The sequence below is a fragment of the Blennius ocellaris genome (assembly GCF_963422515.1).
Source record: "Blennius ocellaris genome assembly, chromosome: 3".
NCBI lineage: Eukaryota > Metazoa > Chordata > Actinopteri > Blenniiformes > Blenniidae > Blennius > Blennius ocellaris.
Window position 1 is genome coordinate 24,823,625 of NC_137652.1, and position 72,089 is coordinate 24,895,713.

At 40.6% G+C, this 72,089-nt stretch overlaps 4 protein-coding genes across 4 annotated transcripts; all 4 read left to right on the plus strand.

Annotated features, from left to right (window-relative positions):
• The first annotated feature begins 662 nt into the window (after positions 1-662).
• On the plus strand, positions 663-15,520 carry pi4k2b (phosphatidylinositol 4-kinase type 2 beta). Its single transcript, XM_080494326.1, has 11 exons — positions 663-1,171; positions 6,112-6,263; positions 6,641-6,721; positions 6,862-6,981; positions 7,144-7,275; positions 8,949-9,102; positions 10,497-10,570; positions 11,046-11,148; positions 11,640-11,773; positions 12,757-12,816; positions 14,293-15,520. The coding sequence occupies exons 1-11, from the start codon at positions 826-828 to the stop codon at positions 14,464-14,466; spliced, it is 1,530 nt and encodes a 509-aa protein (XP_080350452.1). The 5' UTR covers positions 663-825; the 3' UTR covers positions 14,467-15,520.
• A 2,068-nt stretch (positions 15,521-17,588) lies between these two features.
• On the plus strand, positions 17,589-23,389 carry htra3a (HtrA serine peptidase 3a; the record flags this gene model as incomplete). The annotated part of the gene is given in 11 exon segments (XM_080520853.1): positions 17,589-18,036; positions 19,597-19,702; positions 19,964-20,186; positions 20,798-20,994; positions 20,996-21,008; positions 21,914-21,946; positions 22,147-22,261; positions 22,350-22,397; positions 22,482-22,530; positions 22,703-22,798; positions 23,221-23,389. Coding segments are annotated over 11 exon segments (1,464 nt in total). The 5' UTR covers positions 17,589-17,621.
• An 18,701-nt stretch (positions 23,390-42,090) lies between these two features.
• LOC308149124 (G-protein coupled receptor 26-like) lies at positions 42,091-45,559 on the plus strand (the record flags this gene model as incomplete). Its single annotated transcript, XM_080520789.1, has 3 exons — positions 42,091-42,844; positions 43,715-43,828; positions 45,316-45,559. The coding sequence occupies exons 1-3, from the start codon at positions 42,171-42,173 to the stop codon at positions 45,557-45,559; spliced, it is 1,032 nt and encodes a 343-aa protein (XP_080376915.1). The 5' UTR covers positions 42,091-42,170.
• A 2,283-nt stretch (positions 45,560-47,842) lies between these two features.
• cpz (carboxypeptidase Z) lies at positions 47,843-57,252 on the plus strand. Its single transcript, XM_080518050.1, has 13 exons — positions 47,843-48,101; positions 48,623-48,655; positions 48,883-48,934; positions 49,026-49,348; positions 49,433-49,648; positions 50,681-50,916; positions 53,854-54,015; positions 54,493-54,651; positions 54,734-54,869; positions 54,939-55,078; positions 55,742-55,841; positions 56,167-56,312; positions 56,460-57,252. The coding sequence occupies exons 1-13, from the start codon at positions 48,008-48,010 to the stop codon at positions 56,661-56,663; spliced, it is 2,001 nt and encodes a 666-aa protein (XP_080374176.1). The 5' UTR covers positions 47,843-48,007; the 3' UTR covers positions 56,664-57,252.
• Positions 57,253-72,089: the final 14,837 nt, after the last annotated feature.

The window sequence follows — 72,089 nt, forward strand, 5'->3', positions numbered from 1 at the left end:
TATGCACTTTTTTAATGAATAGGGAAGTGTTTATTTTCTTATTCCTTTTATTATCTGTCAGTCATCTGTTTAATTGAACACCATCTCATTAAATCAAATGTTGACTTCCAAACAAGTGATGTAAAAAATATTTTTATCCCGCCATGCTTCTTGGGTTACATGTCTTTTAAATAACCAGTCTTAAAGAAAACTATATAAATATTGACTTAATATAAAGTTTATAGTTCTTTATTTGAGTCAGATAGTTTGAATATGTCTGTATGTATATATGTATGTATGTATGTATGTATGTATGTATGTATGTATGTATGCATTGTTTATTTTCTACTGACTAAAGATCAAGTAAATGACTGAGTTTGGTGTATTTGTCATCTTCAGATTGACTTTATTCTGGGAATTCTCTCTTTATTCTCGGAACTTTAAAGCAATACTTGTTTTTGAGACACTTTTTGTTTTTAGGTGGCCCTAATCTTAATTGTTAAATGTGGTCTAAATGAGAATGTTTACAAAATATTTAAAATTATATTATTTACACTTCCCTGTAATGCGTCGTTTTAAAGTTTTGGATTTCAGGTTCTCCGAGTGTCAGTGAAAGCACCACAATCGAGCCGCTGGTGCTGTGCGCATGCGTCGGATGAAAAGCAGGAAGCGGGGAGGATTATGTGGACACATCGATCAGAACGGAGGTTTTAAAATACAATAATAATTCATTTTCAGAGGTTCAAACTCCTGGATACCAGGGAGAGGCTTCAAAATGGAGGGCTAACGCCTGGAAGGGACGTCAGTGTCATTTAATGAACTGCAGGTACTGAAAAGTGAGCGACGATGATGTCAGAATGCGACCAGACGGAGAGCGTCTCGGAGCCCGCAACAGACGCCGGGGCGACACCGGCACTCGTCCCGGAGCCCAGCCTCCCCCCCGCAGACCGTCCCATGGCACTGTTTGACAAGAACCGGACTGGCTTGGGGCTGAACCCCGGACTCGCCGTGCGTATCTCGGATTCGTGTGAGAGCGTCCTGACCGAGCTGGAGACGGACGGCTCCGGGGAAGAGGCGCTGCTACTGCCGTGCTTAGCGGGAAGCTCGGCGTCTCCTCGGGGAGCCCGAGAGAAGCGCAGCCGGCGGAACCGACACAGCTCCTCCTCGGATAAAGACAATCTGTCCTCCCCAGGTAATTATTTCGGATCAGGGCTTCCGGGATCTTATAATAGCAGGTAGGTCAGGGAACCTGCACGTCTTTTGACGCCTCTGATCCACAACAGCTGGTTATTGTGAACGCAAACCGACCACATGTAAGAACGTGCAATCTGCAGTTCCTGGAGGCTCTTGGTTTTCACGAGTGCCTGAACTTGTTGCTTCAGACAAGCACAAAACTCCCTTTTGTTTTCTTTTGTTTTGTAAACTTTATTTTGGGTTGTTTAGAGAGACACAATCACACATACGAAAGAAAACCCGCTAATAATCATGATAATATAAATGATGAACAGCGTTAGTCACAAATGGAATCTCTCAACTTAAAAAAAAAAGTTTATTATTTTGATAATAGCATGATTTAAAAAAAAAAAAAGCAATAGCAATCATATTAATAGCATTAATGATAAAAAAAAAAGAAAACTGTAAAGGTTAAATACAAATGTATGCAAGTGATATCAAATGGATAAGTAAATCAGCTCATCAGAACCCCTCAACCCCGTTAACCAAAACAATTAAACATAATAACTATTAAATATGAAAAAAAAAAGTAATTTAAAAACAACTAAAATGGGCACTCCTTAGAGCTGATCCCAGTCGAGCTCCTCCATGGACGCATAACCTTCTCGGGCAACTCCGTTGGTCGCCCAACTTTCATTGGCAAAGGTAATAATGGCAATCATATCAGCAACAATATTAATGGCTAAAAATATGAAAAAATAATTTGTCCTTTTAACCATCTCTAAGAACCTACCCCAGAGTTTTCAGAATTTGCTGGAATCACCACATAAAGATGATATGATATGATTTTTTTTCTTTCCCCAAAGCATCAAGGTGAAGGAGGTACTTTAAATTTCCAATTCATTGAAGCTAGTCTCCTCATTAAAGCTGTGACACTTCTATGGGGTGTGGACAGTGAGGGTGGCAAGACTCCCAAAAAAAAAGCAACTAAAGAGTCCAGTTACTTTGGATTGGGTGTCAAAAATCTGGGAGAAAGTACCTCATGTTTAATCTGGACACTTTGTGTGGTTGTGCTTTGACACATTTAGAGTTTGTACCCTTTCCAGATGGCTCATTATATCACTCATGTGTGAGATCGGCAGGTACTTTGACCCAATCAATGAAGCTCAGCATGCACAACATAGTTTAAAATGCCACCATTGACATTTTACTTTTCCAGCTACTCTTTTTTAGATATTTTATTTGGACTTCTTTTTTTTTCAGTATAACCAAGCATCAATAAACGTAAGGACAAGAGGACCCAATTGAATTTCAAGAATTTAGAAAAGAAAAATAGTCAATGAGGGCAAAAATTAATTCTCCATCTATTTTAACTTTATACAGAGTTTGCAGGAGAGCAGGAGCTAAATAACACGTCACTATGATCATCTATTCCAAAACACCTTTAGCAGCTGTTGGGGGGGGGGGGGGGGGGGGGAGTGAAAAGAAACCGGATAATCCAGATTAACATAAACTCCATACAGACACTAGATTCAAACACACTTGCTCGAAAAGTGACATCCTCCATCCATCTTCTAAGCTGCTTATTCCTGTTCGGCTTCACATGGCGCTGGAGCCAATCCCAGCTCGCTATGGGCCAGGGCAGGATACACCCTGAACAGGTTGCCGGTTCATCACAGAGCAAACACACGGAAACGGCCAACCACACACGCTCACAATGTCACCTTTCATGCATGTGTTTGGACTGTGGGAGAGGAAGTACCAGAGGAATCAAACTCACACATAGGGAGAACATGCAAAGTCCACGCAAAAGAGGCCCCAGCGAGAGCGCTAACCACGGCTCCAGCATGCATGTGTAGCTCAAGTTTCCTGTATTCCTGCCATTATACTTTTGCAGATTCACCTGTTTTCGTAAACTTGATACTCCTCCAACAATGCTGCTGTCTCTCCTGCATCTTTCCACCGATACGTTTTGTTTCAGACTTTAAAAAGAAAAATGCTGACATAGAGGGAAAACAAAGGGAAGGTGATCTCGTCGCCATGGAAGCAGGGCTGTCTGATTTAACAGTGCTCCCACTCACACCGCCCACATCTTCTTTTTTTTTTTTTTTTCCTTTCCCTCCGCAACACCATTTTTCAGCATTTGTTAACTTGGTTATTTATTCCTGTTTGTCTTGTTGTTTAGCCATGTTCTGTCAGAGCCGGGGAATCTAGGCCGCCGGTAGAAACACCTAACCCAGATCCGCCAGTGTTCACGTCCCATTTTCTGTGGCCTTTTAGAATAATAGTGCTCAGGTCTGAATTTACCAAATTGGTACTGGTAGGATCTGAAGCGCCGGTACTTTGTGTGATTAAAAATGCCAACCCAATCACCAATAGATGTTCTTCCAGGTAAATCTTACAATGCACTCTTGCTCATAATCTTGCGAAAGAAGAATTAAAGTACAGTTTGTATATTATTACATAGCACGTGTGTTGAATAAACCTTCCTCGTCCGTGGAGGCCCAAGGCAACGAACAAGGTTATTTACGATTTACAGTTGCACTCAAATTGGCGCTGATTTCATTTGTATATGTTTAAGCACATTTGAAACCGTTCTATTAGCCCGAGGCAAGCTATTTTGTTGTGTTTCAAGTGAAAGCAAAGACCTAAGCATCCAGTTTACGGTTCAGTGTCTTCGTTCATCTTCGCCGTGCCCTTTATAAGCGTGCAGCGCTGTGACATGTCACACACTGTGTGCACTGCAGGTCTGCACGTCTCTGGAGCTTCCAGCGAGTCACAGTCCCGCTGTGAAAGAGCTCTGCAGGTCCCATTAGCTGACCAGGACGCCTGAGAGACGGATATTAACTATGCATAAGGCCACCGAGCGCGCAAAGACACAGGCACTCTGTAGTCCAGCACAGTGTGTGGTGGGAGGGGGAGTTTGGAGCAGAAGAAGTATTTACTCTAACAGCTTCTTTTTACATGTTGTGGCTGAGAGTAAAGTAAAGGGGGAGATAGAAGAGTCGATAATATGGCCTGCAGCTACACACAATATCATTTTATCGCCAGTGCACTGCAGTGAAATAACACATCCATCATGATAAAAGAGAGATAGACAAGCACATGGAATTTATTGTTGGACATTCAGTGGAATTCAGATCTACTTTAGGGCCCGTGCTTAGAAACTCTGGTCTAAACTGTATGGGTCTGTCAATGAATTGAGCAAAATGTTGTTTCTATTCCACAAGCCTTGCGGCTCTGTGAAGACGTATATTTCTAATATTTTAGCTTTTTTATGGATGGGAAATAAAAACAACAAAGTTAAAGCAGAGACTGCGGTAATATAAGTATGTCTGATCCTCCCTGATACATCTGTTTGACCTCTAAACTCAGAAGATAATTCAGAGTTTTATTAAAAGTGCACGACGAGGTTGGCTACATAATCAGGATGCTACTGACAAGCATCTACTTACGAAGTAATTAATTCCTCTTTTGTTGTATTTGCATATCTTTATCCGTTAATTCCGTCTCTTCTCTATTTAATTTTCTTCTCGATTTGCTCCTTCGAGTCGTTTAGCTTCAAAGATGTCTTTGTTTCTCCTTATCTCTCTGTGACAAATGGCATGCTAATAGTCTGCCCGTGCCTTTTGTCCGGTCCCTCGACCTCCTCCCTGTGCCTCACGTCTTCACCCCTCCAGCATCTCCGTCAGGTGACTGCTCTGGAGAAGATGCTGGATCACATGACTCAAAGGACTAATTAGCACATTATGCCCACCAGACATCACTTATTTTTTAGAGAAATGGTTATTAATCTGCAAGGAAATAGAAAAATAACTAATTTAACAGAAAATGAGTATCTGGCTAACGGTGAGTTGGTATTTTTTCTTTGGTTGGGTTTTATGCCACAGGCTCTTAATTGAAGGTTTTAATAGGCCGTACATGTAAAACGGTCGTGTGATAGATGAACAACCTGTATTTGACCCGCTGTGTAATTACAAGTTACTGTGGTGACAGAAGGAAGACTGGTGAGACAGTCTCCCTAGATTGCCTCTAAAACCCAGTTTTAATGACATTTCAAGTGAAGACGCAGCATTTTTCCGTTTTCATTTCAGGAAAATCTTGCGTTTACACAACATCCTTTTGAGAATTATGTCCATTTGCATGTAACGCGGCCTAAACCAATGTACTTAGCATGTTGGGCCACTAATGGGTGCTGTTGGTTGTTTTTGTAAAGAAACCACATGATTGCACGGAACCAATACGCTATAAACATTAAGAACAGTGAGTACCGGTACATGGACATTCGTATGGACAGACGACCAGGTTGGATTGTTATTATAATGACTGTTAACTATAAAGCTACCAAGTCATTGTTATTTTGAAGAGCAAGGCACAAACATGTCTAATTATACCTCAATGACAAACCTTGATAACGTTATTACCTATTGCATGCTTTACTAACACCACGCAGCCATATTGTAAAGGTTTTTGAAGTCAAAGGAAGGTTGTTTGAAAATTACAAGAACCTTCCCTTGACAGATGCAGAGAGGGAAAAGAAGCTGACCAAAAAACATCTTTTTAACAAGAATTGTATAAATAAATACCTGAATCTGGCAAGACTATATGCTTCAGCCCCACTATAGCAGTCCTAGTTTCTTTTGTGGCCTCACTACTGTTATGGAAAATATTTTATTCTAAAATTTCTTTGACATTTTTCTTAAAATGTCAGAGCAGGTAAAACATCAGGCCTCAATCAGTCTCTGACGTTTTCTCGATGGGGTCCCAGACCTCAGGTTGGGAACTTCTGGGCTTAAGGAACACTGACAACTTTGATCTGTGGATGTGTTTTAGCATTGGCTGCAATTTAATCAGAAATCAATTTAAAAAGCAGGTAGACTGACTGTTAAACAGCAAACACCATCTGAACAAAATTCACACTGTTCTATTAAAATAAATACACAATTGTTTGCCTGCTAGGAACCAACGGTGGGGACTTCAACCATTTCCCCGAAGACCCCGAGTTTGCAGACATCATTCAAAGGGCGGAACAAGCCATCGAGAGCGGCGTCTGTCCAGAGAGGATTTCCCAGGGATCCAGCGGGAGCTACTTCGTCAAAGACTCAAAAGGGGTGAGCTGAGGTCGAAGAATCCTGCTGAAAACAGCTCAGACGCATGTCGCATCAAAAAAAACGCGACAGATCTTCATCAAAAACGAGGAGTCAATTGGGAAAACATTTACCCAGATTTCTGTGTAAATCAAAAAGGTGGAATCGAGGTTATTTGCGCTACCCGAGGTGAGTCAACCAGCTTCATCATTCAGTGGAGAATCACTGAATAATGCAGTAAATGATGGTCTCATGATGACCGATCTGTAACTGGTCAGCCGCATGTCGTCGTCAAGCTTTTGGTTTAGTCACTTTTTTCATAAATGTGACTCAGAAACATGTTCAATCAATACTCAAATTCATATTGTCTGCCATGTTTTTCTTTTTCCCCCCCGCTGAAGAAAATTATTGGAGTTTTCAAGCCAAAGTCAGAAGAACCGTACGGTCACCTGAACCCAAAGTGGACCAAATACTTTCACAAGGTACCTAAACAGTCGTGGACGCTCGTAAACTGTCGTTAGTTCTGATGAAATGAAACTTTATTGTCCGAGCTCATGGAAAGTACTTCTGCAAGAAGACACGAAGGAATGCGGACAATCCAAATCCTTGTTTTCCTCCTCAGCTGTGTTGTCCGTGCTGTTTCGGCCGAGGATGTTTGCTACCTAACCAGGGTTACCTGTCGGAGGCCGCGGCCTCGCTGGTCGACACCAAACTCGGCCTTGGAGTTGTTCCCAAAACCAAGGTGTGTTTGTCGTACAGACTTCATCTCCTCCGAAACATTGGTCACTCTGTTTAACATCCTAACTCCTACAGTGAAACACAAAGTTTGCTCACTCCAGTGAGCGTGCAGGTCGGTGTGGTCGTTCACTAGGCTCATGTAAATGTCTGCCGTTTTGTCTCTCAGGTGGTGTATTTGGCCAGTGAGACATTCCACTACAACGCCATCGACAGAGCAAAGTCCAGAGGGAAGAAGTACGCCTTAGAAAAAGTCCCCAAAGTGGGACGACGTTTCCACAGAGTGGGCCTGCCCCCCAAGGTAACGGCGACCTCTTCGCTATGCTATCAAACGTTTAGTCCGTCATAGCGTCAGTCTGTCACCTCACATGGAACAAGGTTTACAGCACGAGATTAGATAAAAAAACACAAGCAAAAATGAACAAAGGTCAATCAAAGGTACAGTGACTAATTAGATTAGAAGAAATACTATTAATAAAATCATTTAAGACGCAAGTATTTACCTTAAACGGGAGCACGTATGTATGTTTTGGTGAAGTGAATTGATTTAAAAAGTCTATTTAGTGGCATTTCTAACTAATTCACGATAAGCACACAGTTTGGTATCAAAATGATCAATTCAATGCACAGAATTTAGGTTTATTCAGAGTTTTCTGACTGAAGTAGACAGCGGTCCAGCTCTGCTCAGGTGTTACGTGAATGATTAATTACCTTGGTCATAATTCAATTCAGCTTTAGAAAGTTAGAAATAACTACATTTTCCATTTAACATCAATTCACTTCTTAAAGCAGAATCTAAACAATTCAATGTAACTTTACTTATATAGCACCACATACAACACTGTCATGTTCAAGTAGAAACACAACAATCCCATTTAAATGCATATCATCTTTATATTTTAGTTTTCTACCACTAGTTGAAATGTACGGTAGAGTTGGCCACAGAAAATGAAAACGTTAGGAGGCATGTTTTTCAAATTGAGCATTGATTTTATTAACACCTGTACCAACAATGAATGGAGTGATCGTCAATAAAGTTATAACTGCCATTAACGGCATAATGTTGGCCATTTAAAATGTAATCATGCCAAGATTGAGAGAGGGGGCTGTATCTTTACAGTACAGCAATACAGTCTTTTGTATGTTTTCATTACAAAAGACTTTTTGCAGTTATTACAATAATCAAATTATTACAATAATCAAATCAATCAAGCTTTTATTTGTATAACACTTTTCATACAACTGTTGTAGCATAAATGCTTCACATACTTTAAAAAGAGAACTAAAACACACACGCATGCACACACACACACACACACACACACCCCACCAACCCCAACTGCCCGTATCAAAATATAAAACAAACTGATGTAAGAATGCACTGATGAGATTGCAAGCATTAATACAAAAGGTTTTTGAGATGATAATCTAAAATATCACAGGTATCTCTGCTGTAATACACAATAAAGAAAAAAAGACTTAATCATTAAATACCATCCTATGAAACACAGATGAGCGAAGACCTTTTACTCCTCCTTCTTTTTCACATTTTCCTGATTTGAAAATTAATGTTCTTTTCTCTTTGGTGTCGTGCAGCTGTCTGTCAATACCACAGAATTTAAGAATAAAACGTGCAACGACCCTCTCACACAACATGTATTGTGATATTAGTTTTCACGCACGCACACACACACCAGCTGCTGTTTCATCTCCAGGATGTGCATGTGGTTTTGTCTCAGAATAGCGGTGGCTTCAGTGGACGACAGTAAAAAGAATTGTGCCGCGCGCTTTTTCTATTTCCTGGAAGACGATTTGCTTCAAATAAATAGGTCAGGTTCAGTGGAAGTGTCTTTAAAGCTCGGCCTCTGTCAGCAGGCTCTTCAAACAGTGAACTCACGCCTTGCTTTGTCAACTGTAATCAAACAGTAATTCTAGTTTTTAAGCAAACTCCCAGTGATTTATGTGATTTTCCAGGTGGGCTCCTTCCAACTATTTGTGGAAGGCTACCGTGAAGCTGACTACTGGCTGCGGCGCTTTGAAGCCGAGCCGCTGGCGGAGAACATCAGGAAGCAGCTGCAGTCGCAGTTCGAGCGGCTCGTGGTGCTGGACTACGTGATCCGAAACACAGGTGAGTGCGTGCTGCTGACCTAAATTCACTCCAAACTGGTCAGTTTAACTGCTGCTGCTGAATTCCTTTTGTGCTCTTCAGAGGGGGGGGGGGGGGGGGGGGGGGGTTCCCTGGGGCCTTCCCTGGGGCCTTCCCTGGGGCCTTCCTTGGGGCCTTCCCTGGGGCCTTCACTGATTAGACTGATGAGCATCCAAAGCCCATCAATGCACACGGTGTAGTGTTAGCACTGTCTTGCAAATTACAGCGCCTCAATCATCTGCTCCCAACATCTTGGCGCCAGATACCACAGCAGCCCACCAGAGGTCTGAGAGACCTCATGTATTCAAAGGTCACGGATATTTTAGCAGCAAACCTCAAATTTGTATATTAATCAAGGTGCCGTGATGAGCTCATTTACATATGGACAAAAGGATCTGATCATTATCGGATTTGTGGAATTATGAGGTCAATGCAGTATTATGTAGTATGTAAACCCACTGATTCATTTAGTCAAAAAACAAAAGTGACAAAAAGGAAAGGCGACAAACATGATGGTGAACCGTAGAAAATATAGAAAGAACCACTAATGTAAGAAAAAAAAAAACACATTTCATGTTGGATGAATGAGGGGAAAAAAGAAAACCTTGATAAGACTGGAGGCACCACCATCTTCAACAAAACAAGACCAGATGTCTGATGTCACTGTGTTTGTATTTACTCTGATAAGAGACTGACATTTGTCGGGTTTAGTTCAATTTTGTGTTGCAAACATAAAGAATGTACATTCATGGCATACAGTTGTTAGACATACAAGAAGGAGGACAATACTGTGAAACGACATCAGCAGCGACTTAGCAGACGGTAAAATAAACAAAAATAGGTTCCAACAGCCATAAAATCGAGATTGATGAAGTGCCATCCTTGCAGATGAGAAATTCCTGCCAACTTGTGTGAGGCCACAGAATCAAACTCCTCTGGCCCTGTGCTGACTTCAGAAGAATCACGATCCTTATTGTCATTGTGCTAAAACGGAATGATGTACCATCCCACTCAGTGCTAAATAAATAAGACAAAAAATTATGGACAAATTAAGATTATAATAAATGAGTGAGGCCTTGGCGGCTAAAGGTGACGTTCACCCGTCAGGCGGTGGTACAAAGAATCACACAAAAGTACAAAAACAAAGAAAACAAGGGTAGAATCATCTGGTCATCTTGGACTGGACAGAGTGCTGACACCTGTTGAAGTCTGGAGACAGAAACTGAAACTCGGCATGACGGAAGCGGTGGCATTCGCCTTCCTGACTATTTCCCGGTCGTGCTGATCAGTTAATGTGAACTTCAACGGCAACACGGATGAAGCACGCGTGAAAACGGCTGGGCCTGTTCCTTATTTGACTTTTTCTTCCTTTGCAGATCGAGGGAACGACAACTGGTTGATCAAGTACGAGAAACCAGGAGATGGAGGAGGAGGAGGAGGAGGAGAAAAGGTGTGGTTCATATGTAGTTAAATCTTTATAGACTTAAGGCGTGATCACTGTTGTCAAAACAAAATCATCCAGCTTCACTGTCGATGCAAATATCCATTATTGGCCGCATCGTGGGACGCGGCTTGTTATTTTGAATGTGGTTATTTTGCTTCCCTGGGCCTCGTACAAACATCAACACGCACACACTCACACACACACACTGCTCAATGGCTCATTCATAAACAAAGCACGCGCAGGCAGACAATAGGTTGGGCCTGCAGCCGCAGAACAAACCAGTCCTCTGGTGACCTGACTGGCGCAAGCGGCGGCTGAACTACGACTGCCCGTCCATTAATCATTGTTTGCGGAGCACTGATGGATTACAAAAGTAGTCCGTCTGTGCAATCGATGAGTGTTTACAATGATGATCGATGATCAGTCCGACCGCGAGTCATCAATAATTCCGCTCCTTAATGTTGCTGTGTGTTCGCCGCAGGATGCGGAGTGGCCAGAGAACTGTCCGGACTCCTGCATCAAGATCGCAGCCATCGACAACGGCCTGGCCTTCCCCTTTAAACACCCGGATGAATGGCGAGCCTGTGAGTTCAGCGCTCTGGTTTACCTGGGTTTGGCTTTCAGAACCTTTTCCCTGTCGACATGTGCTTTTCCTTCCTCCCACAGTTTGGGGAAAAAAAGCAGGCCTTTAATACTTTCTCTCAAAACGACTCACATCATGCAGAGCAAGGTGACATATGTGACATTTTAACGTAAAAAAGTGTTTCTTTATTTCATCTCTCTGAAACCGGGGTGTCAAACACAAGGCCTGTTGGCCAAAATCCGCTCCAATACTAAAAATTATCAAATTTAACATTTTATAGTCATTTTATAGTCGCCCTGTTACGCAGCAAGAGCGCAAAACGAAATCACTTAAATCTACGTCTTTGTTTTCGGAAAAGCGATATAAACTACAGTTCTGGTTGATAAATGCAATTTTTGTTTGAATGCAGTGGTCGTAATGCAGAGATGCAGTTTCTCATGATTGTACGTACTGCGATTGAAAACACACCGTCCTCTTGCGTTCTGCCATCAGATCCGTTCCACTGGGCCTGGCTCCCTCAGGCTAAAGTGGCTTTCTCTCAGGAGACCAGAGAGCTGGTGCTGTCCCGCCTCTCCGACATGAACTTCGTCCAGGACCTCTGCGAGGACCTCTACGAGATGTTCAAGGTACTCATCACAGCTTCTACTTTTCTGTGGGACTGCTACGGTAGCAAAAAGACTTAAAAAAAAACCCAAACAAAAAAAAAACAAACCCAGACACAGTTGTCTATATGGCTTTGCTTTTTCCTCAGTTTAGACTCACAGGTTCACTTTCATCAATCAGCTCCTGCAATGTTTTGTTTGAGCTCTACTACAATGCAGCTCCAGTGTCAGAAAGGCCGTGGAGACGCGCTGCAGTCCTGTCTGCGCTGAGGGGAAAAAGAACAATCATGTAGGCACAAATCTAAGAGCCTGTTTAGACGACAATGTTTTGAAATGAAAATGAAAAACCTTTGTTTCGCTTTGGGGGGGTCTGTTTACACGAAGACGGGGCTTGGAGCCAGACTGAACATGCTCTTGACTGCCTCGCTATGTCAACGGGCGAAAATGATGCTGTCTGGAAACGCTCAGGACGCATCTCCTTGCAGACAGTAGAGCCGTTGCTCGTGGGCACGCGCCCCATGATTGGAATAAATAGTTGTTCGTCACATGCTCGGTTGATGAGCAATAAGAACAATGTCTCCTCCGAGAGTGCCACGACTCCCAGTCCATATTCTCCTGAGTCACTTGTAATAACAAGGTGGTTTGTCCGTCGGATGTCCACGTTCTCGCCGTTAGTATTGTTTATAGTGTCTCGTTCTCTGCATGCATGTGTGTGTGTGACTTCGTCAGAAACAAACAAACAACAGCACCCACTAGTGGCCCAACATGAAAACTACACTGTTTAGCATTGTTTCCACAACGGTGTCGCGTAAACGTGAAACTTTGAGGCTGAGTTTCCCCCAGACCACATGACTCGCATAGAAGTGCACACAGTCGCAAAATGACTGGTGTATGCAGGTGGAGTCTGAACCGCTCTGCTCTGTTTGCGTTGTTGTCGTTCTATAAACGCATAACAGACGGAGCTGAGGTTTGAATTTCGAGATAACTCCATTTTGTTTTACCCTCAGACAGATAAAGGCTTCGACAAGACGATGTTTGAGCGACAGATGTCTGTTATGAGAGGGCAGGTGAGTGTTTCTGCCTCCTCTTTTCGCTCCGTTGGTCTTTCTGCCTCCTTTTTCCTTCCGTCTCGTTTACTCCTGTGTTCCTTCACCTCACTAATCATCAGCCTCACCTTTCCAGTGTTTTTCTTCTGGTCACACCTGTTTGTCTTTCAACGTGGTGGTAGTGCTTTTCGTTTTTTTGTGGATATTCAAACATAATCAACAGTAATGGCGAGTTGGAACTTTAACTTTTTTTTTTTTTTTTTTTTAATACTAGTCTATCGATTCGGTAACTTTTTGAACATACTTTGATTTTGCGATAAAATCAGCAACGCATTCAACCTCTGATCAGTATATTTTTGATCTCTGCTATTTATAATCTCACTTCACAGTTATATAATTGTGAATTCTCTCTCCAATGCCTGAGCGAGTTTTGTAAGACGAGTACGGCTGCTCCTCACCTTTCCAGTTCTTCTGTTGTCGTCTCACTTGTAAACCAGTTTCCCCTCTTTTATGCAACCTTTTATTTGGTATGTGCAGTATTTTTTTTTCAACAAGCAAATGAAAAATCAGCAATCAGTTTTTAGACAGTTTGACAGGAGCGTAATAATAGTAAACAGCCTTAAGCCACTTCTTAAACCCTCTTAATAACAAACTCCTATTAACACATTAGGATACACAAACATTGTAGTAAATGTCAGTATGCACCTGCAGATTTACAAAAACACCACAGTTAAGCCCCTTATTATGTTTATTCTTTATCTTTATTTAAAAAAGGAAAATATGGTGGAGGGAATCCATATAACAGTTTTAGAGAAGTTTGTAAGATTGTAATCTAATTACATTGGATGGAATAATTAATAAAAATCCAAGTTAAATAGAGCTGTCTCTGCCTTTTTTAAGTTATAAGGTCATTTACAATGTCGTGGCCTTTTAATGTCATTGATCAGGGGCGGAAAGTTAATTTCCCCCCAAATGTTTTGCTGAATTCTACAAAAAAAGAAGTTACTATTAAAAGTAGTGCAATATGTGGTTATGATCGGCTTCTGTTCCTCATCAGTCCAGTTCTCGTATTTCTTGACTTCCTTTTTTTGTCTGGTGGTTAAACTTAATAAAGTTGCATACTTTGAAATGAAAACACGGCAGTTGTTATTGTTTGCATCATGTAGACCAAAGATCGGAAACCTGATTGACATTAACTGGTGAGTTTAAAATGGTCTGCTCAGTGAGTGTCATAATCAACAGCAATCTAAAATGAATTTAACTCGGGTTGACACAAAATACTGAAACTTTTCTTTTGAAACACTTAGAAAAGTCTCATCCAGGCAGATTATAAAGACATGTTTGCTGTTATTCACAATACAGTTAAACTATTTATGTCTCTCATTAAAAAAAATGTTGCCGGTGCATTCCTTGTTTGTTTGTTTTTTTTTGTTACCTTGATTGTGTTGAATGTGTGTCCTGTGATTTTTAGCACGTCGTGTTTGTGCTTGTCCTCAGGTGCTGAACCTGACCCAGGCGCTGAAGGACGGGAAGAGCCCCATCCAGCTGGTGCAGATGCCCCGGGTGGTGGTGGAGCGCAGCCGCTCGGGCGGCCAGGGCCGCGTGGTCACGCTGGGGAACGCCTTCACGCAGACCTTCCACTGCAAGCGGCCATTTTTCTCCTCCTGGTAGTCGAGGGCAAGAGTGAAGGCAACTCTGGTTTAGTCCCGGCGCGAGGGAGAAGATGAGATTGTCACCAGGAGTTGTCGGCATTTGCCCCTTGCGGGGGAAGGAATAAAGAGGGAGACACGGGTGAAGACGTTTTGTTGGAGTTGTGGATGATCGGAGGTTTCTGTGGAGAGCGCAGGGAAGCGTGGGAGTCGGAGAGATTAGCATAGTACTGTCTCTCACCGAGACCTCGGGGCTGTTTGTGCTTACCACGGTGACTTGATTGGATAATCGGCTTTTCCACAGAGGTGGGCTTTGTTTATTGTTAGGAAGCAGATTTATTGTTTTTTTTTTTTTTTTTCTTTTTACACACAAGTCTGGTGTGAGGTCTGTCAGTGCAGTTATGGCCAAAGAGAAACCACAGATACCAGAAGGGTGTGGAAATCCTCAAGACTTCTCACTGATCTCTATACAAAGTGTTTCTCTCTCGCTCGCTCTCTCTCTGTTGAGATCATCTCCGAGCTGGGATGAAGTCAAAAAATATTAGCTTTGCCTTGCAGGATTACTTATTGAAATGTAGATGTGCACTTTCACTGCAGGAAGTGGCTTTTTTTCTATCCAACTGGGTGAAACCACGTCTATCTAACAACAGTGTCTTCAACTGCATACTGCCAAAATCTGCTTCGAAGGAAATCTGCCGAAACTTGAATCTGGAGGAGGCGGAACAGGAATTGAAGGCGTTGCTTGAATGTAAATCTGTTTACGGTTTTTACACATATTCTTGCGCCGAAACATTTCAGTCGTGACAGAATGGTCTCGGGAAGAGAGTCTTCTCACCATGAATGTATTTGTTGTTTGTATTTAATTGCTCTTGAACCTCATGGCATGAGGGACGGTGACTTCCCTTTATTATATACAATGTGAAAGAATTACAAAAAAAACCCCATCATGATTGAGGACAATGTTTCACTTTGCTCGATGCCGTTGTGTTTTCTTATGTATGCATCTTGAAATTTTTAATCCAACTCAGTGATTGTACGAGGAAAATTGTATATTTAAGAGATAAAAAAAATGAATAAAATTTGGCACATTCATGTGTTTGTTCTGTATTTATTTATGCAGTCAATTTAAACTTATCCCGGAAACTAAAAGCAATGCAAATCATACGCGCCTGCACATTTGGTATTCATGCACCCAGTTAAAAGCTGTGGTTGTGGCATTATAGAAATTCAGGGTTGGAACAGTAAATATGAATAAAAAGTTAAATATTAAAAATTAAGAAAATACATAATATAGGGGCCCAAAGCAGATGGCCAATTTAAGCTCTTATTACTTATAGATAATTAAGTAGGAAGGTTTATTAAAATTTTTAATTTTATTTCAATAGGAGACAAACTGTTCCCGGTTCATGCTACAGACTTCAATGGAGCGTCGGATGAGCCAATGTTGAAAACGTGCATCATTCACCTGCCCTCATTAAAAAAAAAAAAAAAGAACCTGCCCATAATCCCATGTGCTAATAAAAACTCAGGCACAAACGCACTTACTTTCTCACATGTGTCACCGTGAGACGGCACACACCTGCACAGGAAATGAGTCGTGAGAAGTTGACATGATGCAATAGTACAGCGTGTGATTGTTTAATCAGTGCATCCAGAGCTCAACACTGACCCCCAGTGGAGAAATGCTCATGGAAACGAGAGTTCAATGGGTTCAAATCAACACAAACTCTGAATCCTGTAATTGACTCAAGTTGAGATCATCTAAAAGGACGAGTAACACAGCACAACTACATTATATTACAGTTTCCACCTTGGTTTCTCTGCTGTACGACCACATTTGGAAATACAATCCATGTTTCGTCTTGAACCCAACATGAAATTCCAGAAAATGTATACTTTCATACTAACTTAATTTTTTGAAAATTCAAGCAAATACAATAAAAAAAAACCCGAGCCAAATTATAAAATTATGCCATCAAATCAAGTATGTGGAAGAGAAGTCTCAAATCAGACATTTGTGAAGGATTTTCTCTTAATGTAGAACAGATGTACCAACTCCACGTGTACGAATGACTCAAATTAGTTGAGTCTTTTCAGAAATTTCTAATTTGTTTTATAGCAATGTGAATTTTGCAAGAACAATTTTCTTATCTGATTCAATAGAACTCCACATGAGAAAGTAAATAGAAAACAGTGATAGATGTTAATAAAATAACTGTAAAGCGGTGCAGCGTTAAACCCTCACAGTCTCACAGTGAGAAATTCCCCGGTTCAATTCTGGGCTTTGAAGGACTTTCTGTGAAGAGTTTGCATGTTCTCCTCTGAACGCATGGACTTTCTACACGAGCTCTGACTTCCTACCTCGGCCCGCAGATGTGGAATTTGGTCAGTGTCTCTAAATTCACTGTCAAGCGAGCTCTCCTGTAGACTATGCTCTCTTTCTCTCGCTCTATCTTCCTGCAGGATCTCTGACAGTGGACCTGGAAGTCCACGGTCTGAGGGCTCATCACACCTACAGCCAGTCTATTAATGACTTTGTCATTGTGACTAAAAGTGTCACCACAGTTGTTTAGTTCTAGAGAAAAGTGTTTAAAAAATAATTATCATTTCATGCTTCACAATCATTTATGTTTTGTTATGATGATAAACAATAGAGTAGTGAGGTTTGGGGGAACTTTTGTGTAATTGTTGTTGCTGTGAGGACTGATGAGGGAGGACAGTGTCATCACAGATAGATGATTCCCTTTAAACGACTTAGTTTAAAATGATGGAGTTAAAAAAGAAAAGAAAAAAGAAAGCATGTTGTTAAGTGAATTATTTGTAACATTTCAGTGACCAAGGATGAAAAACGGCTTGTTGTGCGTCATGTCTCCACTAGATGGTAGAATGTTCAGTTTGTTCTCCTCCCGTGCTTCACTGAGTTTGTGTTGAGTGTTTCCGAGAGGTGAGTGGCGCAGTGACCAGACTGTGAAACTATGCAGACACAGATGACTCCTGTACGAGTTCCATCTAAACAGACTTCATATAGACCTGAGCCCTTTTTCATCACATCCTCAGAGGAGCTGCTACAGACACGACTCAGGTTTAAAACCAAGATGTTGCAGGTTTTCTGCATCGAGCTATAACAAGACTTCACAGAGAGAAGACAAATAACACTTCTTGTAAATATTTATCAGCATGCAGAGGTTTTTATTCGCGGTAGTTTTTCTTTTTACGCACGGGCTGCGCGCTGACAAGTGCGCGTCCAGGTGCGACGTGAGCGCCTGTCCGAGCCCCAGCTGTCCCGGAGGATACGTCCCCGACAGATGCAACTGCTGCCTGGTGTGCTCGCCCAGAGACGGAGACCCCTGCGGCCGGAAGCACGACCTCCCGTGCGGGGACGGCCTGGAGTGCCGGCCGCTCTCTGCCAGCCGGCGGCGCGGCTCCATGAGGGGAACGTGCCGCTGCAAGACGCAGCACCAACTGTGTGGAAGCGACGGGAAAACCTACAGCAATGTGTGTAAGATGAGAGCAGCCAGTCGAAAGGCTGTGAACAAGGGCAGAGAGGCTGTCATCCAGGCGCACAAAGGATCCTGTGCGTCCCCGGCAGAAGGTAGGAAGGGCTCTCAGGTTCCAGGGGCGTTCAACCTGCGGCTCTGGAGCCACGCAAGTGGCTCTTCAGCTCCTCTGCAGTGGCTCCTCGAAGCTTTCACAATGTGTGGAGTCAGCACACATTAGTTTTCGTTTTAATTTCATTTGCATTCCGCACAAAATGTCTACAAACTGGTAAATAGGGTGAAAGAGCCATAACAGTTTTTTTTTTAACTGAAATAAATGAGAATGAAAGGAAAGTTAAAAGATAAAGGAAAAAAAGGGGGGAAACGCTAGGATAACTACAAATGCTCTAACCATTAAGAAACAGCAGTTATAAACAGCTAAATAGGCCAAAATGGCTAAAGTGGAAAATCCATTGCAAAAAAACTATAATAATGGCCACAACAGTTAAAAATGTCATATTTCATTATATCAACATTTTACTCTTCGTTAATGCAGTAGTTTAAATAGCAGTGGTTTTTCTTGATTTTTTTTTTTCTTGATTTTTCAGATCATTTATTTAAATCATGATAACAGGTTGTTTGGTCATAAAGGTTGCAGGTCCCTGCTGTAGACTTTTACAAAAATACATGAATTGGTTATAAAACTATGAGGAGTGATAGTCATTTGGCTGCTACATAAAACTCTATTATCTTTTGTCTTCATTCATGATACAGTTATGATGGGATGTTTGAATATTAAAAAAAACCCAACTCTAAACAAAGCCATTGGGCTCAGGAAAGTAGACTTTTTTCAAGAAAAATAATCAAAATCATTCTTGGTTTTTATATCTTTGTTCATTCTCCTGTTTCTCTAAGGAGAAAGTATACTCATATTGTAATAATTCTAACAAAAGGTGATTCTAAAATAGTCAAAAATAAAAACACTGATTCAACTTTTCAACCCCACTGAAGTAAAAGTTATTAAATGTAATGTAAAACTGTAGAAAAGTGTTTTAAAGACATCTTGATGGGTCAGATGTGTACACACTTACTTTTAGAAGTGTCTTCCATATCTTACAGTTTTAATAAATAAAAAAAAAAAATTATATATATATATAAAAAAAAAAAGTTCAAGAGGGTCGACTTGTGAATTGGATTGTTTTCCATACAGTTGTGTATCATCTGCACAACAATGTAAATTCTCAGACTATTTCCCAGCATGTATATTGTGAACAAAAATGGACCCTGGATTAGTCCCTGGGGTACGCCATATACACTTATTGCTTGGGACAAGATGAAGAAAACCACAACCAGAAACAGACAGACAGACAGACACACCATTAAGCTTGTTTCATAATAGGTTTTGAATATTCTAATTACCCCACATTAAAAAGTTTAAACTCTGAAATAGTGTGAATTCCTTTTAAGTGTTGTCATTCAACCATCATTGATGGGACTTCTGCAGCTTCAGTATGGATAAAAGTTTCCATCAGTTCTTTTGATTTTAGTCTTGTCCTACACGAACTCCACCAGAGGAGCCGAGGCTCAAATCTCACGGAGTCAAACACTCATACAAGGAATCTAAATTGTGTAATACAACACGAGTGTATGATGTGTGTGTACGTGTATACGTGCAGGTCGTTCCCTCGTCCATCCCAGCAGCCCTCGTTACAAGTTCAACTTTATTGCCGATGCGGTGGAGAAGATCGCTCCTGCTGTCGTCCACATTGAGCTGTTTGTGAGGTTTGTAATGTGTGAGGAGAGGTCAGCAGCACACACACACACACACACACACACACACACACACACACACACACACACACACACACACACACACACACACACACACACACACACACACACACACACACTTATTTATTTATTTATTTACTCTTGGTCAAGTGTATTTATATATTTTTATAAACTCATTCAGCTGTATGTTTCGAGGCTTCAAATGTATATAATAATAGTAATTATAATAATATTGTCTTTCTCTCTGTCCAGACATCCCCTCCTGGGCCGCCACGTGCGTCTCTCCAGCGGTTCTGGTTTCGTCGTGACTCCCTCCGGCGTGATAGTGACCAACGCTCACGTGGTGACCCCGGCCGACCCAGTGAGCGGGAGGCCTCAGCTGCGCGTCCAGCTCCACGATGGAGACGCGTACGAGGCGGCGGTCAGAGACGTGGACAGGAAGGCAGACATCGCCACGGTGAAGATCAACCCGCAGGTGAGAGAGAGCAGCGCGGAGCCACATCCTGACGGGGTTTGACGGCTTCCCGTCAGACATTCAGAAGAGTTGTGGGACGTCTCTCATAAACACGACCTCTGTGACTCACAGACTCTGCGCTGATGTGTGTATTCTCACACTCATACCTCAAATATTTGGACAGTTTGGTAAGCTTTAATCTTCAGTCGCCTCCTCGAAATGTAGTGGTTTTTTTTTTTCATCCATCCTTCTACCCTCACTTTATCAAACATGGAATCTCAAGACGACTACTTCACATGATTTTCCATCCCAGAAGACATGTGAGCAGTCGTGTTGATGTTTTTAATCGCAGCCCAAAAGCTGAGCTCATCTGTGGTAGAATAAGAGGGATGCAGATACTACATCTAATAAGCAAGGATACATTAAAGTGAAACAAGTGCTGCACAAAAATAATAGTTAGCAGATTCCCATGGAAGTGAAATGTCGGGCCACATCTACATTCTCCATCTAATTTCCATCCTGAGCCTAACATGAATGTAGTTTTGGTGGTAATCCCCCCCGTATGTGTCTGCCGTGTCACCACCTCCTCACCCTCTCTGGTATTTGTGTGTGTCTTGTTGCTCTGGGAGCAGAAGAAGCTTCACGTTCTGTCTCTGGGCCACTCGGCTGAACTGAGGCCCGGAGAGTTCGTGGTGGCCATCGGCAGCCCGTTCGCACTGCAGAACACCGTCACTACCGGCATCGTCAGCACGGTGCAGAGAGACGGCAAAGAGCTGGGAATCAAGGACTCGGACATGGACTACATCCAGACCGACGCCATCATTAACGTGACCGCACACACATGTTGAATAATGGGGGAGGTCCAGGACAGTTGGAGACTTTCTGTTTGTATGCCTCGGGCCTCTTTAGATTTGGAAAGAAACTGCAAAATCTGGGTCAGATGTAACAGAACAAAGTAATCAGAGATGGAAAGAGTACAAAGCTTTTACTCAACTACTCTTACATTACTTGAATTACTTTCAAGTACAGATAATGTTCACCTTTAATATTAATTGTAGTTGAATTAGATGCATTCAGGAGGAATTTAAATACCTGAATATGATATATCAACCTGATACAATTTACATCGCACAGTACATATGTACATACGTTGTGTGTACAGACACACACACACACACACACACACACACACACACACGCACACACACACACACACACACACACACACACACACATATGTACACACAGTGTATTTTCGTAGCACATTTTTCTCCAACAATGAAGTTTCTTGAAAAGAAAATAGAGTTTAGATCCAGGCAAGGAATTTAAAGTGTTCAAAAATGCAAATCAGAGAGCAGAGATGTAGGTGTACCTTATGTAGTTTATATTGTACTTAAGTATGAGTAAATACTAAAATAAAATAAAACAAGATGACACAGTATTGCCTCAAGACAGTAAATAGATGACATATCTTTATATCAGCTGCTGTATGTTGAAAAATGTTGTGCAGAGAAGAAAACAGTTGACTTATAAACAAACGTAAGGCAAAATGAACTGATTTAAACAACGAACTGATGATATGAACTGTAATTCATTTCTGATTTGAAACATTTTAACCAACGTCACATCTGTATCCTGTATCTTCTCCTACATTTATCAATACACTCTAATCCTGTTAATTTATTCTAATGTCTGGATGCTGAATCCACGTTGTTGTGATTGTTTGTGTCTTTCATGCCTGTAACAAGTACGGTAACTCTGGAGGACCTCTTGTTAACCTGGTGAGTGATTTGCTTTATTGATCTCATTGATTATGGGTGCTCCTTTGGTGGTTAAAGCAACGCTTTTTCAAATGGGGAAGACCCCCAGAATTCACCCAGTTTTATTTAATTTAAGTATACAACTTGTAGTTTGCTATTTGTATATATGAAAACACATAATTTGGAGTTGTGTGTGTCTGTAAATATGTTTATTTCCACAGGACGGGGAGGTGATTGGGATCAATACTCTCAAAGTGACTGCAGGAATCTCCTTTGCGATCCCCTCGGACAGAATCAGTAGATTCCTGTCGGAGTCTCAGATTAAGCATAGCAAAGGTGAGGTTTTTATAAACATCTTAACATCAAAATACAGGCCGCAGAGTCTTTATTGTAACAATAATGAGATATTTTGGTGTCATTACAGAGAAGGAGAGGCAGAGAAAACTGACAGAGGACCCTCAGTCGGATGAAGGTGAATCTCTGACTGGTTGAACGATCATGACTGAGCTTTGTTTGAACTTCGATCAAACTCTTGTGTTTGTTTCAGACGCGTCAGACATGAGGAGATATTTTTTAGGCTTCAGGATGATCACAATCACAAAGGCGTGAGTTTACATATCAACACTGATAAAGTCACTTTACCACATATGATCACTTCCCCGGTGTAAAGACTTGGATAAAAAGGATTCTGTGAATACTTGTTATTAATGTCATCCGTGTTGGATTTTCAATCGTTTCCTCTGTCTGAGTTCTCGTGTGTGTGTTCGTGTGCCTCAGCCTTGTTGCGGAGTTGAAGCGCCACAGACCAGATTTCCCCGACGTCAGCAGTGGAGTTTTGGTGCAGCAGGTCATACCCGACACGCCAGCTGAAAGGTATGCTCACACACACGAGAAAAGCCTCAGCACACACAAGCACGCGTGCACACACACAGAGCCGTGTTTCCATTACTCAATGACCAACTATTAATTTCCTGCACGCTGACCGTAACCTCAACCATAAATACTAGTTGCCTCACCCAAACCCAAACTGAAGCATCCGTACATCTTCTGCATCCGCTTCCTTTCCGCAGCTTCCGCAGTTTTGAATATTAACAGGTAGCAGATGGTTTTTTTTCTTCTCCTTTATATGAATGAACTTTTATAGCTTCCTTCTATACAATCACCAATAAATGAGTAGTTGTTTCATAATTGTTCGGTCATTTAAATATGGAGGTGAATGCAGAGATTAATGATCCATTACTGTTGCATTTCTCCTTGATATTTTATATGTGACTTGTTCTCTTGTTCGGCCTCAGCGGAGGGATCAAAGGCGGAGATGTCATCGTGAAGCTGAACGGGCAGCTCGTCCGGACCACCGCAGACGTCCACCAGGCGCTGCGGAGTGACAGACCACTTCTGATCCAGATCTGCAGAGGCAATGACGACCTGCTGTTCAGCGTTCACCCTCAGCTTCTGGAGCATTGACTAACAGGAAGGTAAACAACTCTGGGACAATGCATCAGGAATAAGCTGTATGAGCACAAATAAGCTGAAGTAGAATATTTTACATTTCTGCCACAGAACTGTGCGAGTCCAGTCAGTCTGATTCTGTATAATTTGAATGATCAAGTTTGTGTGTTTGCTGCAATGTTAGGAGTAACATGTTGTTGGTATTGCGATTTTTTTTTTCTTTGTGTCAAACCCCTGAATCAAAATGTTTTGGCTAAATTAGTAATTGTCACCTAATTGTTTGATGCAATATTGCATAGAAGGAAAAAAATTTAAATTGCACCTGTACATATAATAATTTTTTAGACTGTACTGTGTTTCACAAGTCACGAAAAATCTATTATGATCGGTATCGTAAATAACACATTAAATGTAACATTAATTAATGTATTAAGAAAGCAGAGGTGAGGTGTTTGCTGACATGTCTTAGTTCCTGTGTTTGAAAAAAATATATAAATTTTTATTTAAAAAATTGTGGAGTTTAAAGCAGTTTTTTGTTTTGTTTTTTAAATTAAAACACATTGCACTGTCGTCTGTAGGCTGATGGAGTCCTAATTGATTTGCAATATTTTATGGATCACTAAAGCTGTTAACAATCATTTTGAATGCAAAAGTTAAGATTTTGCTATGAGATAAAGTGAGATTAGAGTGTGGTTAAATCCTTCAAGTCCCCAGGAAAACTACTTATTGGTTACATGTTCTTTTAGTGTCACTTTTGGGACTAAAATAATAAAAGATATTTCATCATTTTGCTGTCAATGAAAACTGTTAGCTAACTCTTTGTTTGTACACTAAAGTCTGGTTTAAACAACAATGTTTCAAGTTGTCAAAATGAACATAGTTTTGTGTTTTAAAAATGTCATGGAAATGTCACAAGTGCTACAAATAATATTGTTTTCCTGTAGAGCCACTAGTGGGTGCTGTTAGTTGTTTTTGTAATGAAACCACACATGAGAACAATACACAATAAACATTAATTTGGGAGAACATGGATTTTTGCAAGGACAGACAACCAAGTTGGATGAGTGTTATGAGGTCATTGTTATTGTGAGGTTATAGATAAACTGAAGAAGAAACAGTCTTCACAAAGACCTGTTCGACCTATCGAGACATGGACTTTTAAGGAGGCCAGAATAGTGACGGTCAACTATCAAGGAGAACATGGACTGGGAGTCATGACACTCTGAAAACAAACATTGTTTGCACTGTCCATCTACTGAGCATGTGCAGAAGATCTATTTACTACAGCCGTGGTGCGCCTGACCAGTATACAGTATACCAGCATTTCCACCGTCTTCACGGAGACGGAATGTTTCCAGAAAGTTGTACCTCCCCCCCCCCCCCCCCCTCCTCGTTCACATGTATAGGTAGTCGGAATGTACACAAAAAGTTTTACCGGAGAACTGTTTTCAAAAAATTGCATTTTCAGTGGCTCCTAGCACTCTTGTCATGTAAATGGAAACCCAAATGATACGAAAGCCCAGCATTTTTGCTTGAAGAGGTTATCATATGGCCTAATTTTGCAAACTTTCATGTATGTTAATATCATAGAAACGTTCTAAAATTCTGTTGTTGAGAGCAATGTTGTTGAGTAGAGATCCTGTCCCTGTATTTTCAAAGAGCCTCATAATAAAGGTTCCCAAAGAAAGATGGATTGTGCTTTTTTATTCATCTCTTCCATTTAGCAGCTGTTGTCCAGAAGGCAGCTTCCACTCCTCTGTTTATGTCTCCTCATTCCTTCTCCTCCTTCCTCCCTCTCCTGGAAAGATGTTCTCTTAAATTAAACAAACTCAAGCCAATACTTATACACATAAAAAACACCTCAGTGTTTTCAGTCATTCTGGGGACGTTGCAGTGACGTACATTCAAGTCCTGAAAGCCAGTTCACGAAACCATAATTCAGCTCGAAGCTCAATCCAGCCACGAAAATTCATATTTTTCTTCTAATTATTATATTTTAACAAGTCCCTACAATGCAGTGGTATAAAGATTTAGGTCCCCACATATGCAGTAACCACACAAACACACACACGCGCGAGCGCAATCCTGTTTCTGGAGGAGTCACTTTTATCCTCTCCTGTTTTGGTAATGGAAATTTTCATGCTCTGTTATCTGCACCCGGAGGTCACAAACTCTGGCTTTAACGCAGAAAATCCTGTGCAGAAATGTTTTGGTTGTTGGTGTATTTTTTTGAAAATTGAAATACAGCTGAATGCCATTGTTGAAAACTTACCTCGGGAACATTTCCCTCAGAGCAAAATGTGCCTGCAGCTTGACTAAAGTAGAGTTTTGTCCATACAAATGTCTTCCCTCTAATTAAATTACTCTAAAACTTACTCCGTAACCTCACTTGTACCCGTGTGCACAGTTTTTCTGCCTAGCCCAGACAGACGACCTGGTGCTTATTTTAAGAGAACTCTGCCATGTTGCTGTTGGCTGTAACAATGACTAAAACCAAAAACAAAGCAGGGAACAAAAAGAAAAGAGAAGCCAATGGGACCACAATCAGGAAATAGAAGAGGAAAAACACTAAAAGTGACAAACGTACAAGCACATTACTATGTGGGAGTCAAATTTGAGCACCTAGGCTGGATTAAACACGTCACTGAACGAGTTTGTGTCCCCACAAAGTAAAACACTAATATTTATATTGAATGCATGACTGCCAATTTTTCTTTAAAGACTTAAACCAGCCCTCAGGATGAAACTTTGTGGGGGAAAATAATTTCACTATCCATTTCAGTTGAGAAGAACCTGGACTTCACAAGAGCCATTGAAAGTGACATTTAGCAGATTTAACCCAAATACAACAAGTCATATCCAGTGCAAGAAAAATTCAAGTACAGTCTGGTGGGGAATTTACTCAAATCCTCAAGAATTAAATGAATTCAGTCACTTTAAATTGAAGCAATGTTCAAGTACACCACTTTCTGTAACAGTAACAGCCATCAACTACCATTTCCACAGTAGTGTCCCATCTTGACATGGCAACAAACTTGCAAATAGATTAAGGACACATTAGGCATCAGCAGTTGTATCTGAAAGTATTCTGGTCATAACGTGTGCTAAAATCATCTTAGTAAACTAGAAAATACAGAGTTTGCTTTAAAACAGCTTTATTGAATGCAGCAGCACAGTGACTGATGACAGCTTCAGTATTTTGGAGCCTCGATTGTTGTTGGCAGATTTGGATTCTTTCCAATGAAATACTGGATGATTGGGTTGTGATAAACCTCTGGATAGTCAAGAATCATTAGTATAGGGTTAAAGAAGGGATTCAAGGGAAACTGGGGGTAGAAAGGATACAAGGGAGGGTATAAGGGGTTCTGATAAAGATAATTGGGGAATGGATTTGGACTTTGAAAAAGAGGAAGGTTGGGAGTCAGTGCTGCCATAGGGTGGTTGGGCACCCCCATCTGGGTGAAGTAAGAGAGATACAATAACTGATTCAATGGACTGTTGGGATCATATTCAGAATATAGAAAGTTTGCGACTCGAGCTCATGGAGCCAGCATCCAGGGGTTGTTGCTCCGACAGTGGACCAGTTGAATCAGATGTCGGGTCAAGACTTGTTAAAACTGGGCAGGTTCGTTCGACAGGAGTTTCCTGCCAGACCATTGGTAACATGTACTTTTCATCCTGAAACAAGAATAAAAAGCCAACATGTTAAAAGCTTTAGAATACACATTTCTTCCAATACAAGCATGAATCAATTTAAACAGCAAACCCACAATCCAACACATTAGCCCCACCTAGATACTTAGTTTCCAGCACTATGGAGTTGATAAGAGTCATCAACTCCATTTTCCACAGCAGAAGCAGAGTCAGACTTGAATTGAAGCTCCTTTCCATTAAACAGAATACTTCCCAAAACTGCAGCTTCACCAACATCCTCATCTGGATCACTTGTTTTGCTCAATTCACACAGACTAAAACAAGTTGACGTTAAAGCAAAAGAGCAGAGGAACAATAAAACTGCGACACTGTGAGCCATGAACCAGCTCCCTCCATGGACAGCCGCCATAACTGAGCGGTACATCTGAACACAACACAGTGCTGTGAAGCGCCACGTCATCAACCACTCAGCTAATGGCTCACACCTGTGTGAGTTCACCTCACTACAGGTAGACTTGTAAACAGCATTCACTGTCCTTCTGTTGAGCTCAGCACTCGGCCTGTACAGAACAGTGGGAAACATCATAATATGGGGCGAACAACTTTAAGATACGATGGAGTCTGGTTGTTAAGAGTTTTCTAGGTTAAAAGGACTTTAAATTCCATTGTAGATTGAGAGGGAATTTTTCTTTATTGGGTTGTTTTCTTTCGAATGAGATCACTCTAATAAAGATGGATTTTAACCTTACACCCTTACTCCTCCTGAGCCTGTGCAATGTTTCTTCAGGCCTCACCTCACGACAAAGGTACAGTGCTAAACTGGTTTCCATCAGAAAGGTTCCACTTTATGTTAATCACGTCTCTTCAGCTCGGACTAAAGTTAAACATGAACATAGTTCTACAGGGTTCTGTCATAGAACCTATGCTTTTCACATTACACATGCTCCCTGTAGGGAATATAATTGGGAAACACTCCATAAACTTCCGCTGCTATGCAGATGATGCAAAAATGTATCTATGAAACTGGATGATTCTGATCAACTTGTCAAACTAGAAACTTGTAAAGACATAAAACCCTGGATGACCTGTAATTTTCTGCTTAGTATTAAGTATCTAGTATTAACAGGAACCGGCAGAGATAACATCCACAATAGAATTTAAAATCCTTCTTTTTACCTATGAAGCGCTTAACAACCAGGCTCCATCATATCTTATAGAGCTGTTAGTGCCATATTACCCCAGAAGAACACTTGGTTCTCAGAGCGCTGGCTTACTGGAGGTTAATAGAGTTGAGGCTCCCCTCACGGGGAATTGCAGTGTGGACAGGGCTCTGTCTTGGTGTGTGTCTCTGTGTGTGTGCGTATCCTGCAATATATTAATATTTATGCCATAAATTACCCAGCATTTCAAACCTCCATCAAACCATAAACAGTGTGTTTTGCCATCTAGAGGCCAAATACAGGTCAGTCTCTGGTGAATATTTTTAATTTCACAGAGGAACCACTAGATGGCGTGTTAGACATAGAAATTTTCCCCTGACGTGGCAATGGCTCAGATAACGTGTGCAGCGCAAAAGCATTATAGCGGCTGAAGTAGTCTAATTATAGATCTGCTTTCTGACTGATTTATTTTAAAGGTGAAGCAGAAAGCACCGTCTTATATCTCAAACTGCATGTGCTTTCTTTAACCCACTCCATCCCTTTGGCTGCGCGCCATCCCTGTCTCTGGAGATATGAGCTGAAAGACTATTTTATTAACTGTAAGACCTCATCTAGGATGAAGCTTTTCTCAGTCCACTGCAAGGGGTTTCTGTATTACTGGAGCCTGTAACTGGGTTACTCTTATAAAGCGGCTTCATAATGTATTTGCAGCATCATACATTTACACTGAAAACAGATAGATCAGAGATGTTTAATTGTTAAGAATCCTTGTCATTTTTAGTTAGATTACCCTTCATCTTTTAAAGTCTTAAAGAATTTTTAATGTCTCCTTTAACTTTGCCATTTTTGACACTCGCCTCTGGAAACTCACTCTGAGCTGATTTTATTATGATTTTTATTTCCTGAGCTGGGTTGGTATTGTACATGTGGTTTGTCTCTTTGTGTAAAACTCAAAACCCAAAATACTTTGGCTTTTTTACTGGGTAGATTTTGGTTTCTAGTAGTCTGGTTTCTCACACTCTGAGTATAAAAATCGGACCTCAATCATTGTGCTGGGTGTTTTCAGTTGATTTAGAAAAAAAATAATGAAATAACTTTCCTGCTCACTGTGCTTCAGAACAATGTTGTTAATTATGATCTACTGGCTATGATTGGTTGTGTTTTTTTATTCCGCGTAAGTCGGAGTTGACTCAACAAGTTTCTTCAACTTCTTCTTCTGCTTTACCTTTGATGGTTCCTGAGCATGACCCCTGACCTCCAGCAGCTCTTGGTGTGCCATTCTGTGGCATATTGCTACTCCTGAGAAATAAAATAATTTCTTCAAGCATACAAAAACTATATATTAAGAACTATACATTTTTTCTCACCAGTTGTTGGGACTACTTCTTCTGTGTGTCGTACAAATACACAATGCAACCGTACAGATGCTTCAATCACTCACTGGACACAAGGGGGTCAAACGGTGCTTTTGTTGGCTGATTGCAAATGTCCTGAGCAGATTTTTTTTTCAGGTGCCAAAATGGCAATGATGCTCCTTTAAAAACCTATTTACAAACTTAATAACACTGAAGCACCCGGGGTTAACGTCCCATTGACCTCGGACATGTGGGAGAGGAACGATGAAACTTCAGCTCAGAAGGACGCTGATGCTTTGTGAGAGAGATAAAGCCTCACAGACATTTGTGGAAGGAGGCAATCAAAATGCCCCATATAATGTCACACTCTGAGTCACTGGCAACCCCGCAGCCTTGTGACATTTTGAGCGCTGTCAGCGGTGCTAATGGGTGCTAATCCACATCATCCTCTAAAACACAGCACACATACATTTTCAGTGTCATTCAGACCTTTCATTATTACAACTATGCCTGAAAATGAAACCGTTATTATTTTTGGTTGTATCACGGAAGCGACACACATAAGGTTGACCAGATGCACCTAAAAGTGCCCCATGGTAGCAGTCTTTAGCTCCAGCTTTCCATTAGAGCTTGATGAACTTTAATGGTACAGAGCAAAGTGGGGTGTTTGATATGGCTGCAGTGAGAGAGAGAGAGAGAGACAGAGACAGCTTGGACTTCATTAAAAAAAAAAAAAAAAAAAAAGGAAAGAAAAAAAAACGCTGCCAAACTGGCATTACTGCAGGCTCTAACTACTTCCATCTGTCTGGAAACCTCCTCTCAACGCATGACTCACTGCTTCGCTGATCCCAGCTACTGTGAGCGACTTACTGTAAGGAGAGAAGAAAAGAGACAAAGCTCACAGACTTTTTGGAGAGAAAATCTGGAAGTTTTTGACCCGCCAGACACACACACACACACACGCACACACACACACACACACACACACCCAAGTACATACTGTAACACAGCTAAAGGCTCCACAACTGGACAATAAGTCTTGGAAAGAGCTAAGTGGATCCATGTGTTGTTTGGTTGGGAAATATTTTCCTGAAATCTGCACTTTCTCACCCAAATAGGAACAAGGCGCTGCATTTATGGACATATAGTCTGTGATTGTGTTCATAACAGTTTCTTTTGGACACATCAGACTGTTCCAGGTTCTCCAAAGTCCACGGAGCTTTTGAAGATTGGCTCAGGCCTTGAATTCCAGGCATTCCTGGCAAAGTATGATCTGTTTTCACTGTCTATTCTTTTTTTTTTGGGGGGGGGGGATACTCTACAGACTCGAGTCATCTCATTACACTGTCTTTGACCACTGTCTGTGAGCAAGGTACTGTTAACCCTTTGTTTACAAACGTCCTTATTTTATCGACAAATGCATTAAAATAATGAAAAAAGAACATGATTAAATACGTCTGCTAAACATTTGGTAAATCTTGAATTCCTTCCAGTCAGTACTCTAGACTGATTTATATCTTCAATATGAAAGAAAAGAACAGAATGTGCCTGTGCAAACGAAACTACAAAGAACTGTCGATTTTCAGACGAAAGCAAAATGCTTCTTTTCACAGTCGGACAGTGGGACTGAATAATGCATGCCAACTTTGATAGAAATCCAGTGAGAGATTGATCCAATTTAGGCCAATTTTGGACCATTTTGTTCAATGTAATACTTTTCAAACATTTTGTTTTATATGAACACAGATGGAGCAGATGCCAATGCTGCATGGAAGACTTGTACTCGTACTCATAAAAGTTCCCCAATACAACCAATTCCTAATCAAGCGTGACATCATCTGCCAGCAGCAGGTACACAAGAGGATGTGTGATCTCCATGGTTTGGAGGTTCCTTAATATTAATGAGACTGACTAAACTAAGACAGACTTATGCGCTGCCAAAATATCAAGAGTAGTAGAAGGATAGTTCGTACTACACCAGCAACTTTATCACGAGAGACATTCGGACCAGCAGAGTTAGCCCCAATCCTGATGTCACTCATTAATTTAACTGGCTGCTTAGCAAGTAACTCTTAGTCGTGCTACATGCTACATGCTAAAGGGTTTCGGGGCTCTCTCACCAGCAAGGCTATATGCTAAACACGATTAAAGTATGACTCATACACTCATTAAGAGCCAGCTCTGTCCCTTGGCCAACAGTCTACATTGCACATAGTGTGATGTGTAGATAAACGCTATGCACTTTGCTACACGCACTGGAGAATCGGTTGTATACTGCAGCCTCCAAGGCTGTTGGAGGTGCATGTAGCGTAGACACTGAGTGTCTATGCTACACATGGTACCGAAGCATTCCAAGTTGAAATATACTTTAATTGAACTCTTGGGCTCGACATTTGTATTTCCCAGAATTTTGACTAAAGACAAACGATGGATTTTAAACAAAATGTGTAAGAGGAAGGAGACTTTCGGTGCTATTGTTGCTTTGATTTCCTCCATACAACCAGTAGCACATGCACAGATGTTTTCCCTCTAACTTCTCTCCATGTCGAACAAATATCTTTTTCAGTCCCGTTATGTTCACATCCTGTCCTTTTCTCTGACGCAACTCTGATTTATTTCTCACTCGAAAACACGTCTTGTGATCTCCAGCCCTCGGGTGCTAAATGCAGACCCTGAAAAAGCAGTTGGCGACTGTGTAGAAGACACTTCGCTCGTTCCTCAAAGACTCCTCATTTAATATTTATAGCCGAGGGTATGGTTGACATTCCATTTTGTGCTGGGAAAGCTCTTTGATATTTTTCAAGCATTTTCTAAGCTCCCATGCTTCATGACAAAAGCTCTTTTAATATCAGACATCCAAGATACTGGCTTAATTTTGTCAGCCACTCTTGTTCAGGGTTGAAAATAATCCACAGGCCTACACAATTCACAGGCAGTCCTTCATGTGTTCATTAATTCATTCAGCCAGCAGCAGTTTTGCTCTGATTTATCCGTATCTTGAGCTTTAATCGGTATCCATACATTAACGATGCATCACATGCCGCATGTGAAGAAGTTCATGTTTTCTGCAGTTCATCTTAAGACTGCAGTGCTGACTGTGCAGGGCTTCCAGCTCTTTGTTTGGGTTTTGTTCAACCACAACATTCCTGTTTGTGTTCGCGCTCAACGCTTTCCAGTTACAACTGGCAGCTGCATTTAACCCCAAAGTTTCATGAAGAAAAGAACAGAAAAAAAAAACTTTCTCTGAGTGAAACTGTTTGTTTTTCACTCAGTATATGAAGAAATCCGAGTGGGTGCTTGAAACCATTCACTTTGTCCAAAAGCTTTCATATTGTAAATAAAAAGTGTGCTGGTATTGCAGAAGTCTGCATGGTGCTGTCGTGTTGAGGAATTTCAACTTTACAGCAAAAGGTTTTCATGTTCTCCCTGTGCATGTGTGTTTCTGCAGGCTATGTGGTTTCCTCCTACAGTCTAAAAACTTCTACATATCCCCTCCCATCTTCTGTGCCCCTTTAGCCAATCGAGTGGGGTTGTTCGTCACAGGGTAAAATTGAAATGCCTGCTTCAGTGCAAAGTTTTCGACTGTTTTCGAAAAGTTTAGCCGACAGGATGAAGCTCCCACACAAGATGTGGAGAATCAAAGAGATCTGTGGTTTCCATGAAGTGTCTTTCACGGAAGCAAGTGTCTTTTTGTAAAATATCCCATCTGTCTTTGTGCTCACATTAAATTAGTGAATAGTTTGAATAAGAGATGCTTGGATTTAAAAGAAAATAAAACTCTGGGAGCTTTGTAGTGGTGTGAGTCTGAGCACTCGTCCCATTGGCCTTCGCTCACCATTAATGCAAATATACAGTTTGTTTCCAGAGGATTCTTAGCAAAACGATGAAGTATTTCAATCCTTTTTCAGGGTGTTCGTCATGGTTACTGCACTTCCCTCCCTCCTCGCTCTGGACTGACTGTGAGTCTGTGATGGACTGGGGAGTTCTCCAAGGTGTGCGTTGCTTTTTCCCATCGTCAGCTGGCATCAGCTTCAGAACACTAAGCTGGATGAAGCTGTGTGGGAGCTGGATGGGGGATGAAGTGAGTGCTTTGTCATTTTCTTTTCTTATTTGTCATTTGAAAAAGCAAGACATCCCAGCTTCCATTGCACTATTTACAACATAGATCACATATGTATATGTATACAGTGTTTTATCTATAAAGCATATGAACAATCCGAGCCACCAAAGCTTAACATGTGTGATTCTCACCATAGAATGCAGCTAAAGATACCAGGTTGCACTTACTTACAAGTGGGTTCCATTAAAGTATGGGTTTCACATATTCAGTCCATTTCGTCCAAATGCGAATAAACCTTTTCTTTTGCACCCTGAGGGAGAAAGATGATGTACACCTCATATACAATGTCAATCCATTCCTCAATGTGGGTGGTTCTACTTCCTTACTTTTTACTTGTTGCAGCAAGTATCTTCTGTCATTACTATTCCAATTTTCAAACATTATGTTGCAGAGATATATTGTTTCACAACGAAAAGGAATGTTTACACCAAATCCATTATTTATATGTTGATGGACCTTTTCCCAATACGTTCTAAAAACCTGGTAATCCCAGAAGATATGACACCTGGAAGGATCATTTGAAAGACTTTGACATGAAAACAAGACCAGATGAGGGATTGAAACACAACTGAGCCAAACTCACTCTAAAGCACATGAAGGCATCATGACTTTTTGGACTTCATGAACAACTTTCAACCAATCATGTCTGTAGAGATGAGCAAAGCCAACTATAATAATATTATTTTATCACGTCCAGCCTGAAATGATCTCTGAATAGGATGGATTTGTCACTGGATTTATGTAAAAGATTATGCAATCCTCTTGCCACTTCCTACACCTTACTGAGCATGACGTCCTACATGTTTTTAAATGTATTTATTTTTTGTCTGTAAAAATGTAGATTACCCCAGTAATGACTCACCGGATGCTTTTGGCTCAACTTGGAAATTAATCATACTGTCAATTCACTGTTTATATACACGGAGCATATCTTCAATAAATGCAGCAATCAGATGCGATGCTGCACAAACTTGAAGTAGAAAACTATTTATGAAAACAAATAACAGTAATATTTTTTTCATTATGAGAACTTCAGCATGAGATGCATTAACATAGATCCTACCCAAAGCAAGTGCTATTGTTAGTTCAGAATAAAACAAGAAGACATTTGAAAATGATTCTAAATGTACCTAATAAAGGGATAAAATGATTCCAGCCAAACCAACTACTATTTCTACTACTACTCTTACCATCTACTAAAACTAGTATGACTACAACTACTAAGGGCCCGCTAACACGGCAAGGACTTCAAGTGAAAACGCAAAACATTCATCATGTTTTGGGTTCAAAATGTCTTAAAAGAGGGATTATCTAGCAATAATAGTTACCTTCATCATCACCAATGTATCTGTACTCCTTTTTAAAGAGTGTGAGCAATTTGTCAACTCTGCTCATCTTGCATTATGCTGTGTAAACAGATGTCGGTCCCCACGACATCGGTAATACACACACACACACACACACACACACACACACACACACACACACACACACACACACACACACACACACACACGCACACACGCACACACACAGAAATTCTTTTGTCAGGGCTCCAGTGACGGATAAATCCTATGAGCCTTCCCTCCATCTCTCAGCTCCATATTTGTGGCAGACTGCTGACTCATGCATTCTACTTCTCCCCTCACTCTTTTTCTCTCTATAAACTCAGTCTGTGGCCTTCTCCTTCGTCTCCTCTTCCTTCTTACGCAAGCATTTCTCTGGATTCTGAATAATTCAGTGACGTTTTCTCTTCTTGTGACCCCTGCGTGGGCTTGAGTGTGCGCTCTCTCATCGACAATATTACTGTCGGTGTACATGTTGCTTAATTTTTATGTGGGTGTGTTTCTGTGTGTGACTGCTCTCGCTGTTGGGAGAAACTGTGTAATTGCCTCGTGCTGTCGCTGTATAGTTGGTTAAATCTCATAATGAGAATAATGCCTGGTGTGCTCCAGCTCCAGGCACCGAACTCACTGCTGTGAGTCGAGACACACACATGAAAATAAACATTTTACTGGCATTGCTAAATATTCAGGTTTTTTATTTTTGAATCATGTACTATGTACATTAATTTTTGGGGGGATCTGCGAGTCCAGGTTTGTGTACGGTCTAACTTTTCAGGTGGTTGTCTGCACAGCTCCTTTGATCGCAGTCAGCTGTGAGTATTTAGTCTCTCCTCTGATGTGTGTCTGTCTGCTTTGCAGTTTTGCTTGTGTCAGTACGTCTCCCTTTTCAGCCACAGCAGCAGTCTCCGCCCAGCGTTTGTTCCAGTTTCTGATAGTTTCGGGTTTCATTGCCTGTTCCTGTCCACGTCCTTGGCTTCCTCTCGTCTGTTACTCTGACTTTCCAATATCACGCTGTCAGTCAGACAAAACGAACACGTCTTCCTGTCATATTTTGCATTTATACATCTTTTAATCAACTTCATTGAGATTCTACATTGAGCTTTTCAGCTCCCTTCTAAATGCCCCAATTTTTACAAGATGAAAATGATGAAGCTTTTATTGGATACACCGTCCGCCCATTCACTTGAAAAGGGAAAACATGATCTTGCATGTTAAAATGTCCAGGCTGCAATAGAACCATAGAATTAAATTAAATAACCACAATTGACAGTGAAGAAACAGGGTCTGTATTTTCTCTAACTGGAAAGTAGAAAAACGATTTGTTCCTTGATGGTTTAAGAGCAAACCGAGTTCCAATATTTCACAACAATGAATTCCTGTGTGGATTTTTACCAGCTATCAGATTCAAACTATGAACCCAGCGGACAACACGGCGAAGGGAAAATGGCCGATCAAATTGTTTTTTGTTTTTTGCCTCAAAACAGAGAAACGGATTCTGATTTGATGCCAGCTCTGTTTTTGTTTGTGTGAAAGGCTTTTATAAGTACCTGCCGTGTTGGAGGAAAAGAAGACACTTTCTGTTATTATTCTCATCCGGTAAATTTCTGTCTCATGTGCACATAATGATGAATTCAAGACTCCAGCATATTATAAAAAGAAGAAGGTGAAAGGTCAAAGTACAATTGCATTAAAGGGTTTTTGATTTTGTCGCACACACAAACACAAGGTCGTGTATATTTGATGATGGTGATGATGATGAAGACAATTATTCTATCTTATTTGGAAAGAATGTGCTTTAATGTACTTGTAATTTGGGGAATTCATAATGGTAGGCATTGACTGAAAAAAAGCTCAGTTTTGTGGCTGAGTGTTCATCCTCATACCATCAGAAGCAGCTTCACACATGGATAGAGAATATTGTGCTCTGCCATTATCAGCATACACTCACACACAGACTCCTATACTGTGAACACGTGACTGAGTGAGAGAGAGAGAGAGAGAGAACAGGGATGAAAGTGAGTCTGTGTGTATGTCTGGACATGTGAGTGTCTGTGTGAGTTAGCGTTTCCGTCCACGACGGCTTTTCTGTAGCTCAAAGGGCCGAGACCTCTCCACACAGCCAGAATCCCTCCGCTCCAGAAACACTGACCCGTGGCGTTTCTCTACATTCTGCCCTCTTCCTCCCATCACGTCTCTTTTTCTCCTCTCGTGATCGTCAACGTGAAAAGCAGACAGCAGTCACAATGCAGCGGCGTGCTACCAACACCTCGACAAAACGCCTCGCTCTCAGGTCTTTCTAGAGCAGAGCTGAATTCAATGGAGCAGACAGATCGGGGTCGCAGCTGCCGAAAAAAGGGGCATTTCTCTTCCCTCAGTCAGCAGCAGCAGCTTTGGGGAGTTGTGCAGGCTGACACCCAGGGTGCAAACTGTTATCACCAGTTCCTATATTGAGTTGTGGATTTGTGCTTTAAACAGACAGATCCCACCTGCAGGCAGGCAAACCTCAGGAGGCTGAGCTGCGTGCTGCGGTGAGGATGGAGGGATGAAGGCACAGATGGATGCACGGACTGGTGGAGGGAGACTAGAACCATTCCCGTGCTCGCAGCGAGGGAAACAAAGGCAAACTTAAGGTGACGAGAGCGCTCCATATTGTGTTTGCCGACCGTGGGAACTGTGGTGTTATGTAACCTCACACATACAGCATATATACAGAGTCACAGAGCCCCAGGCGGTGGCTTCGGGGTTGAGTTGGATGGACCCCGCGCCTGCTAACGGGACTTCTTAAGTGCTCCTGCCATCAGCATTTCTGTCGCTTGCGTAACAGCCTCTCCCGTGCCGAAAACCCGGAGAAAACACGTGATCACTAAGAGGGTTCCTTCTGGCTGAGGGGTGATTTCTCATTCCCTCGATTCCCTCGATTCTCCTCCCTCTCTCTCTCTCTCTCTCTCTCTCTCTCTCTCTCTCTCTCTCTCTCTCTCTCTCTCTCGCATTCTCCTTCATAGCAACAAAGGGCTTTTTCCTTTACAGCAATTGAAACATTAACTTAACATGCTCAGGGACAGCAGCTCCACTGAGGATAGCCAGATTACAAAATATGAAGTACATTAAAAAACAAAGGGGGTAATGTATTTGTGGGGTTGTTACTGCCTATAATGTGATCTTCGAGGAATATGATGATGATTGAATAGAAATTAGCCTTTGGGGACGGTCGGGATAAACAACATCTGAGGACCTGGGGAGCAAAAGCAAGTAGAGCCCATCATCATGCTCACATATGCTCTATAATGTTTACATACAGAAGGAAAAGCTGCCCACGCTTTCCCCTGCATTGCCACACTCGTGTTCCTGTGCTCACAAAGGTGAAAACTATAGAGAATCATGTTTAATGCCTGAACACACACACACACACGCACGCACGCACGCTCACACACACACACGCACGCACGCACGCACACACACACACACACACACACACACACACACACACACACGCACACACGCACGCACGCACGCACGCACGCACGCACGCACGCACGCACGCACGCACGCACGCACGCACACACACACACACACACACACACACACACACCACACACACACCTCCGTACTGCACTCCAGTACACAGAAAGTGGATTATGTTTGATAAATGTCATCATTTCGAGAGGGAAACTTCTAAGAATTAAAAGAAAAGTGGACAAAACTTAAGAAAAGAAGTAAATAAGAAGAAACTACTCCCACTCATATACCACTGCGCCTTAACGAACACACACAATGTGTCATTGTTTGCTATATCATCTGCTCTGTATTTTCTTTCTTGTATACATCATGTTTTCCCCGGAACAATGATAATAATGATTTTTTTTTTTTAATACACAACTGTTATATGCTCATACAGTGGGTTACAAAGGTCTCCATATTCCTTGAACTTTTCACATTCTGTCACGTTACAGCCACACATGTGAATGTGTTACATTAGGATTTTATGTGATGGATCATCAATCCCAGTCAGATTTGAAGGAGAGCGTCTGGGAACAGAGACTTTCAAGTCACGTCGTTGTCCTGCTTGGAGGTGAACCTCTTCCCCAGTCTCAAGTCTTTTTCAGACTCTTAACAGGTTTTCATCAGAGATTGTTGTGTATTCGTCTCCAGCCATCTTCCATCGACACCGAGCAGCCTGAAGAAAAGCAACCCCGCCGCATGATGCTGCCTCCACCATGTCTCACAGTGGGGATGGTGTGTTGAGGGTGATGTGGAGGTAGAATCTCAGTGCTAATTTTCCACCACACATAGTATTTTGCAAACAGGATTTCTTCTGGGTTTGTTTTAACATTGTCTTTACTCACGTAAAGCCTCAATAAAACACATTTGCATTTGTTGTTGTAAGGTGACAAAATGTGAAGAAGTTCAAGAGGCATAAATACTTTTGCAAGCCACTGTACATTAGTGTCCCAATCTATTTTCTATTCCACTGTCTACCCACTGTTAGGGAGAACATGCAAACTCCATACAGAAAGCTCCATTAAGGCCTAAAGCCCTCTGTTATCTTTATTTCATTTGTTTTACTTTTCTTTCTACTTTATATTTAATTTCACATGGCATGGGGAGTAATGTTGAATAAATAAACACACGTGCATGAACACTCAGACCCATTCGCCACTCTCCCTTCTGTTTTGTCAAGATATGAACTGTTTTATTTCATTTGACCTTGTCCTGGTGTCTCGGTCCTTTCCTCTGTTTGTATTTGCCTGTTAATCACTCTCCACAGTGAAAATGTCCCAGGTTTGATTGTTGAGTTCATCCAGGTCAACCTATCCACTGTAAACCAGGGTGTGTATTCATCCATAGTTTACTGGGATTGGTTGTTCAGTGTCTGCATTTAGCCTGGACTTGGTTTTATTTCCTCTCCTTGAAAACCCTTTTTATTTTCTTTCACTCTATTATTGAAGTCATTTTTGTTTGTTTGAATCCGTGTCTGATCCTTGTGTTCTTTTCCCACCTCACACTTACTCCTTTTACGCCATGTAGCGCAGCTCTCTACACCAGCTGTCCGTGCAGATGAAGCTGAGGCCCGATCGTCTGTGCAGCACAAACCCGAATAACCTCAAATGGATGCTTATCTGATGAGGTGGATTTTCAAAAATAGAAGCACTGCCAAATCACTAAGATTATGAACACATTTATCATATTGAGTTAAAACACATTCTTAAACTCTAAAGTCTACTATGACATACAACCTTTTGGCTCTTTGGGGCAGTGGATCAACATTTAAATGCATAACAGACTGAAAACAGTGCAGTTTGCTTCAGACTTGAACTTACATTCTGTGGATTTAACTCTGTTATTACATGTCTACATTTCTGTTCTTCTTTTGTTGTATTTGTTTACTGACATTTTAATTCCTTTGTTCAGGCATTATTTACTGATGCAATGCAATTCATGTTTTTTCTATGCATATACTATAAAGCAGATTATTATGGTTTTAATCAGAAAAATAAGATGTGTTTTTGAATTTTAATTAAAGTTACCAATACAAAACATTATCACTGACATTAAACAGAAGGTTAAAATGCAGAACATTAAGTCTTGTACAATAACACAGCTTGAAGGCATGGATAAATTACAGCAAAGTGCTTATGAATTTCTAATAATTTTACACCATTTATTTTGTCTGGTTTGTTTGTCTTTTGTCCTTAGAGGGTGTCAGAGAGATGGTTTTGGTCTTTTGATTTTGAAAAGAAATCAAGACAATAAATAAGTGATGGGTGAAACTGATTAGGGTGTATGGGCCTTGAACTAAAATGTGCTTGACTACCCTAATCTATTACAAGATAAGTTTGCTTTATCCAAATACATGTTCAAATGTCGAGGAAATCTGATATTCAGAAACTGCTTGTGACAAATCACTAAGAAAAATCATAATTTTTACAATGTGAAAACATCACATCATTTCCACCATCGATATAGAATGAAGCTGTTTTGTGCCTGATGATACAAATACAGAATCACTATCTTCAAGGAGGTTCATTAAAGTGGTTCAGGGTTTGAAACACACTGTACCGGCCCGTAAGACATTCAGGAGCGACAATGTGCAGATTAGCCATCATGTTTCTCTGCACATGTCCTTCCTCCCCCCAAATCCATTTTCAGCCTCCCAGGTTCCAGTCCATCATCCCCTCGTGCGTCGGAGATTATTTTGCTCTGGATAATTTTAAGAGGAGCGTCTGAACGAACAAATCGACTCCTTGCAGGGATGTGAGAGGAGATCTGCACACATCACTGCTAAAGAAGAAGTTCAAAGAGTGATGAAGCCTCCAGAGATTTGGTGTTGCTATGGAGATGAGTGAATATGTGTCTGTGTGTGTGTGTGTGTGTGTGTGTGTGTGTGTGTGTGTGTGTGTGTGTGTGTGTGTGTGTGTGTGTGTGTGTGTGTGTGTGTGTGTGTGTGTGTGTGTGTGTGTGTGTGTGTGTGTGTGTGTGTGTGTGTGTGTGTGTGTGTTCACCTGATCCTGATGTTTTGGGAGAGCCATGTGCATACAGGGTATTTACAGTTAGTAGCATTTATAAAGTATATCATAAAAATGACTTTATTTCTGAGACATGTGAACACAGCCCGCATATTAAAATAAAAACCTGTCTCCGGTTAATACCAGGATTTCGTTCGAAGGCACATCTCGTCTTTTTTTGGGAGATAAAAGCAGCAACTTGTGTGCAAACACCACAGCATCCCCATCTCTCATATTAACTCCTGCTTGCATGAATATTGTTCAAGCGTCACATGAGCCAGCTACCAACTGCACGTGCAGAGCGCACGGCATTACCAGTAGAGAGAGGAGGCGCAAGAGAGTGCGCATGATCGAGTGTAAACAGAGACCGCCCGGTAACCGCGAATCATCATTTACACAGAGCTTCACTTTGGATCAAAGACAATTGGGATTGCTCTCAAACATATATACTTAAATCATTTTTGATTTCTGGATATCTTGAGGAACTTGCCTGCTGGATGCCACACTGACTGCAAGGTTTTATTTGGGCTTTTCAGCACTGGACAGCTCTCCATCTGGCACCATGAGCGCGCGTCACAGCTGGAGGGGGGCAAGTGCAGAGGGCATGGCGGACTCTCCCCAGCATCTTCCCCACAGGTGTTATTAACAGCCTCGAGAGATGAGCATACCGGAGTTCCTCCTGGAAGTGTCCATTGTGGTCATATCTGTCGTGTCACTGCTGACAAACTTGTCAGTGCTGCTATGTTTCACCCAGAGCGCGGAGTTGCGCTCCCACGTGCCAGGAGTGTTCGTGCTCAACCTCTCCTTCTCCAACATCCTGCTCACTGTCATCAACATGCCGGCCACTTTCCTCGGAGTGGCCCGGAGCTCCGAACCCTTCGGGGACCAGTTCTGCCAGGCGGTGAGCTTCGCGGAGACCTTCATCAGCACTAACGCCATGCTGAGCATGGCCGCGCTGAGCATGGACAGGTGGATCGCGGTGGTCTTCCCTCTCAGTTACTCCAGCAAGATGCGCTACCGGGACGCCCTCCTGATCGTGGCGTACTCCTGGCTGCACTCCCTCACCTTTTCTCTGACTCAGCTGATGATGGACTGGGGGGGCTACAGTCACACGTACGCCTCCTGCACGGTTCACCTGGACGCCGGGAAGGCGCAGCAGCGGGGCGCCTATTGTGCCTTCACGGCGCTCTTCCACGGCAGCAGCTTCGCGCTTTGCCTCTTCGTCCTCTGCTTCGCCTACCTGAAAGTTCTGAGGGTGGCCAGGTCTCACTGCAAGAGGATCGACGTGATCACAGTGCAGACCCTCATTCTTCTGGTTGATATTCACCCAAGGTACACTTAATATCTATCTATCTATCTATCTATCTATCTATCTATCTATCTATCTATCTATCTATCTATCTATCTATCTATCTATCTATCTATCTATCTATCTATCTATCTATCTATCTATCTATCTATCTACAAAGTTTCCCGATTGATTGATTGATTGATTGATTGATTGATTGATTGATTGATTGATTGATTGATTGATTGATTGATTGATTGTTCTACATATTTACATATATAATTGCTGTAAAACATGGATGGATGAATAAATGGTAACTGTAAAACTTGCACTTAAAATAATCTATCCGGTTTTATAGCGTCATCCATATAATTGTGTGGCTTTACAAGTGTCTTGCATGTGTATAGTTTTACTTGTGTGTGTGTGTGTGTGTGTGTGTGTGTGTGTGTGTGTGTGTGTGTGTGTGTGTGTGTGTGTGTGTGTGTGTGTGTGTGTGTTATATCAAGATATTGCCATCACGGGGGAAAGTCTCAATATTTGTACATTTAGATTATAGTTTGGATTTGACCAGTTGTCGTTGAGATTCCAGTGATTCTGCATTAAATGAATATAAGTCAATATCAATAGAAAGGAAAGACTAGGTGAATGTGTTTGAGAATCGAAATTTTACTATGGTATTATGGTGAGTGTTGGGTGATGAATGTAAGTGAATGCAATATGCAATGTCACACACAGATTAAATGTGTGCATATGTGTGTGGATTCCTACAAAGATCACCATTTTGAGATATTTAAATCTTTCAGTCTGACTCGACAGTTGCAGAGCAAAAAACATTGTCGTATTAAAGATTGAATCTGACGAATTGATGAATAATTCTAACTGAGCATTAATTATTCCCTCTGTTTGTCTGTCAGTGTGAAGGAGAGATGTCTGGCCCAGCAGAAGAAGAGGAGGCAGCGTGCCAGTAAAAAGATTTGCATCTTCATCGGCTCCTTCATCCTCTGCTTTTCACCTTATGTTGTGACGAGGTAACGTCATCCGGCCTGCTGCCACTTTTACGGTTTTCAGTTGATGAAACAGAGCTGAAAATTTCTCTGTCACTTTAAAATCATTTTAAATACAACATTTTGAGTTCCATTATGTGGTCTTTTTTTTTGGGGGGGGGGGATTTTTGATATATTTCCAAAGTCCATAGCAAGTTGGAGCAGAACCACAACACTCCTATGGGTCAGGGGAATACCTTTTACCACCATTTCCCCTTATATATTTATTTCGAATTAGAATTCATCATATAAAAGAATAATAGAACGGTAAAACAAACCATTATTTCATTAAAAAAAAATTAATCAGGGTAAAATATTCCCGCAGATTCTTTTAAAATGTGATTCTTTATGATTGAGAATAAATATATTATGATGATGAAATAAGCTTTCATATAATTTCCTAAGATGTGATTCGAGTGTGTCATCCTGACCCCTAAAACATCAGGGGTCAGGATGATGCCTTTTCCAGCATGATTAGTCCCTTTTTATTTTTCAGTAGGATCTATTTTATAAATAAATCATTACTCTACTAAAACAAACATTTACTGTAAGTGTAATTTTAATGAGTTAAAATCTTAAAATAAGATGCTTTTTATTCTCTGTCCTTTCCAAAAGCTATTTAGGACATTCATCAATCAAAGATGACTGGCGTGAGATAAAGCATGGAGGAGGCACATTGTCTCACACTTTAAAATCTCCCCTTCGAGATGAATCATCAGTCCTGTGCTGCACTTATATCATACAGTATATAAGCAGTAATACCACAGTTGTTTGTTTGTTTTTTTATTGTGGAGAGGTTGCCCTGGATTGCATTAGATTCTTGTTTGTATCACAAAACTGCAAGAAAAACTTTGAAATTGAGAATTATATTGAGAATATATTACAGGGCAGTAGCACAAAAAATGATATTGGTGCTTGATCTATTTATGTATAGATTTCTTATTAAAGTTAGTATACATATATAGTATAATTAATTGTATACATTTTAAAGACAACATAGGTTTGTTTTTAAACATTTTATTTTAAGTGTAAACAACATAACACAACACTGAGACCTGAGCTGAGGTATCAGTGACGCTGCCATCAAAGATAGCAAACTAGCATTAACCTCAACTTTTTTGGACATTTCACAGTATTTTACAGCAGAAAGTTTCAGTAAAATTTTCAATAAAATTGTCTTTATGTTGAGACTGTAATAATTTTTGTAATTGTTTCATTTTTGAAAAAAAATATGGACATTTTCATCTGGGATACTCTACACAACAAAGAAAAACATTAAAATGTAAATTCAAAGGTTGTTATTGACAACATTTTACCGGTCCGGCCCTCTCCAGATGACATTGGGCTGTTTGTGGTCTCATGAAATGAAACGCGTTTGACAACCCAGAGAAGTTCAGTTTGATAAGAGTCTGTGTTAGAAATATATGGCCATCCTGATCATCTGACTGTTTTTGTTTTTTTTTCTCCTTCAGGTTGGTAGAGTTGTTGCCCTCCGTGCACATCCCCCGATACTGGGGCATCGCCACCAAATGCATGTGCTACGCCAAGGCCTCCAGCGACCCGTTTGTGTACTGTCTTCTGCGGCATCAGTACAGGAAGGTTCTGGTTAGCATCATCAGCCGGGTTATGACAAAGGATAAGTACTTCCTGTCGGTCCACAGTACGAGCAGCATGCTGGACGCCACAGACGACAACTGTCTCGCCAGGATCACCTGAGTTTGAGGAGCTTGGTTTGAAATGTTTCAGTAAATCAGCGGCCCCTGCAGGAAGGTCAGAGGTCAGCAAGTGCAAGAACCTCAAGCAGGAAAGACGTCAGCGGCTCGTTTAAAGGTGTTTTAACGGGAAGCTGCACTGCGGGACTGTTTAAACCACAGGGTTTCCCACTGGAGGAACTGTGAGAGACTCCAAACAGTTCGCACGCAAGTCTAACGTGAGCCAAAGGCCCTTTCAGAGCCTTCAAGCTGATGTTCCCACGGGGCTTGTTCGTTCTGCCCATTGAGGCACTGCCAAGGATACACCACATGAAAACCACAACACCATGTTTATTCCAGTTATCGGTGTAAATGTATCTCTGAAGTACTGTAATAATAAATACGTCGAGAAGTGATCTTCTAGTTTCAGTGAGAAGCTGAAAGCGATGTTTGATGACGATGTTTTCGAGTTAAAAATTAATGGTTGTGTCAACGATATGCCCACAGATTGTTAAAAAAAAAAAAAAAAAAGATGTTATGAGAATGTGTAAAGATGTTTTTTCACAGCTCGAACACCTACTGAAAATAAATGTCACTGCCACAAAATACACTGAGTCTGTGCATCAATAGTTTTAAGATGTTTCTCATTAGATTGTACTCTAGGTGATTTATCAAGCTAAAAAAAAGAATCAATCAATCAGTCAGTCAGTGAGGCACCAATCAGTCATCATTCAATTTGTCAATCAAATTTTATTTACGTATCTACTCATAGAATATTGCACCAACAAACAAACCAGTCAATATTTAAAGTTCTGTACAACAGATGAAGGAAAGTTAAAGAAGACTTTTTCTTTTTAAACATGCAAAGGGTGAACAATGGGTGAGGAGTACAATTTGAAGAAAGGCAATCAATGAATATACTTTAAAGGAGTTAAAAACTTAGAAAAAAAAAGTTGAATATATTTTTGAAAGTTACTATGGAGGACAAAATCAGTGATAAATGAACAAATTACATCAAACTGAGGGCAGGATGTGCGTTTTAGGTCTCAAGAAAATCACAACGTTCATCCAAGCTTGCAGATCATTTGTGGGAAACAAAAGAAGCAAAATCTTGAAGGTAAAAGTTGAGAAAATCACTGTTTCATGATTGAACTGGACAGCGGCACGATATGGAGAAAATGAGGCGTAAACTTCTGTCACTCCTCTCATCTGCAGCTGACAGTTAAACTAGTTTCTCCACCAGTTTCTCCACAATGATTAACTGATGCCTGTTTTGGTTTTTAAATTCTCAAAAATAAGTTTGAGTTGAGAAAACTTTCTTTCTTTCGTTCTTTCTTTCTTTCTCTGTCTTTACACTGACAGAAAACAGGCACAAGGGGAGGAACTCAGCAGAGGACACATGCTTCTTTGATAAGATCAACTATTTATTTAGTTCTTTGGTTTTATTTTGTTCTGACTCAAGGAGCTGATCACCTGGTTTGATCAGCAGCTCAGGTGTACACCACAGACCACAGCTTGATGAAATTATTCATATTTTAACATATGAGTTTGTAGGAATGCTTGCACTAAGAGATATTTTGCATCCAAGTTCACTGCAACCTGCTCAAAAAGTATTTTCTTTGTGTGCATGAGATAAGGCAATGTTGTTCGAGTTACACACATTTTTGACAAATAAATATATTTAAAAAAAAACTGACCATTTCGTCAAAACAAAGGGATCTGTGCCATGTTTTCAATGGATCCAAATCAGATTTTGAAACCCAGTCCACACATGTCAAATTAAAGTTAAAGTATATTTCAGAATAATTCACTCTCACATATCCCACCAATAGAGTATACTGTGTATTACCGGGATGAGTTTGAATGATTCTGGTCCAAATCGTACCCTATCATCATTAGTATACAAGAAAAAGAACATCAGTACATTATTTCCCAGGTGAAGTGTGACTTCTCAAAAATAATATAGTCTAAAAATTAGATATTTCAAATCATTCATTCTTTATCAAGCTGAACATGAGTAGATTTGAGTAACAAAAGGGGGATTCAGACCTGCATACCTACTGTGGGTTTTTTTTTTTTTTTACCATGTGTGCTTTTGGCAGATCTTCATCATAAAATACGTCTTTTGTGTGTTTTTATTGTAGTGAATTAAACAAGCAGTTATTTTAGGGGGTGGGATCTCACATAATGGGGTCCAGACTTCCCTGTGCCCCCCTGATTTCCGCCCGTGCACGCACAGACACGCACAGTGAAACCTGATCGTCCCTCCCAGCTGGGAGCCATAACCCCGCAGCTGGGTCAGGGATGCTCCGTGCGCACAAAGGAAGCGGCTCTCCGTGCGGCCGTGGGTGGTAATTATCATCCAGACTGGGAAGACGGAAGGAGAGTAGCAGCTTCAAACGCGCACACACATACACACACTCATACTCAGTGCCACATCACACACCGCAGATGTCAAGTTTGTAGCTCCAACATGCGTCTTGGGCTCGTGCTGCTGTCTCTGTGCCTTGCGCGCAGTTGTCGGTGCGCACCGCCGCAGAGCTGCCATCCAGGAGACCAGTTTTTAGGTAAGAATACATTCTCTTTCGAGTTGAGCATGCGTGCTGATCCAGGTCAGGCTTTCAAGTATGGTTGCTTCTTTTGTTTGGATCTAACTCTTTTTTTTTTTTTTTTTAAATGGATAAGTTGAAATTGTCTTTAGCAACAATGAAGCTGCGCAACAGCTAACTTTGAACATAAGACGCTCCTTATGATCTGCATTTAAAGCTTGCGACTTTAAACATCCACCATACCTGTTATTTATCAATTTAAAGTTGAACATCTTCCTCTTTTTAGCTTATTTAGATCCGTTAAAGTAGAGATGGATTCTGCGGAAACCTGGCTTTTTCCTCCAATACGATTTAAACCTGCAGGGTTAATATTGTGTTAGTATTCTGATCCCGATAAGCCTTCTCTAAAAACAATGATTACCATAAATATAAGCTCTGCATGCTTTGGTTTGTGCCACGCTTTTGAAGATGTCGCCCCCTACTGTTCATGTCATGAATTCAGGGGGAGATTTGATGCTGTAAGTTTGTTTCTTTCACAGGGAGATGCAGCAGGAACGACCAGGAGGAAAAACGTACGTTAATAATAACCGATTAATAATTACAAAGTGCATGAAATGAAAGTATTTATATCATTCTCTATCATGTATTTTTAATGAAATATTTATATCCCAAAAGTCTCCAACACCAATCACAGAAATGATTATTCTGTTATTAAATGAAACCAACAGATGACTAAACCTTCTCCTCTTTCTCATATTTATTTCTTTATTTGTTTGTCTACTTGTTTTGTCCTCAACAGGAACCTGCTCTGAGCTCAACCTGGGATATTGCAATGATCTGGATTACTCCAGGTGGGTTGTAGAATTTAATGCTAAAATTAGTATTATTCAGCTTTTGTTTTGAGGGATTGTGATCATTCTTTTTTTTTAAATTTAATTCCAGGACCATCTTCCCCAACATCCTGGGCCACCGGACTCGTTCGGAGGCAGAATCGGGGGCAGAGTATCTCCTGCTCAGCGTCATCCACGGCCTGCTCAACGGGGAGTGCTCCCCTGAGATCCGTCTGGTCGGCTGCTCGGTCCTCGCCTCGCCGTGTCAGGACAACAAGATGATCAAGCCGTGCCGCAGCACGTGCGAGGCTCTGAGGAAGGACTGCTCGCACGCTTTCGAGGTCATCAACATGGCCTGGCCCTACTTCCTGGACTGCGATCGCTTCTTCGCGAGTAAAGAGGAGGGCTGCTATGACCCACTGGCAGGCCTGAAAGGTAAAGCTCACATTGTTCTGTACTCTGTCTGTGTGCCGTGGCTCTCATCTCTCCCGCCCTGAACCCTCCCCTTCCCTTCCTCAGCCAGACAGGAGCTCGCTCTGTCCAGCCTCTCGCCCGAGGAACCCAGCACCATCATCCAGTTCACCTACACCACCAACGCTCAGATGTACAGCTTACTGAAGAGGACGGCAGCCAAGTGCTCCCACATCTCTCACGTCTACAGCATCGGACGCAGCACCGAGGGCCGAGACCTGCTGGTGATCGAGTTCAGCAACAACCCCGGGCAACACGAGCTGCGTGAGTAGAGAGGTGGAGAGTCAATATCTATTATAAGATATTCCGAGCCTTGTCAGTGCATTTTGTTGTTACATTCTATTATTATTATCCATGATGTGTCTAATTTTTCGGTATTCCCCTGATTAATACGTGATATGTTATTTATTTTTAGTAGACTACTGATCTACTAAAAGGTTTCAGATCCAAAACCCTTTTCAAGTGAATACGGAAAACTTGTTACAGACAATACAGACAATTCTTTGTTTTGGGAGTTCATTGGCACAGTTTTATAGTTAACAGTCACAGTAATAGCCAACTTGTTTGTCTGTCCATACGAACGTCCATGTAGTCACATTAATAATGTTTACAGCATATTATATTTGTGCGTATGTGTGTGTGTGTGTGTGTGTGTGTGTTGTTTCATTATAAAAAACAAACAACAGCACCTACTAGTGGCCCAACATGAAAACAACTTCTATATAATTTTCAAAACATTGCCTTGGAAAGGGGGTCTCAAACAGAATTCTCAAACAGAGTTTTTGCAAATTACTCTGACTTTACCCTGATTTGACTTTCTGTTTTTAACATTTATTTTCCGTAATGCACCAGTATTTGTTAAACATGTTGAATAATAACTTCCTCCAAACTCCATGTTATGAGCGGCTTCTCATAATCACTCCACAATGACTGAAAGGAAATGACCATGCAAGTGATACAATTTCCAGATGACAATTTTTGCATAGACAGGCCTAAAACACAGAAAAGCCTTGTTTTCCATTTCGAGTGTGACGTCACTGGTGGAGTGCATGAGTGTGTCATTTAGCTAGCGTTTTGCAAGATTTTACATAACTGGGTCCTACATTCTTGCTAATATGTTAATGTTACTCAACTGTACTATTTTAGTGTCTAAAGCAAAACTAGTTGTGAAAGTTTACACTGTGTTGTTATAGTTTTGAACGTTAATTACGTTTGATAATTGGGGGAAAAGAAGGTTTGATTTTGGTTTGATTGCCCTAAAAAGAAGCAGTTTAAATCTTGTACGCCTCTGTTTAGTGGAGCCGGAGGTCAAGTTGGTGGGCAACATGCACGGAAACGAGGTGCTGGGCCGCCAGCTGCTCATCTACCTGGCCCAGTACCTGTGCTCAGAGTACAATCTGGGAAACCAGAGAGTTCAGACCATCATCAACACCACCCGCATCCACATTCTGGCCTCCATGAACCCCGACGGCTACGAGCTTGCCGCCTCAGAGGTAGAGGATAGCAGTGACCCGGAGCTCGCCAACCAGGAAGTAAATATTGTTAACAGAAAACAAAGACAAACCGCCATTATCCGCTCTCAATGTCTGTTTCATCTGCTCCCCTTTATGGTTAGAGGTGGAAGAAATGAGTACTGTGGTCAGAACTGTGAAGGCAAAGAGAAGTATTGTGATTTCGATAAAGATGAGTTATTAAATGTATTAAAACTCTGCTATTGTCAGGATAGAACTGCACCATCATGATAAGATTTATTGGAAAATGTCTTTTTAAAATATCTTTAAAAATGTATGAATGAGAGAGATTCGTCTCCAGTTTTTCGTAGGCATTATGTATTAAATACAAGTTGCAATGTGTACATTTTCAAATAGTACAGACCGTTTGTATGAGTACAGTGGATATAAACTAGACATTTATGTGTTGTTGTTCTACGGTTTTAACTTCTAGGCAAAACACATTGTTAGTTTATCGAGATAATTCCAATGGAGAAGGTATTTCTCTCATTTTACAAATTTGACACCGCCAACACATCTCCCAATATTTAGCCTATGCACATGATCATGTATCCTCAGTGATCAATTTATCGAATGAAAAACCTTTTTTTAGGCTTTATCCATTTTTTTGCACGAAATATAAATATACAATAGGATTACAAGAAGATGAAACTAAACTGTACAGGAGAGGAAAAAGCCCAACAGGCTAATATGAAATCCTCCCCATCAAAAAAAATTATGGGAATAAATGTAAAAAAGGATCAACAAGCAGATAAAACTAACAACCATTTCAACTCAGAATCAGTGGAATCCTATTTGGACAACAGAAAATAAAACAATATAGCCGTAGAATGGGTCAAAAAGACAATAAAATGATTTGTCAATAGATTCAATAGTCTTTGGCAACAAAATATGATGAAAAGTTGACGCTTGGAGGTAAAAGAAAGCAGTTAATGGAAGTCTTTTGGGTGTGATTACAACAGGAAAAAGCTGTGAAATGTGTCTGAAAGGTTTTCTTTGTTATTGATGAATGTATACATACACATATAGGTTTGTAAAGTAGTGATAGAGGGAATAGGTCAAACTTTAAACTTTCTAAACAGATGTGCAGTTGACTCAAAAAATATTGTGTGAGGAGTATTTGATGATGCGGAGAAAGATGTGATGCATCCCGAGCAATATATTAATATGTGAGATAAGTTGTTGCTTACATCCATCTGTCTGATAAAGGGTTAAAAAAACCGAGTACTTGAGGCGTCCACCTCTAACCGTCTGTCAGCATTTCTTTCCACTCAGACCTCCCACTCCCAGACAACATTCATTAAAATCAATGGTTGGAAGAAAACAAGTAATAAAAACTGATATATTCACTGCAACCAGATTTTGAGTTTGCATGCGGCTGCTGGCAGTGGGAAACCTTTTTTCCTGCAATTCTGCTTCAACTGAAGACGCCTCTCAGCTCTGTTTTCCCTCCTCCACAGGCACATCTTAAAGATTACAACAAGTTCATGTTCACTTTGGTACAAACAGTGACACAAGCTGAAAGCCCTTTTTTTTTAGTTCATGCTTTCAAATTTGAGTTTAAAGTAAGATTATTAAAGCACTATTTTATTGGTCCGGCCCACTCAGTATGAAGCTCGACTCTGTGGCCCCCAAACTGAAACGTGTTTGACACCCCTGCTTTAAATGTTTGCACAAGCTTTGACTTCATGCTTTGGTGTTTCTCTGTTGACGGAGCACATGTTTGCCTACATGTGTGTATTGATGAGTGACACAGGACTGATTAAAGCTTGTGTTGAATATTGAGTCTCACTGTACAGATCGTTATAGTCCATGTGTGTCATGTCACCCTGTAGCCTGCTTTTCTTTTATGGTGCTGTATGTTGTATTTCATATAATCTTAAATATCGAAAAAAGTATCTGCAGTAGAATATTTTCAACATTAAGGATCAGGAGTTCCTGTAAATTACTAACTGGGAAACACACTGCTAAAGCATAATGTGAAAAGACTGAAGATAAACTGGTTGCTACAGTTTGCAAGACAGCTTTTTTAAGGGTAATCCTGCTTGATTTTTGGTCGGTTAATCACGACGATGTAGTGAAAAGGTTCATCCATTTATATGTTAATGTCTTTGACTGACTCAAAACACCATCTCGTGGGGCAAATTTGTACTGCAGAGAGAGAAAAAGCCGAGTGTGGGAAAGAGTGATAACCTGTTGATTTTGATATACAAGCTGCACATCAGGAAATTGTCTGTCTGCTGATTAAAATTTTCAATGATTGACATTAAACAAAAACACGACATATTATGATTAAACATTAGAGATAGTGACCAGTTTAACAGTATGATCAGTCGATTATCATCCACATTGAATGCAATAATATGTGGAATATTGCATGTATGAAAATAGGCATTAAATACTGAAACTCTCCCAGGATTTGAGCTGACAATTTATTGCAAACTGACATATTTATATTATGCATTAACTTCCCGTAATCATTATTTAAATGCAGACTGGCCTGAGGGAGGATTCGTACCCGTTAGCTTTGTTTTTATGCTTCTACCATGAGAGCTTGGTGTAACACAGGTTTATTTTTTTTTAAATTTAGCATATTTCTGCAGATTACTGTGCATTGTTTTGATTGCAGGCTTGTAGAATTGTAGTGTTATTCATGTTACATGATTCATGTTCTAAGGTAAAGCTGGCTGCATGTCGCTTCAGGTCACTTCTGTGTTTAATTTAATTTCTACTCATTTGCTTCTCTTTATCGCACGACGGATATATGGTCTTGTCTCCATGTTAACAATGGAATTAATATTCCCTCTTGAATTCCTGACTAATATTGATATAATTGACTCAATGTTTTCTTCACTTCATCACTCATCATACTAATCTTTACATCCTCAATTGTCACATTTTTTTTAAAGCTTCCAGTTTGTTTGTTTTTTTGTTTTTTTTTACGTCACATAATTTCAGGGTCACTTGTTGAACGGTTGGACCAACGGTCGGACCAATGCCCAGAATATTGATCTGAACCGCAACTTCCCCGACCTCACCAACATTTTCTACCGGAATCGACGCAGCAGGCACTACCGGATCGATCACATCCCCATCCCCGACGCTTACTGGTTTGGAAAGGTAAGATCACACACTTTATTCCAACCACAGGCTACGCTCATGCACCAAAACATAGAAACTGCAGCTCATGGAATAGTGAGGAAACTACACAGCACAGTATCACAAGCAAGAGACTCAATCCTGTTCATCAGAGGCATGCTGACAGAAAAACAACATCGATTTCAGATTAAAGATTAAAATGTGCTTGTTTAAAGTGCAGGTTTTTGTTTTTTTACATGGGTTTAAATACACAACTAACAAGACTGCATGAAGGAATACGAATTAAAATATTTAGAATATATGGATGCAAGAGTTACTTCTGAATTCTTAATTCTGGTACTTGAGGTTCTCACCCTAACTATATTTGTTGGTATGTTGATACCAGGTTAGATAAGAGGGCTGAGATATCGGTGATGCTGCCATGGAAACGAGCAAACTACAGTAGAACGGTAGACATTTCTGCAGCAGAAAAATGCCCGTCCTGTTTATAATCTGCAGGTGGCACCAGAGACCTACGCGGTGATGAAGTGGATAAGGTCCCTGCCTTTCGTCCAGTCCGCCAGCCTCCACGGAGGAGAGCTGGTCATCTCGTATCCTTTCGACTTCTCCAGACACCCGCAGGAGGAGCGGATGTTCTCCCCCACTCCAGACGAGCTGGTAAACCACAGAGCGGCTGTGCGCGTCAAGCGCAGGATCGCCACCGGCTCTCGACACTCACGAATACTGTCCCGACTCGCAGATCTTCAAGCAGCTGGCTCGCACCTACGCCGACTCACACTCCACCATGTCCAACAACGACACGGACAGATGTGGCGCGTCCTTCTATCGAACGGGGGGCATCATCAACGGGGCCCTGTGGTACAGTTTCGTCGGCGGTGAGTTGCCTTTCGACCCAGAAAAGAAGCGTTCGCATGCTACTCACGGTGGTCTCCAATGTTTCGCAGGTATGTCGGATTTTAATTACTTACACACCAACTGTCTGGAGATCACCGTGGAGCTCGGCTGTGATAAGTTCCCCTCAGAGGCAGAGCTTTACCCCGAATGGAAGAGGAACAAAGAAGCTCTGCTCAGCTTCATGGAGTATGTAAGTATCTGACAGGGAGAGTTTGCATGCATGAGTTTTCACCAGGATTTGGCTTTACTGCTACGGTCGTATATTGACAAATATCCCATTAGAAAGCTATACATTTTATGTTAACAGTGCAGGATTTAACTTTCCCACTGCTGCATTTATTTAGCCACACGCGTCATCAGTGGCATTTAATTGAATGTAAAGTAAATAAAGATTACACTGTGGAAATGTAAATAAAGCTGGGATTATATGAGAGGAAATAATGAGCTTAATGGCCATAAAAATGCAGATTTGACTGTTAACTTTGGGATTAATCAGTATCAATTTAAGATTTTAACAGCAACAAATTAGATTACACGGTTCCGTTCCTGTAATACAAAGTGTGGGTTGATGAACCCCCCCCCATTAATTTAGTTTTTAATCTTTTATTGAAAGCATTTTAACCACACTGATTTCTCTCTGCGTACTGCACTAATCTCCAATATTGTTCACAAAGTGCTATTTTGCATAAACTGAACTAAAGAATGATTGAAAAGTTGTCATTAAAAAAAACAATACCCATAAATCTACAGCTAATTACTTACTTCCAGTCGCGAAAGTAGCTGCGCTCAGTTCTTTTTATAGATGCCGTTTTGATTCTTTAAAGGACAAAAGCAATCCTGTGTGTTTGAGCAGGTCCACAGAGGATTAAAGGGAGTGGTCACAGACACTGACGGAAATGGGATAAAAGGTGCGTCAGTGTCTGTCCGGGGCATCAGGAAAGACGTCACCACAGGTAAACGACAACCAGTCTCTTCAAGTTTGTACACTTGTGCAAGGATTTAATGACAACTTCTTACCCTTTTCAATTTTTGATTAAGGTACTTTAAACATTCAAAATACAATAACATGTCCAAAATACTTCTCCTGTAGCTTCTGTATTGTGCATGTTTTGTCTGCTACTCTGAAGAAAATGGTCTTTAATAAAAAAAAAATCTATGTTTTCTTTGAAATTCTTACAATTTGCTTGGTGGTTTGGCTGGAGTGGAGCTTCTTGTGAGCCTGTTTGTCCTGCGCTCACTATATCCTTGCTCTTCTTCGTCTCGCCTCCTTGCATTCAGCTGAGAATGGAGACTACTGGCGGCTGCTGAACCCCGGCACTCACATCCTAACGGCCTCGGCTAAAGGCTACTCCAGAGTCAGTAAGAGAGTTCACCTGCCTCACACCATGAATAAGGCCGGACGGGTCGACTTCGTCTTGGAGAAGGTTAGCCCTGTGCACGTGACACGACAACTCACCGAGGATTTCCTCAAAAGCAGTTTTTATGGACGCTGGACGGGATGGGAAGGGTCTCGAAAACTGTCTATATACTGTACTATAATTAATTAATTCCCCTCTCATCTTCTTCTACAGGTTCCCGTGGAGCCTGATATTGATGACCACCTCTTCCCCTCGTCAGACACGTGGGATCGCTTCGACCCCTACAACCAGTTCGAGCGCTACGCCGAGCCCGACGTCGCCAGTGGAGGGATCGAGCGTCAAGAGAAACCGTGGTGGTGGAACTACTTCTCCCAGTCTGGAATTACTCCCCCACAGTGGCTGCTGAGAAACGTCTAGACACGTGTTAGCAAAAGCCTTCCCGAGGTGCTGCTGCAGAGGACGACTGCTGATGGATCGCCCGACGTTCGCTCCCACTCGTGCTCTCAGAAGCATCAATGTAGCAGAAGCTGTGAGACTGAAATTATCAAACACATTTCTGTGCTTCCTTAAAGGATGTGAATTACTGTTTTTTTTTTGTTTTTTTTCCCCACTGGGCAACAAATTTGTGAGCTGGATTTGGAGCAAATTTAATTTTGCGGCTACATTTAACACAGTAAATTTGAGCTGAATGCAGGTTATTTAGACATGGCTGCTTCTGTTGTCCACCTTTTAAAGACGACGCAACTAATTTCATGCACTTTTTAAAAAAATATGATTAAAGATCTTAACTTCACATTGATGACGGCAGCTGTGTAAAATGTCTTTCAGTACATTTGTGTAAAAAGAAACATTGACCCTGGAACTATTTGGCACGATTTTGACACAGTCATGACATTTGATGTGTTACCAAACCTTTGACCTTGTGTACTCTGCCATCTATGAAGAGTGGCCGTTTTTGCTTTGTTTTTCACAAGTATACAAAAATAAATATTAAAGCTTTCTGGCACCTTTTTGGTCGAAATATGCTTCTACTTTCTTTAATCTGACATCCACCCGCGGCTTTGCTTTGAATCAGTGATGTCAAACACTTTTTAGTTCCAGTGGCCAACTTCACGTTGAGTGGACGAAATGGATAAAATAGTTCCATGTGACCCTTTAAATTTAAACTGTTAAGTTTGACACTTCTATTTTGAATAAACCAGGTATTGAAGATCGATAGTGGGATGTTTTTAGAGTTGAAAAAAGGCCTTCAGAGAGAATATTCATATTTAAAGCCCAGTCAGGGGTCTTTCTATTTGAAGTCCTCTGGTTTCATTCAACAGGTGAAGAATAAATATATGAGGTGAAAGTGAAGACTCAAAATTTCCCTAAATAAGTGTATATAACTGTTAATGCTTGCCCTGTGATAGAATAAAGGCCTTTCCCAGGGTGGACCTGCCTTCTCTGTAGCTCTGTAGCTCAGCTTGGAACAGCTTCTCCTGCTATGAGAAGTAAACGTTACGTTCCTTCACTAGAGGGCGCCACAGGATGAGAAATAACAAGACACTTTGCGCTTTCAGTGTTAATGATATACAATTAAATCAGAGTTTAATTCTGCAGAGGTTTTTTGAATGATAATATATTGTTTGGAAACACCTTTTATTTATTTATTTATTTATTTATTTTAATTCTTATTTTTTATTTTTTTTTATTTATTTATTAGGGTATTTTTCCCCTTATTTAATATTTCTAGATTTTTAAAACAATCGAATAAAAAAAAAATTGAAAATACATTTTGTTTTCCATCATCATAACTTTCATTATAAATGTTTTCAGAGTTTAAGTGCAGAAACCAAAAAAAATTCCAAAGCGGAATATATAATTTTCTTTTAAATATGACGCTATAAACCGGAAGTAAACACACCTGTAGTCCACCTGTATCCACGCGCTCAGTTTACGTTGTCTTTATTTTCCCTGAATAACTATGGTACAATGAAGCCGTTTGTGTCGTCGGCTTCATCAATTAGTGATGCAGTTAATGTTTCTAGGGAGAGTTTTAAGTTCACAGTTCTTGGTTTTTTTTTAAAGTGAAAAATAGCTGTTAGTCTGTGTTTTCAAACGACGAAAATGATCCGACTCCCCCTGACTTGCAGGTACGACACACACGCACACGCACACGCACGCACACACAGATGAAGAATATTTTTTTTAATTGTTTTTCAGAACTCCAATAATTTGATTGAATGTTGATCATTTATAAATGTCTGCTTATGTTGAATTTCCTCTGTTTTGGAGTATCAGCAGCAACAAACAACAACAAGAAAAACTGTTTTACAAGTTGCTCCACACTTTGTCTCACCTCACGATCAACATTGTGAATTAACTAACTAACTAACTAACAGTTTCACCAATGATAAGTACTCCTCAACCCAACATTGAACAGTCCCCACATTCACATATTTATTTCTTCCAAACTCGCATGAAGTACAAAATACATGAAAAAAAAACCCAAACAAAAACTAACAAGGCGTTGCCAGTTTCGGATCTTTAAAATTAAAAATTTGAAAATAATGTCAAATCGTTACATTTCTGCCTAAAACATATCTTCCATTGGCATAAACACTGATCAGTTTGGCCTATTTGCCTTGGAAAAACACATTTTACTTCCAATTAATGCACGGATGGATGCTGGCATATTGAAAATAGGATAAAAAATATATTATATCACAGTGTTCATAAAGGTAGTTACAATAGACACATTGTAGCCATCCTTACAAGCGTAGTTGCAAAGTTGCACAAGACAATAGAACTAAATAGTGTATGAGATGTTCCACCTGGAATTTATAAACTTATCAAAAATCCAGTGACACGTTTTGGGATATAAACCATTGAATTTTGGTCAGTTGTACACTTTTTGTACAGATTTCATCATGACTGAATGCCACATAGTCAATGTTTTGAATCAAAATTGTGCAAGAAAAGTACATTTTAACTTATAAAGAGTTACGCACTGAAATTATGACAGCAGGCATTAATTTAATCCCAGCTCAAAACTGTTCTGTGGTGTTTCTATTTGCCTATGAAGCATAATCTCTTGACATGGCCCGCACACCGCAGCCTCTACTAGAGGAGCATACACAGCAGCCTATCAATATTATCTACTGGGGACTGGATTGCGTGCAACCTCTCTTAGCCTCGCCGTCCATCTGTTATGCGTTTCTAAAGCACACTGACCTGTGTCTGAACTAATGTATATAAGTGTATTAAGCCAAAGCTGCCTTCATATCCATAATCCATCCTGTAATTGGCCACACTCAGAGAGAGCCTCCATTGTATATATAGACTGTCTATATTATTCCTTTCGCGCTGTTAAGTTGGAAGCTAAAGTAGTTATTGACCTCACGGGCTGGTCACAGATCCTCTACTCAGGCTTTATGGCGGTGATGATGAGCTTAATGCTAGTCAGCATTGGGCAGACAGACACCCGCTTAACAGACTGTGGGAGCGACGTTTAGCTGTTAGCACTGTTGAGTCGGGCTTGTTTCTACATCTTACAGCGATGAGTTTGCATGTTCCTCCCTCCTCGCCACTTCATCGTCCCTCAGTTAGAAGACATGTGTGTGCCAGTAATTAGTCACTCTATCATGCCTGTATGTGAGTGTGAATGATATGTTGTCTGTGATGGACTCATGTCAACAGCTTTAATTGGGATCACTTATTGCCCCCTGGGACTCTAATGAAGTGGGATCTTGTAGATACTTTGAATCACATTCAGCCCAATTTCATCTTGAGTGTGCTGGACCGGTAAAATAGTGTGATATTAACCTTTAAATATTAACTTTGTTTGTTTTCTTAGTTGCGGCGCAGAGTATTCATAATGGAAATGTCTAAATCTTCACAAAAGTAAACAATTATTATTGGAAATTACTACAATCGCCACACAAAGTGTTGTGTCCACTACTCTGCAGAAATTTGTTTTAAAAAAGAAAAAAATTCAATGTTTTCTTTGAAATTTTCCCAATTTGCTTGGTGGTTTAGCGGTGGGATTGGAGCTTTATTCAGGCCTGTTTTGGCCCATGAGACTCACGTTTGTCATCCCTGGTGTAAGTGTTAATAAAATTGTCACATTCAAATCCCGGACCTCTTACAATGCACCGTTCATATCAATGCAAATAAAAGACATGATTATTAAACAAAGGGGAATGTGCTCACTCATTGTGCATTAGGATTATTTAAACTAGACTAATTGTAGCCACAATATCATTAAATCTCAATCTCATTTACCTTCATGTCAAAGCAGTGAAAACGTGTCACTGTTACAGTTTGTCCACTAGAGAGCATCTTTATCAAGAAATGTCACACTTACTGTGATTGTCACAATCAAAACCCCTCCAAATAAAATGTGTGACCTTTTTTAGGCTCAATATGTGTATTTACAGTATGTACGTAGAATAATAATAGAATAATAATATAATAATGATAATAATTGCATCAAGCAGTAAAGTTCTATGCCTCATGTGTTGTAATGAAAGGCCAATGTGTCGTTTTGGCCATTGAGCACGTGATTCATGACACATGTCTGTGTATTGAGTCACTATACAAACAAGTTGAATAATTTCACTGTATTATACTAGTTTTAAAAACAGTGTTCAGTTCCGACACACTGTCTAAAGCAGGGACGTCAAACATAAGGCTTGTGGGCCAAAGCTGGGCCACAAGAGGCTCCAGTATGGCACACCAAACTACAGACCCGTGCTGAGATACTTGTGATGCTGCCATGAAAGCTATCTACCCCATTGCTATCAAACTAGCTTCAAAGCCATGCTGTTAGGGAGAGTTTGTATAGACATGTACAATTTCTTGTTGAATGCGATCAACTTGTGTGAGTCAGTATTTAATCTCAGGCCTCAAATCCAACACACCTGTTCATCAATTCCTATTCATCAGTGTGGATTCCTATTTGCATCAAAACTCAAAAATACAGCAGTTAGTTTACTGACATTCTTTTCATAATTTTTATTATGCAAAAAAAAAGTTGATCTCTGTTGCTTTACATGTACTTTTCATTTTGTGTTTGATTCGTTATGTAGAATCAGCAATGACACAAATCACCAACAGTTGAACGAGACGTCCAGATAATGATAAGCATATGAAAGGTGGAGGATGAGCAAATCTTTAGGTCGTCAACAAGTTTCAGCTAATCAGAATCCAGATTTATTGTGCAACAAGTTATGGTAAGGAATTAATATTTTTTGAGTTTTTTTTTTTTGTTGTTGCTTTATCTATGATGAAACTCATTGTGGTTTGTAACACGTGCACAATGAAAGTAACTTTGCATTTATCTCGTGTTTTTTCCCCTCCATCATCACTGCAGCACAGGAAGAGTCTGGTGCCATACAGTCATACTGTTTATCACAAACAGAATAAAGTACCCATCATCAGGGAGTCTGCTTTGATTGTGGCCTTTGTGAATTCTACTCGGTTTCCCAATCAAATTAAGTGAACTTTCCGCTCTGCAGCACCTCTAAGTCTCTTTCACCTTTCGAATAAATCCTGCAAACAACCCGAACAGCGATTTTGCATTTATAGGCTTTCTTTTTGAAAAGGCCATTTTTGCATCATGCTATAATTATCTTTTTTTTTTTTTTTTTTTTTTTTCTTTCCAAGGCGGTGTGTTCCCAGATGTCTCCTCCTTATGTTCCTGGAGTGAGTTTCCATCTGGCAGACTTCCACCGAGGTCTCGCTCTCTCTCGCTCTCTTTTTTTTCTTCTTCTTCTGGCTTCCCCCGTGCATCATGTAGTCACTTTCAATCTGACTGCATCAGTTTCTCTAACATAACACTTTTTAACACTCTCTGCATATATAATGCAAATGCCAAACCACTTTGCTCTGAACTTCCTCTATCCTTCTCTTTTCTCTCCTCTCTCTCTTTCTCTCTTGCGCTCTCTCTCTCTCTCTCTGTTTCTCTCTGTGTCGGTCTGTCTTTCATTCCCGTAGCTATCTCGCTGCCGTGCCCCAGGAGTAGAGGCCTGTTCAATGTGGCAGAGATGATTTGTTTGCTTTGCAATTATTTTCCGTCAGTGGAGACAAATGGATTCATACTGCATAGAAAAACCCACACAGACAGGGCCGGAGCGATGAATGCAGTGGGACGGACTAATACATACTGCCCAAAGTGAGGCTAGGGATGACAAACTTGGAGCTCCCTGGGTGAAGAATAAATAGCTTCATTAACATATGGCGGAGCGATGACTTTACAGGGCTGCATGACTTCATGTTGAAAGACAATCTGTTGCTTTAAATAATGACAGTGTTTCTACGTGACTTTTTCCTGTAAGGCGATGTTTTTATATTCTGTTTATCTCATTACTCCTTTCCTCGTCAATCCCACAATGCACTGCTGTTAATGTTTGCGCCCAAGTATTACTGACCAGACTTTCTCTATTGTTTCATATAAATACAGTTTTGGCTTATCTAGTGTTTTGACAATTAATTAAAGAGAGCTTTATTTTCAACATGCGGAGTGATGTTAAAAAAAAAACAATTTACTATATTCATTCAAACAGTGAATACAGTGGAGGTGCAACATGCTGGAAAAAGAGAATGAGGAAGTATACATTTGTTAAGACATTCTGTGGGGTTTTTTTCAGTTTTTTTTTCTCCAATTTCTTTTTAAGTAATACTCACAAATTTAAATATATACCCACAAAAACAAATAAAACAAATATTTAAGGTGACTAATCTGATTTACTTAGTGACAATAATCCCTCTCTGTCATGTTTTTTCAAAGTTTTCATCACCGGGCAGCATAGAGTACTGCTTAACGCTCTTGTCTCACCTTGAGAATATTGGATGGATGGATGGTTGGATGGATGCAGACATTAGAACACCGCTGGACACCTCCAAACAACAGTTTTTTATTTTTTTGCAGGACTGTACTTTTAATAGGAAAAAAGTCAAAAATCCACAAAACTTGTTCATTTAACCGCATTAAAAAATGTAAATTGACTGTCAAGCCTCATTATTTTATCCCTGCCAGCCAGGAAGGAAATGTCAGAAACACAACAATCAACCAAATGTAAAAAAACAATAAAGTTAAACAAGTGCTCTGCTTATGAAACATTATGAAATAAGAGCAAGAGAAAGAGCACTTTTATTCAGAAGATTAGCTGTGAACACACACACTTAAGTGTCTGTGTTTATCTGGAATCAAATCGTTATCGTAACAATCACATTACATGTTCGTGGGTTTTTAGCTATTTTTCTAAACACATTCATTCTGATCTTCTTATTCTCAATGGCAGACATTATTTGGCGTTGGGTTAACAGCTTCATTAACTACCTGCTGAAACGTAATAGAAGAATATTTAATGGCTATTTAATAAGAGTTCCCAATTGAGAAATGTGAACGTCTTTGAAGCAATTGAATAGGATTTGAAACCAACTGAGAGAAGCAGGATAAATTCTCATAAATCCCAGCCCGGAGCTGTACAGTAGGTCAACCTGTTGTGACCTTTGAACCCGTGTCAGGTTTTTCTCAGTCTCTTTCTAATCTGGCCTCCATCACTGGGGTAGATGGGACAAACTGGATCAGTAATGGAGTGATCGTCACCACATAAAACAGCCTCAGCTAATCCTAATGGGAGCAATTACCTCAATGAGCAGGTCGGACAGTGAAGAAGCCATATTGCAGCTCTTAGAAGAAGTCACGAGCTCAGAAGTGCTGACTCCACTGTCTCCCCCGTTTTTGCAATATTCATGGAACCATTTCAGCAGCTGTCAAACAGAACTATAATATAAACTGAGTTACAGTCTGTCACGGTCATTGTAATTCGAAAGATACAGCTCTATGTAGATGATGTATTACTGTTCCTGCAATATGTACAGACTTGTCTTCATGAAACAATAGAGTTATGAGACAGGCTCTCTTCAGTTGCAAAATACTCTATTATTTGGAACAAATCAGCTGTTTCACCTATTAAGTTTTTCAGTGTACACTCAAGGCTTGGCTAAAACCAGGGAGTATCAGATAACCTAGCTTTAATGTCTCTGCCAATCTGTCAGAGCTAAAACATTGAAATTACACCCCCTTTATTAAAACAATATATGAAGACCTCCCTCGACGGAGGACACGTCTCACATCTCTCATAGGATAATTGCTACAATGAAAGTTATGGTGCACCCCAATATTACCGTAATACATTTTCTCATTGTTTCCAACAAAACCGCAAAAAACCTGGTTAAATACTCTTGATTCTTGTGTCAAATAGGGATGAATCTGATCCCATGCAGTATCGTATCCGGTTCCGATATCAACATAATTCACGGATCGGAAATTTCCGATCCAACCTGCGAAGATTTCCGATCCATGAGCCTCGACTGTGCTTTACTGTTGCTGAAATGAGTCCACATGTGTTTCCTTGCCGCTGCTCTGCTCGCTGGCTGCAAAACGTGGAATAGAATTTCTGAAGGGAGGTGGGTCTCAATGAGATGCCGAGTAGTGAGTCAGTAAATCCATTCCACACTTTGCTGCAGGCTAGCATAGTAGCACTGTTCTACCAAACTTTTCATGACAACATGTCGCTGTTTGGATGTATTTTACACTCAAAACACCACAAAGCTACAGCAACGTGGATGTTTGCTCCACGTTGCTGTTCCTTTGGAAATGCAATTTAATGAAAAATTGTGCGATGGCATGTCAGACCTATATACTGTCTGTAACTAGACTGGATGAACCGTTGCTTGTATTAATGTCCAACTTCTTCTTCAGAGTTTTACCACTTATAGTTACCATTTATAGATGCAGTTTTACAAAAACTTTTTTTCTAAATTATGTTTTTATCTTTCGCAATTTTTCAGTTGCGGAAGACTTTATCATTTCAGACTACATCGTAGACTATCTAGTTTGAGGATGGTTTGACTTGCAGACTTTCCTGTCTCTGTTGAACTTTCCAACTATCCACAGTAAAAAAAGATTAACCTTTTCCTCCCAGCTCACGTCTTCTTGATTTTTAATTTTTTCTCTGCCCTCCTTTCTTCTGTGTGACCTTGTCTCCCCTTTTCCAGTGTCTCTGTTGACCATCCCTTGTCCTTTCTCCCCCTCCTCCCCCTCGTCTCGTCTCTCCTTCCCTCCCTTCATACGAAGGGCAGGTTCAGGGGTCACCAATTACTCTGAGAGGGCTGAGAAAGTTGTATGGGCTCTGCCCTCGGGGCTGCCATGTTGCATTATCGTCAGGAGGATTGCAGGTACGCAGTGGCCGCTGGCTGCCGGCACTGAAGCTCCAACCGCAGCCGCAGCACCGGCCATATAGACTTAGCGAGGTTCAAACGCTCCTCATGCCTCAGCGGCCGGTTGGCTCCTCGTCAGACCCCCTCTCTTACTGACCTGCTGGGCAGAACTAATATGTATGTCTAGACTTCCTGGGAACTACCTACCTGAGAATACACAGCTCGTCGTTATGTTTGCAGACTATTGAGGCTATCGGTGCGGACAGGCATGCATTGTGGTGCAGACAGAACCCCCTGGAGTCATAATTTATTGTCAATACTTTAAAGTGAGTACCAAAAAGTGCCGTGTAGGAATGGTCAGTTAATGCAGCCAGAAAACAACAAGCTGTTATTGTGCATGTTCAGTGTTTTGAACTGGGTTAGTGCTTTGGCAGAAACCATGAGCTCTGCAGTGAAACACTTTCAGTCATACGATGATGGTAAATACATGTTATGATCAATTCTGATTGTTTTAGTTGTAGTTATTCAGTATTATTTCAGATGCTCAGCAGGTTTGTTCTTAATCTGTTAGCCAAACTGCAACGTACAACTGAGTGTCATCTACATAAAGGTGAACATTTGAACCTGAACTGTAATATCCACCATCATACATTAACACTTCAACAGCCACCCTCGTGCCCAGTATTAATGTGGGCAGTTCATAACATTTACATGACACCTAAAAATAAAGAGTCATTGCTCCTCCACTGTAACCGACCGTAATTGGCGCGCATGTAAACATGTCAGCTAAAGACATGAGAGTACACTTTCATTATTTCATCCAAGATGTTGAAAATATGATGCCATCATCTCATTTTACCAAAATTTACAGTTGACACAAAATCCGGAAAACACCGGTAAATGTGGAACATATGAGAGAAAATCACAAATAGTCTCTCAAATTCAGTTGGCTAAATTGTTGAAAATAACATATTATCCCAACATAAAAGCTATAATCCATGGTTTTTCCAGCGCAAACGATCATGAATTGTGACACAGTTGTTTCCTACTGTAGCCACTCAGCACAGCACGTGCTGCTTCTTGTGGTGAAGAAAACTGTAATGACTTGTAAAGATGTTTAGTCCACTCTTTTCCATTTGTGTGACCTCTGTGCCGACCACACTCCAAAACTCTTTGTTTATCCTGCCAATCACTGACACTTAAATGCAATGGTGAAATAATATGAAACGAGAGGATTGCTGGGATTTTCTATTCAACTCATCCAAAGTAAAGACTTGATTCATTCTTTTTTTTTTTTTTTTTTTTGCAAACCTAATCACAACAGATTTGCAAGCTCATGCGGAGGCCCAGCCCAGTGGCGTTCAGGCCGGGGCCAACAGAAGCTGTGCAGCCAGTTGGAGTTGAAACGGCTCCTGAATAGAGAATCCCCGAGTCTGATTCAGTGTGCTCAGCCAAACCCTCAGTAATTGCAAAAACAGCACTTGGTCCACTAATAATGGGTGCGTGTCATCTCCAATCCCCCGTCCGCCTGTCTGTCCACGCCACAGAGGCAGCAATTACAGGCTCGTTCCTGCCACTGGACCTGCACACAGTAAGGCACAGGAACAGTACGCTGTGTGTGTGTGTGTGTGTGTGTGTGTGTGTGTGTGTGTGTGTGTGTGTGTGTGTGTGTGTGTGTGTGTGTGTGTGTGTGTGTGTGTGTGTGTGTGTGTGTGTGTGTGTGTGTGTGTGTGGGCGGTGGGTGACAGGGTGCATGAAAGAAGCAAGTGTGTGCATAAGCGAGAGGACACCAGTTTGCACCAATGCAGACTGAGCTCAGTTTAATTTCTCAACCCATGTTCCTGTAATAATCCCAAACTGTAAAACAGGTAAAAGTTGAGTTTACAGTTGGCACCGGTTGACAAGAGTAAATTGTTTTTATGTGTATGTATTCAGGGCATTTCCTCCCTTGTAGTAAAAAGAACAAAAAAACAAACATTTGCAGTGCAGTAAATTAGTTTTTAAAGTGAGTTCAGGTCATTTTGTGTTCAGGTCATGTTGTGTCCTCTTGTACCAGACCTGTCTATTGTCTTGACTTTACATAACATTTGAAAGGTATTTACATTATCATTAACTCAAAATTGCTATCTAATCTATCTTGAGTCAGATGAATCTTTCTATTCAGGAACACAGGTCTGCCAGTTTTACTTCAATGTAAAGCAGAGATTCATTGACAAACAATGTTTTATTAGTGTGAAAGAGACAGTATTTAAAAAAATGATCATGCACATTTTTGGCATTTAAGAAAAATCATTTTAAACAAGCGCCCGTCTTTTTGCCTTCACCAGCGAAAGCCTGTGGCAAAGGTTATGTTTTTGGCCGCATGTATTTATGTATTTATTGGCTTGGTGTATTAATTTGACCAACTTTCGCAAAAACTATCCACCTGAATTGCATGACATTTTCAGAGATGATCATCATCCAAGGACCAATTGATTAGATTTTCACACACAGCAGCTCCTGGAGAGGTAAGACATTTCCTCCATTGTGGACACATTGGAGCTCCGCGGTGAGCCATCAGTTCTCCAGAAGCTGCTGTTCGCCGCCTGCTAGCACACTGCTAAGTCCGCTCTGGACCTTGCAGCTAATAACTCAGTTTGGCAAGTATCCAGAAACTCCGGTGTGAGCGTATTCACTTGGTTAGTGATTTATGTGTGACCCCTGCTCAGTATTTCGTACAGTGATGTTGCTATATGACAGGCTACTTAGCATTGATATGAGCTAACAGCTAACATGCCAGCAATGCTAACTAAAATCAGCAAAGAAAGGTGGTGTTGACAAAGGTTGTCGCTCCAACGAGTGACCGTTCCAGTTCTCCAATAGGAGACTTACTGACACTGAAATTAAGGAACAATTGGACTTGGTAGTTTTATAGTTGACAATCACCATAATCCAACTTGGTTGACTGTCCATACGAATCTCTGTGTTCTCCCATTGTTAATGTTTATAATGTATTGTTCTCTTTGCACATGAGTGTGAGGTTTAAATTCCTAAACAGTGTTAACTTGTGGCCTGGTATGCTAACTATAGTTTCAGTGTTTTTGTGGTTTTCGTGGAAATGCTGCAATGCAAACATGCAACTTTTCTGAAACAAAACTGCAAACATTATCCATTTTCCAACATCATATAATAGAAACCGATAAGAACATGATTATAAGATAATAATTTTTTTTTAAAAACAGGGGTCAAAGAAACACCCAAAGGTCTTAGGAAAATACCAAGTTTTCATTTTCTTTCATTGTAGTCGAGCTTTTCTTGATTTTTTATTTTTTTTGCTGCTCATGTAAAGTGTGATAACCAGGACCTTGTGTGAGCAACACACAGTTGGAGATCTCTGAGTCACTTCCTTTACTAAACACTCTCATGGCTACCCATCCATGACTCCCACAATGGCCATCACAAGGATTTACTCAAACATCCAGTGATCTCTGCTGTTACGCTGTTATTGTTTTATTTGATTTTTTGCACGGAGGCATGACGAACCGGTGTCGTAGCAGACAATGGGACAAAGTCAAGCTCTGACCCCAAAACTAATTTGCCAGCTTACGCTCTTTTACCAAGTGGCAGCTTCACAATCACTCTGTTTGTTTACACCTTGTTCTTTTCTTTATTTGTTGTGTTCTTCCTCATCTTGAACTCATTGGATTATAAAAGGTTTGACAGACTATTTTTTGAGCTGCATACTTTTCTACTTTAAGCAGATAGCTTTTCGATGTCATAGAAGTCTCAAAACATATCATGCTCTCTAAATCTCTTTCATCTGGCAAATAGCTCATTTGTATTTCACACAAAGTTGCGTCTTGTGTCTGCTTTTGATTTGGTTGAAGTGCTGTTGCCATAGATTTGCACCACAACAGACTGTGTCTGGTTTCGGAGGGGTCAGAGGTTTTCGCTGAGTAGCCGTAAGCAGCAACAATACGTGTGAAACTTGACACAGCTACGCACCATTTGTGTGTGATTACCTTGATTTCCTTGGGCAACTCCTGTCGGCAACTCCTTACCCACACAATGTGATGCCCAATATAAAGAAATCCTCATGGAAATCTGATGCCTTCATACGTTTTCATTTGACACTATTGTCTGATAGTTTCTTCATTCATGTTGTGTTTTCAGGTAGTGAACGTTGTCCCGAGTATGTTTAAATAACTCGTTGGTTTGAGTGTGTGGATCATTCAACATCTCTCTGATGCAGGCCGTTGTATTACCAGATGTATTGTGTTAGTGGAAATAGACACCCACAGGTCACAAAAAAGGTTCACATGTCATGGAGGTGAAAGTAACACATTTTGAGGCTAATGCTAGTTATTGCTCATTGCAGCATTACCGGTATCTCAGCTTGGTTCTCAGTGTTGTGTTGTCAACTCTTAAGACATTTATGGTTAAAAAATAATCCAGGTTTTCTTTTGAATATTTACAATTTCCCTGGTGGTTTGGCAGTCCGGGTTGGAGCCTCTTGGAGCCGAAACACTTTATCTATCAATCTAAAAAATACAAGATTGTTGTGATGTGGTTTATAAATGCACTGTATTTAAATCAATTTAGCACTGACCGAATTTGAAAGTCATAAGAAATTTACCAGAAAACCGCCATTGGTACAGATTTATTTTGCAAAACGCTTATAAAAACACCAAAATATTCTTACAGCTGTTTTTTCAACAGTGCCTGTATTCCACCTTGATCTCTGGAAGCAATGGTTTTTGGGACCTTGACTTGTATATTCGTTCTATAACCTCAGAGAAAAACATTGCATTGGAAGAAGCCCCTCTCTGCTCTCCCAAATCACAATCTGTTATCAGCCAAATCAGAGACTGAATTAGCATCCTGGTCTGACCTTTTCAGGACTAAAACACCAACAGTCTGGTAATTAATTACCTTAGCATAATGGACACAAGATACACAGACAGACAGTATATGTGTGCAGACACAAACACAATTAGTACTCGGTAAATTATCTGCTTTTTGGGCAGTAAAATGCCCTGAAGCCATGTGACCACTGAGACAAATATAAAAGCGGAAGATGCAGACACTATGGCAGCTGTTTCATTATGAGTCAGACTAGAAATGAGGAGGAAAAAAAGAAACAAATGGACAATATAATTATTTACCTTGGTGCATTTGAAATTGGAGTGAAATTTTAGGTCCTTTTTTTTTTTTTTAAGTATTGTTTATTTACACGTCAAATTGGATTATGTATTTTTGTCCTCACGGATTAGCAGGCGGCAGATTCACTGGGGGAGTATTTTTAAACATGACCGATTCAATGCCTGATGTTAAATCGGGGTGATGAAGTCAAATACTAAAGTTGAAATGTCATTCAGTATAAATGTCAGCACTTGGAAAAAAAACATTTTGGACCATTCACTCCATTACTCAGGACCGTCTTTTGTGTCTGTCCTCACAGGGAGAGCTCTGACTTGCCCTCCACATTGTTCAGATAAAACTTGTTTTTGTGATCTTTCTCATCTCAGTACTTTCAGGGGTTTTTTTTTTGTTTGTTTGTGACAAGCAGTGGAGTAAAAATGCGGTTGAATTAAGTGGTTGTTACCCCGAGGCCTCTGATGTTCCTGCTCCTTCTGCTGCACCTCGCGTCCATTTCCTTTCTGCTCCTTATGCAATGTTGAGAAGTCGACCATGTTGCTGTTGTCATTGTTATACAAGGCGACCAAGTAGTTAGCTCAGTGAAGAGGAATAGAAACATGAGACAGTACCATTTATTTTGTAACTTATTTTCATTGAATTAGTAATATATGCTTGATTGTAATTGAGTAAGTGTCTGATTTTGTGAGTCTTATTTTTGAATTGTATTGCGATGTGGATTTAATAAACTTGACGTGAAGTCTGACTGCACAATGTCGCTCTCCAGTGAATTGGAGGTAACACCCACAACCACACACTTAATTAAGCAGAAGAAACAATGTAATCCTGTACACCATCGGTGTACGTCATCCAGTGCCTTCAGGAAGTCAAAGAAGTGAATCATGAATCGGGCAACATTTTTTTCAGATCGTCACTTAATTTTCTCCTGCATCTCTATTGTTTGTCCGCCGTTGAAAGCATTTCTGCCTCGTCAGTAGCAGTCATTCTAGCAGTGCTAATATGGCTACTTTTTTCCTGTAATGAGTAATCTAACATTATTATTTCTTAATCTGATAATCAGATTAAAGTTGCTTACTAGAAAGTTTAATAAAGGGTCAAATTGAGCAATATTTGAAGACATTTCCTTAGTTTTGCTGTGAAAAAATGTCGTATGTTGTTTATATCTTGCACAATGGCTCAACATTTATTACAAAAAATATTTCTAATAAAATCCATCAATAACATCCACAGACACAGTTCCCACCTTTCCTTCATTTCGAGGAATGTCCAGGATTCAAACTTTGCAAAATCTAAGAGTCTAAAACAGAAAAGTGTTGACAATGTGAAGCACAAGTGTTATCACTTTCACCAATGCCAGAAATTGTTCACAAACAACATCTGTTTTGGTGTTTAGAGACACAGCTTGGCAATGTAATTTGTAACTGCTATCAATTTACTGTTGGTTTGGAAGAAATGCAAAATTCACCAAATGTAGTCAATTATTGGAGAATTACACAGTGA

Coding starts and splice junctions, on each gene's coding strand:
- pi4k2b (XM_080494326.1), top strand. CDS start 826: ATGATGTCAGAATGCGACCAGACGGAGAGCGTCTCGGAGCCCGCAACA. Junction 1,172..6,111: donor AGACAATCTGTCCTCCCCAG/GTAATTATTTCG, acceptor TTTGCCTGCTAG/GAACCAACGGTGGGGACTTC. Junction 6,982..7,143: donor GAGTTGTTCCCAAAACCAAG/GTGTGTTTGTCG, acceptor TTTGTCTCTCAG/GTGGTGTATTTGGCCAGTGA.
- cpz (XM_080518050.1), top strand. CDS start 48,008: ATGCGTCTTGGGCTCGTGCTGCTGTCTCTGTGCCTTGCGCGCAGTTGT. Junction 48,102..48,622: donor TCCAGGAGACCAGTTTTTAG/GTAAGAATACAT, acceptor TTTCTTTCACAG/GGAGATGCAGCAGGAACGAC. Junction 49,649..50,680: donor CCCCGGGCAACACGAGCTGC/GTGAGTAGAGAG, acceptor GCCTCTGTTTAG/TGGAGCCGGAGGTCAAGTTG.